We start from the raw sequence: 72,089 nt of genomic DNA, 5'->3' as shown, positions 1-72,089 counted from the left end.
ATTGTGCTGGTACCTGATATTATTGGTTTTCTGACCAAACAATATCCTTTAGTATTTCTTGTAGCTTTGGTTTGGTTTTTGCAAATTCTCTAAACTTGTGTTTATCTGTAAATATCTTAATTTCGCCTTCATATTTCAGAGAGAGTTTTGCTGGATATATGATCCTTGGTTGGCAGTTTTTCTCCTTCAGTGCTCTGTATATGTCGTCCCATTCGCTTCTTGCCTGCATGGTTTCTGCTGAGTAGTCTGAACTTATTCTTATTGATTCTCCCTTGAAGGAAACCTTTCTTTTCTCCCTGGCTGCTTTTAAAATTTTCTCTTTATCTTTGGTTTTGGTGAGTTTGATGATAATATGTCTTGGTGTTTTTCTTTTTGGATCAATCTTAAACGGGGTTCAATGAGCATCTTGGATAGATATCCTTTCGTCTTTCATGATGTCAGGGAAGTTTTGTGTCAGGAGTTCTTCAACTATTTTCTCTGTGTTTTCTGTCCCCCCTCCCTGTTCTGGGACTCCAATCACCCACAAGTTATCCTTCTTGATAGAGTCCCACATGATTCTTAGGGTTTCTTCATTTTTTAAAATTCTTTTCTCTGATTTTTTTTCAGCTATGTTGGTGTTGATTCCCTGGTCCTCCAGATGTCCCCGTCTGCATTCTAATTGCTCGAATCTGCTCCTCTGACTTCCTATTGCATTGTCTAATTCTGTAATTTTATTGTTAATCTTTTGGATTTCTACATGCTGTCTCTCTATGGATTCTTGCAACTTATTAATTTTTCCACTATGTTCTTGAATAATCTTTTTGAGTTCTTCAACAGTTTTATCAGTGTGTTCCTTGGCTTTTTCTGCAGTTATCCTAATTTCATTTGTGATATCATTAAGCATTCTGTAAATTAGTTTTTTATATTCTGTACCTGATAATTCCAGGACTGTATCTTCATTTGGGAAAGATTTTGATTGTTTTGTTTGTGGGGTTGTAGAAGCTGTCATGGTCTGCTTCTTTATGTGGTTTGATATGGACTGCTGTCTCCGAGCCCTCACTGGGAAACTAGTTTTTCCAGAAAATCCGCAAAAAAAAAAATGCCGTCAGATCCCTATCAGAGTTCTCCCTCTGGCTCAGGCTATTCGGATGTTAATGAAGCCGCCTGGGGAGGGTGGAGGAGGGATCAGAGAGATAGGAGAGTAGCACCTCAGAATATAGCCAGAGTTGCTTGTCTTGCTTGGAATGACTATTATATCTGAGATTTCCGCGTGGCGCGTCGCCTATGTGTGCTGGCTGTGTGGAGATTGCCCCCGGGGTGTCTGGCCTGCTGGAGTCACAGTCAGATCCTCCGCTGCCAGCCCCACGCCCAACATCAAGGTTGCCCTATTGGCACGGTGCACTCCCAACTCCAAAATCAGTCGCTGCCTCGTGGGGACTCCCTGTCCCTCCAGCCGCTTTGCCGCGCTGCCCCCGCGAACTGGCTGAGCACCCTCCCTGGGGTCAGCACAGGCTAGTGGAGCAGCTCCCTGTGCCTACGCCGCGACCATGCGTCCCTGCTGGGACGCCACTCTCCCCACTCCAAGACCAGTCGCTGCCCCCGGGGGACCTCTCCCACCAGCCACGTGGGCCACGCCGCCTGCGCGAACCAGCTAGCCCCCCAAGGGCTAGTTCAGGGGAGTGAAGCAGCTCTCTGCTCCTATGCCATGCCTGCACGTAAATCAAACTGTGTATAGTTACCATGTCTTTATATTACATAGAGTCTCACATGTGCCTTATAATAACTTTGTTGATTGATTGAAAATTGATTTCTGCCATTAAAATCATAACATTGCTACAATTCTACAACGACTTACATTTATGCTTTAATAAATAATGTTGTTAGGTGCTGTTAAGTTGGTTCCGACTCATAGCAACCCTGTGCAGAACAAAACAAAACACTGCCGCGTCCTCACGCTTGTAGTTATGCCTGAGCCCATTGTTGCAGCCACTGTGTCAATCCATCTCATTAAGGGTCTTCCTAAATAAATAATTGATAAGCATATAATGAATAAATCAAAATAGTTTCATTAGCATACTTAGCTCCCTTGAGTTAAGTTCCTCAATTTTCTTATTCTCGACTTATCCATCTGATATGTGGGTACACTAAGATTTACCTTTTAAACTAGTTGGGATGAGGTGTGATTTGGTTGTAACTAAGAATTTGTAAGTGAATGCCTAAAATATTAACTAAACAAAGACCACACTGAGGTTTCCACCATCCGTTTACTCAGTGTTATCTATGTGTGTAAAGTTCTGAAATATTATAAATAAAAGAGAAGTTATGATTAATTTTTGGGTGTTGTTTACATCAATAGAAGGTTTAGGAAAGAGAACTTTGGACAATCAAGTGATTTCACATTTGGCAAAGATTAAGTAGATATTATTCAGTCTTATGTTGTATTATACCATATCATGTTATGTTACTTAGTCTAATGTCAGCATAGAGGGAAAATCATTTCCTTCATCAATGTTGATTCAGATAAAAAAATATCCCCTTCGGTATGCTAATCAAGAGGTTAGTTTTACCTCATAAGATTCCTAAGAGCTTCATCTTTCCTCCTAAAGAAGCAATCAAAAAAAAAAAAAACTAAGGAAATAGAAGAACGGCCTGGAGAATTGAATCTCTTCAACTGAAGAAACAAAAACTAGGGTTGAGTTAGGAAATATATTCAATGTGACTTCAGTTCAGTTCCTTTCACTTTTCAATTCCCTTTGATTCTTGCTAATGCCTTCTCCCTCTTCCCTCCCCAGCCTATAGCCAGGCAACTACTCCTGGTCTTTCCCTCTACAAAATTACTTCATGCTTCACATTTCCCTGCTACACTGAGCATTTTTGTCTTTGTTATTTCCCTGCATGAAGCTGGGTAGTTATATATTAATATTTAATAAGTCTCTCATTCTTACGTTGCCAAAATAAATCATTTATATATTTATTGAGGGGATTTAACACAAACATTAATAGATATTTCAAAAGTACCTGAAAAACAAGTAAGGAAGGTATATTTAGAGTAGTCCCCAGTGATATACAGGAGTTAGTGATTAGGACGGGGAAGAAGGGGACTTCTGGCATGTTGTTTATAGTCTATTCCTCAGCCTCAGTAGTGGTCACATGAGTGTGTTCACTTTGTGATGATTTATCAAACGTGCCACCAATGTGTGCACTTTTGTGTATGTGTGCTATACTTCATACAATTAAAAAAAACTTATTTAATGCATCATCTGTATGGTAGGCACTATTCCCCTTACACATAGGATCTGCTCCATCCTAAAATGGAGTAGATAGGGATTTTCCCCCAGTTTTCTGGAGCCCTGTTAGCACAGTAGTAAAGAGCTTGGCTGCTAACCAAAAGATCTGCAGTTTGAATCCACCAGTCGCTCCCTGGAAACTCTATGTGGCAGTTCTACCCTCTCCTATAGAGTTGCTATAAATAGAAATCGACTTGGCAGCAATGGGTTTTTTTTTTTTTTTGTCCTTATCAAAGTCTTATATAGTAAATCTAAGGTCATCATTTTTCCTCTTCACTAAAACTAATTAAAAAATAAAAACCCAAACCTGTTGCTTTCAAGTCAATTCTGATCCACAGCGATCCTTTCAGACAGACTAGAACTGTCCCATAGGGTTTCCAAGGAGCAGCTGGTAGATTTGAACTGCCAACCTTTTGGTTAACAGCCGAGTTCTTTATGACCACGTCATCAGGGCTCGGCTAAAACTAATATAACGCATTAATGTGGGAATGAACATCGTAAGTTACAATAAATTATAATAACTTAAAATTAATCAAAATCACTAATTGTGATTACTAATGTCAGGCACTGTTCTAGATTATGGGAAAATATGCAGAGAAAACAGTCCCCATTTTCCAAGCATATAAACTGCATTATCTCATTTTGATTCTGATCCTCACCAAGTCTTACAAGATATTTAGGAAAGGAATTAGCCGCATGGGAGATAGATAAGCTGATGTTCAGAGATTATTTCTTCTCTCAGAGGGGGACCTCAAAAACATGTCTTCTGACTTTTGGGTCAAGATTTTGGTCCCAAACCTTGCTATTAATTGATCGAAAATTTCCAAAGGAGAGAAGCACATTGTACAATGCACAACTGTCAGCTTGTTAATCCTAATGGCCTGGGGACAAAAGTCCCTCTGGGAACAACAGGCTGCTAACCCTCCTGTTCTTTTGCTGTGGGATACCAGCTCCCTGGTCTACCAAGGACCTGGGGCTTCATGATGAGGGGCACTTGGACTCCCTGTGGGGTTTTCTCAGGTGACAGATATGAATGTTATATACTAATTGGACTCTTGTTTCTACATATTTATTTCATAATGGTATAAAATTTTTAATAGTGGACAGCATAAACCTGCTTATTAAATGCTTTATTAAATACGGAAGTTTCAGACAAGAAGGGAAGGTAGGAGAATTGAAAATATTAGATGGCTATGTAGTATGGAGAGGAGAATGCAGGCCACTTTTGCCTAGAAAGTGACCATACGAAGCTGCCTAATCAGATGGTCTTAAATAAAGCAAAGTCCTGCTAAGAGGTCTGTCAGCAATGGGAAAACAAAATGTTTGAAATATAGAAGGTATTTACACAAGGCAGGGAAAATGTAATAATAGAAAATTCCATAGCATTGAGAGGTTATTTAGTTTAAAAAAAAAACAGGCTGATTGACAAATATAATTCATGAATATAATTAGCTAAAATCAGACAGGTTTTAAAAGTCATTCTCAGTTGGGATTTTGTTAAGAGTAGATCTTGCTAAGCCTGAATGCCTCCTTTGTTCTTGAAACACAATTACCAAACATTTCAGTGAGTGCCTCCTTCAAAATTTTAGAAACTCAAGTTTAAAAAAATTCTTAAATTTTCTATTTCTACTTTATTCCTTTGGTTTGTACAACCAATTAAGAATATAAAGGCAATAAATAAAAACCCATAGCATCAACCGTGATTATCCCGTACTGCTTTCTTTTTCCCTGAGTAGCCTGTTAAACTTACTTAATTTTACCAGATTTTACTCAACACATAACAAAGGGCAGGTGGATATTTTTTTGTTCTGTGATGCATCCCAAGTGCTTAGAAATTTTCCTGACATATAATATGTGCTCAGGAAATATCAGTTGAATGAATAAACAAAAGCTGTTCCTTTTTAGATGGCTTAGAACTTTTTTTTTAGAACTAGAAAGCACACATTTCAGTGTTTTATTGTTATTACTATCATTGTCTTTTTCCTGGGTGTCCAGTGTTGAAGAGTTAGGGTGGAAGCTGAAGGCCCAAGAAAGTAGATGACTTCTATAATCTCACATAGAATTACACATCAAGGGTGAAGTTAGAAACAACAAAACTGTACATAAATTCTTTCCAACTTTGCCAGTTCTTATCTAATTTCTACTAAGTATGGTAAAATCGTGAGGAAATGTTGATTTTTGCTGGATAAGCCTTAGATATTGTTTTTCCTTCGGAACAAACAGAAAGTAAGTTCCGCAAGTAGGTATTTGCTCAAGCTGGCAGGGAAACAGAAAAGAAAGGCTTTTTTCCATATTTCATCAAAAAAATTTAGTTGTGAGAATTTTACAAACATTACAGAGAATCTCCTTTAATTATCAGATTTCCAAACAAGGAATTGGGGTATCATATAATCAATACCAGCTGGTCACATAACGGTGGTGTGTCTGGGGACACGCATATTAGATGGGGGATTCTCTTGTCTGCTTGGTGTTAAGGCAAAGTCATCTTCCATGCAGTGTGGCTAACAGTGAAATTTTGAGGCTGGCCTTGGAGAAAATGATGTCTTTGCAAGGTCTTGCTCAGGGTACACCTGATGAGGAGGTTCTCTCTCCCCTTGAACTTCAGTATGAAGCCAGGCTCCTACTGACATATGATGACTAAGAATTGCCCAAAGGTTAGGGAGAATTTTGGGTTTCTGAAAATAATTAACTTTACTTTGTTACTTCATTACTTTGTTAACATCTTTTGATCAGAAATGCATTCCAAAATTGGGCTCATAAAACCAAAAAACCAAACGGGAGTCAATTCCGACCCATGGCAACACTATAGAACAGAGTAGAACTAACTGCCCCATAGAGTTTCCAAGGAGCGCCTGGCTGATTCGAACTGTTTACCTCTTGGTTAACAGCCATAGCACTTAACCACTATGCCACCAGGGTTTCCTATGAGCTCATAGCATGTATTTATTAAGCTGGTTATAAGCTTAACTGATGCTTAAGAAGATATTGTACCCTTAAGATTATTAGTGGTTACCACAGGTGGGAGGAAGGGGGGAGGAGGCGTTTTTGCCTGGAGGGTATCGAGCTTATATAAATAGTGAAGAAATTTGGAAAAAGAATAGGGAGAATGGTGGCACAACTTGAAGAATGTAATCGATGTCACTGAATTGTATGTGCACATGCAGAAATTGTTGAGACAGCATATATTTTGTTATGTATATTTGCAACTCCAAGGGAAAAAAAAAAGAATACTGTGCCTTAAGGGGGAAGTTGAGCATAGTGACTGGGAGCACAGAAAACAAAGTCAGATTTCTCAAGCCTGGTCCCAGTTTCCCCCACTATCATTGTGTCTCAATTTCTCCAACTGTAAAATGGGGAAAATTTTAATTATCTGCCTCACAAAGGTGCTGCGAAGAGTGACTACGCCAAAACATTGCCGTGTACAGATGTGTTCTGGCATGCAGTGAGCATTGTAGATATGAATTATCATTAGCAACTTGTCCTGATTACTTTAAAAAAACTGAGAAAAAGTATGCGTTCGTTTATTACTTGTTTATTACTGCTGTAACAAATTACCACAACCTTAATGTCTTAAAACAACATAAATGTATTATAGTTCTGTAGGTCAGAAGTCAAAAATGGGTCTTTAGGGCTAAATCAAAGTGTCATCAGGGCTGGATTCTTCCTGAAGTTTCCAAGGGAAAATCAGTTTCCATCCCTTTTCCAGCTTCCAGAGATGGGGCACATTCATTGGAATGACTTTTACCTTTGCTTCCATTGTCATGTCTTCTCTGAACCTCCTGCCTTCCTCTTTCCTTTATAAACACTTGTGTTATTCCACTGAGCTCCCCCAGATAATCCAGTACAATCTCCCCATCTCAAGATTCTTAATTTAATCATATCTACAAAGTCCCTTTACTGTGTAAAGTAACATATTCATAGGTTTCAAGGATTAGGATGAGGACATTTTGGGGGGGGCAATATTCTGCCTACCACAATTGATTTTAATTGACACTGAGCTAAGTCCATTACAGCATTGTTAAATTTAATTAAATAAAAAAATTAATAAGCCATATGACTTTTTTTTAGGATGCAATTTTTTTTCTGATAATAGAGGGCAGATGGAAACTTCGTGTGGAGACAAAGCATGTAATGATTTCCTTTCTTTTTTATCTATTTAACTTAGGGTGAATTTAAACTACATTATCAATGTGTATAATAAAATCCCAGGTGGATAATAACATTTGAAGCCACAGTAATCTTTTATACAATATTTGGGACCTACCTGAATGAAGATCTATGACAGCAAAGGCAGATTAGGAAAAGGGAGGAAGCGGTGAGTCTCTTGTTTAGTTTAAACTATGCTGACAACCTTGGCCCTTCTGAGAAGGTGGCTTTTGAGCAAAGACCTGAAGAATATGTGGGGATGACTATCCACAGATGTGGGGAGGAGCCCCAGGCAGGGGGCACACCTGAGACAAAAGTCCAGGGCTTGGATGAAGATTAGCGAGGAGTCCACTGAGGCAGCAGCAGAGGCGCAAACAGGCAAGAGGGGCAGGAGATGACCTCAGAGGGCAAAAGGGTCAAATAAGCCAGGCCTTAAATTGGGAAGTCAAGCAACCATTTCAGATTTTGAACATAGAGTGACTTGGTCTGAGAGGAAGGTTTCCAAAGACAACTTTGATTATTGTGATGAGACCACACACAAGGGAGAGCAAGGGCATAGAGGGAAAGCTATTGGAACAGCCCAGGTGAAGTACAACAATGGCATGAACCAGGCTACTAGCTGAGGATGTGGTCAGAAATTTAGGCACTTATTTAAACTGATTTGCACTTTTAGGTAAAATGTTTGAATTTCCTGGATATTACGAAGGAAAGAGCCCCCTCACCCCAACCCATTAGTGTAGATGTTTTTGGAGACTGAAATAGAGTGAATTTCTTTTAAATCAATGGACTTGAAATTAAGTAAGGAATACATTATTAGACAATGTTTATTTTCAACTGCCTTTGGGAAATGGAATGGAATTTAAGTGAATGGATGACCAGGCTAGATGACCTAACACTCACTGCCGCCTGACTTCAGAGTTTTGTCCACAGGGTATTTAGGAAGGCCTGACAAACGAAACAATAGCTTCGTGCTGTTTTTTTAGAGTAATTTGGCCATGCCAATCAGAGAGAAACTTGGAATGAGACAATTTTTTTTATTTTTATGCTTGGCTGCTAACCAAAAGGTCACTGGCCCAAACCTACAAGCTGTTCTGTGGTAGAAAAAATGTGGCAATCTGCTCCCATAAAGATTTACAGCCTAAAAAACCTTGTGGGGCAGTTCTACTCTTTCCTGTAGGGTTGCTTTGAGTCAGAGTCAACTCACAGACACACGACAACAATAGCAATTTCATCAATTAAAATTTTGGCTTTACATACCACTGCTTAGACTTTGCTGCTTCTGTCGGTCACTGTTCACTGTTGTTACTATTCTTTTCTCTTTGTGAAACCAAGCATGACTTTCTACCATGGTATCAGCTAATTTTTGATTTTGTATAAACAGCAATTTTTTTTTTTTCCCACTGTAAGCATGTTGCCAGTCTTTTAAGGACATAGTTATACAAAAACAAATAAATAAAAACAATCTTACACCCTGTATTTTTATTTGCTGCAGATGGCAACCCCACATAGCAAGGCATACAGTATTTAGCAGTCATTCTAGGAATGGCACAGAAAATTACATTGCAGTGTGCCTCTGGGCTTGTCCCTTGATGGGACTCACCTTTTTACATACATAAATGTTAAATGCTCAGGTCAGTAAGATCTACCTTTAGAGGGGTGTGCATTATTGTATTTATGATTCTTTTTCTTTTCTTTGTAAACCTTTGAATCTTTAATGCATCTGGTATGAATTAGGGATGAAAATCCTTTTCTAAATTGTGGCGTGTTGCTGTCACATTCTTATTTCCATTTTCTTATCTACTTCACAGAGTCTTAATCCTGTGGTTAGCTTTGGCCTAAAAGTACAGATAAACATTGGTAGGCAGGCTTGGTTAATTCTTTCTTCCTGTATGTCTTTTGGTTAAATGGCTTTAAGTTGCCCAAGTTTTATTTCTAACTGCTTCTCTGTCTCCATCCCCCAAAACACGGTAGCAATGGGAACAATGCAGAGAATCAGCTTACTGGCATGATCATATCTTTTGTTGAAGGAATTTTATTCTGGAAGACTGATACAAGTAAATGAGAGAGTAAAACTATTTGTAGAATGATAAGCTAGGAGGATAACTAAGCAGTGCAAGCGACAGTTAAGTGATACAAATTTAGGTACTAGCAAAAAGAAAAAAGAATGGAGAGATAAGAAAAATTTTATTCATGAAGCCACAACAAATATCAAACTATTCATTTCTTAAGTTATTCATTTCGCTTACCTTTATTCAATCAATCAATGAATCAATCATTCATTCTTTTCTCCAACCAGTATATACTTAGACCTACTATGGGTTGGGCAACTTCCTCAATTCTACAACTGCTGAGTGAACAGGACAGATAAAGCCTCTATTGCATGTACAGAAAACACCATTATCACAACCTAAGTACAAAAGAGTGAATATAAAAAAAAAATTTATTTATTTTTTTTAATATAAAAACACCATAAAAAATGGTCCTTCCCCAGTAAGGAGAAGTTGAACCATAGTCACAGTTTTATGACACAAGGTTTCTTAGTCTTTTTGATTTCTCTAGCATTCTGCCCTGGAAAATTTTATCTTGACCATAGGGCATTTCTCCCATGCTGAATATCCTACTTTCTTTCCTGAATTTTGTGACTTCCTGTTTACCTGAATTTGTCCTAGGTTCTGGCAATGAAGAACAGCACTCCATCCTCTGACTTTATCCTGCTGAGGCTTCTAGTGAACAGTCAGGCTGCAGGGATTGTCTTCACAGTTATCCTTGCTATTTTCATGGTGGCTGTAACTGCGAATTTGGTCATGATATTTTTGATTCAGGTGGATTCCCGCCTCCACACCCCCATGTACTTTCTGCTCAGCCAGTTGTCCATCATGGACACCCTTTTCATTTGTACCACTGTCCCAAAGCTTCTGGTTGACATGGTGTCCCAAGAGAAGACCATTTTCTTTGTGGCCTGTGGCATCCAGATCTTTCTCTACTTGACCATGATTGGCTCAGAGGCCTTTCTTCTGGGCCTCATGGCCTATGATCCCTATGTGGCTGTCTGTAACCCCCTTAGGTACCCAGTCTTGATGAATCGCAAGGTGTGTCTCCTTCTGGCTGCTGGTGCCTGGTTTGGTGGCTCTCTTGATGGCTTTCTGCTCACCCCCATCACTATGAATGTCAACTATTGTGGCCCCTGCAGTGTCAACCATTTCTTCTGTGAGGTCCCTGCGGTTCTCAAGCTGGCTTGTGCAGACACATCCTTGTATGGAACGCTGATGTACACCTGCTGTGTACTCATGCTGCTCATCCCCATCTCCATCATCTCCACTTCCTACTCTCTCATCTTGTTAACTGTCTACCACGTGCGCTCTGCAGAAGGCCGGAGAAAAGCCTTTACCACTTGCTCATCCCACTTGACCGTTGTCAGCATTTTCTATGGGGCTGCCTTCTACACGTATGTGCTGCCCCAGTCATTCCACATCCCCGAGCAGGACAAGGTAGTGTCAGCCTTCTATACCATGGTCACACCCATGCTCAACCCCCTGATCTACAGCCTCAGGAACAAGGACGTCATGGGGGCATTTAAAAAGGTATTTGTGCGATGCTCATCTGCTCAGAAAGTAGCAAAAAGTGATGCTTAGAGATTCAACAAGAGGGATGGTCTTTCATCATTTTTTTCCCCCCAAGAATCGCCTCCATGTATCCTGTTTCTTCACAGATTATTTCGGCATCTGTCAAAGAGTACTTAGTATTGGAAATTAAGACAATTCATCCTGTCTGGATTATTCTGGGGTAGAAAGATGTTTCATCAACTACACAGAGATTTTTTTGGATAATTATCAAAAATTGCTTCCCACTTAGTAAGTTAAAGGATTAATCTTGTGTTGATTCTTGCCTCCAAGAGGAAAAAGCAAAACACACACATACATAAAACAGATATTAGAATTTACAGAGTCGCCTTTTATTCTGAACTATGTCTCCTTCATAACTGACTTGGCATTAAACATACAAACAAAAATCCCCTCCAACACTACTGAATTTTTAGTGCCAAAATCTATGTGATTATTATAATAGCAATAAAGCATAACAATAGCAACCTGCATGTAACAAAGAACTGAAACCACACAAATTTTAGCCATATCTTTTATTGTTGAAATTTTGCAAAGCTCTGAGATCACCTTTGTATGTCCTGATCTGAATATAGCAACTGACACATACTAGACCACAATAAGTAGTGGATGAATTGAATTGAACCTGCTGAATGAATGTATGGGTGACCAAGGATCAGACACCTTTTCAAAGGAATAGACTCTGTCTAATATTTAGCATCAGAGAGAAGCACTGTACCGCCTTCTGTGTTACTATGCAATAGTAGGAGAGCAGATGAAGCAAGAGCCCACCCTGGAAAAGGACTTCATCATTTCACAGCTCTGTGTAATCCCCCAACACACTTGAAGGCAATTTGAGTTTTGCTTGAGTGAGATGGGAAATCCTAGAAGAATTTTCAGATGAGGTGTGACAAGACAAGATTTCCATCTGTAAAGGGATTACTGTGGCTATAGTGTGAAGAATAGAGGAGGGAGCATGTTGGATAAAGGAAAACAATGTAGGAGAGATCTCCAAGGTGAAAAATTAAGATGGCTTGGAGTAGAGTGGAGTAGTAGAGGCAGATTCTGGAAATGATCTGGAGGACTAGCTAACAGGATTTAGCTCATGGATTGCACGTATACTGGGAGAGAAGGTGGAATGAAGGATAACTCAATGGTTTGGGCCCAAGTGGATGGAAAACAGAATTTCTATTTACTGAGATTTGGAAGACTGCTAGAGTGGCAGGTTTGAGTGGGAGAAATCAAGAATTCAGTTGTTAACAAGATAAGTTTTAAACATTTGTTACATGATTAACTGATACTTCAAAAAGTCAGCAGCCAGGAGTTCAGATTATAGTCCTAGACTGAGGTATAAATTTTGTAGTCTTCAGAGTAGAAAAGTATTTTAACAAATGAGATTAAGGAAAGGTCTGAGACTGAGCCTTGAGGCAGTCAGGGAGGAAAATGAGATAAGAAAGAGGGTCTGATGAGGTAAAAAGAGGTGATATCTCAGACACAAGTGAATGAAGTGTTGAAAGAAAGAGGGGATAATCAGCCACGACAAGCACAATTTATAGTTGTATTAATGTGAGAAATGAGACTTGACAGTTTAATTTGGCAACATGGAGATTAGGTGTGAACTCTACTAACAACAATTTTAATGGAGTTGTGCTCGGGGAGCAATCAGGGGAAAATGGAGGGATGGATAGGAAGTGAGCATGGTACATATAGTATTAAAAAAAGTTTTAGAATGGTATATTTGTAAAAAGGAACAGAGAAATTGGGCAATATCTGGGATGACATATGAGATATTGCATGTGTTTGTATGTTTAAGGGAACATTTCAATTTAAAGTGAAGGTTGTTGATGGATGAAAAATGGAGGGAACTTCCAAAGGGATGGCCTCTGAGCCTGACAGTGTGGAAATAGTCAAGCATGATGAGTTTGTCAACTGTAGGAGGAGGAAACAGGAGCTACAGCAGATACAAGTGATTTGATTCTGACAGTGTCCATTTTCTCAGTGCAGCAAGAAGCTACGGCAACATCTGTGAGTGAGGAGGAGGGAGGAATTGTTTAAAGTTTGAGAAGAGTGGAGAAGCTTGAATAGTTATCTTAGAAAGCAGGAGAGTTGAATATGTAGAAATGTTAGGGTTGTAGGACAGGCCTTGGACCCCCTTCGGACAGAATATATGAATTTAATAAAAGAATATTTTTCAGATAATCCATGAAGTATACTTAACACAATGCATAGCAAATAGAAAACGCTCCACATATTAACTACAATTAATTATGGCAACAACGACAACAGCAACTACTATGGCTAATATTACAGATTTATCATTATTTATGTGAGGAAAACATGTCATAGTCATTTATGCCCTGGTGGTGCAGTGGTTAAGAGCTCTGCTGCTAACCAAAATTTTGGCAGTTTGAATCCACCAGCAGCTTCTTGGAAACCCAATGGGGTAGTTCTACAGGGTCCTATAGAGTCGCTATGAGTTGGAATCAACTTTTTTGTTTGGGTTGTACTTTGCAGCATAAAATATGTATTCTAAAGCTTTTTGTTTAAATGAATTGGTCTATTTGGACAATTAAAGGCAGTAGAACCAGCATTATTACTACCATTGTGAAGTTTCTTGTATAGTGTGGTGTCACTTGGCATCATAAGGTGACAAATTAGAAATTGAAGACCGATTAGGTCCTCCAGAGGCACCCTGACACCTAGCACATCATGCTTCTAATGTGAGCTTTGTGATTGCTTCTCTGGTAAGCAGATGAGTTTCTATTTGCTCTTTGCTCTGAACCCAAAGGTGGACTCACTGAGTGAGTTAAAAAGCTATTAAAATGTTACAATAAATGCTATTAAAATATTCTATCTCCTATCTTTGTGTAAACTCATTAAATGATTTTTCAGTTGTTAAATGAACTGGATTTTATATTTTTTTCTATTATATTTAATTAAAAGAAATCCTGGTGGCATAGTGGTTAAGAATTATGGCTGCTAACTTAACTAAAAGCTCGGCAGTTCGAATCCACCAGACGTTCCTTGGAAACCCTATGGGGTAGCTCCACTCTGTCCTATAGGGTCGCTGTGAGGCGGAATTAACCCCACGGCAACAGGTTTGTTTTTTTATTCTGACTCCTAGGGTTTCCAAGGAGCACCTGAGGGATTCATCTGCCCACCTTTTGGTTAGCAGCAGTAGCACTTAACCAAAATGCCGCCAGCATTTCCAAGAAAGTTGTTTCCACTAGGTTGCTAACCAGGGACCTTTCTCTTGCCAGGCGAACATGATAACCCCTACACTACGGAAACTAGTTTTTAATTGTTTCCACTTTGTTTCCCCTATTTCGGAGTCAAATTAGAGTGGTTTTAAGACCGTATGGTTGGCGTTAAGCCCACTGGAGTTTGAATCCTGGTTCTGCTATTTCCATGCTGTGTGGCCTTGGGTGTGTTACCTAACCTCTTTGTACAATCCTTTTCTGTTTTGCTAAGAGTTAATCAAAAGTCAAGAAGAGGGAAAGACTTCTTAGTAGAGATTTCCTGAGTCTGTAACTATTCATTTCTGTTACTCCTTGAAGCAAAGGAAGCCCTGCCTTTGGCATCTAGCCACAATCCATTTTTTAAATCTCCAGGCACAGTTTTCACCAGGAGTTTCTCTTGAACCAATAAATACCTCAGGAAAATATAGAAACAAATAGACATTTGTGATTGCATCCAAGCCTTGCTTTTCTGTCTTTTTAAAACAAACAAACAAACAAATAAACAAACCCATTCCTGTGCAGTCAATTCTGACTCATAAGGACCCTGTGTCTCTTTGGGGAAGAAAAACCCATTAAAATAAAAACAAAAACAAACACCTATGTGATAATTTTGAGATTCTATCTATAAGAATTGCTATAAACAAAACAAAACAAAACATTGCTGTCAAGTTGATTCTGACTCATAGCTACCCTGTAGGACAGAATAGAACTGTCCCTTAAGGTTTTCAAGGGGCGCCTGGTGGATTCCAGCTGCTGACCTTTCAGTTAGCAGTCTTAGCTCTTAACCACTGGGCAATCAGGGCTTCCACAATTGCTATGGGACCATTTTAATTGCATCCTTCTGCCACCTTGTGGCTAATGGCTGAAATGACAGACTCCTAAAGCAGTTATATTTTCTGTTACGTATTTTTTAAAAGTGTGCATTATTAGGGAAATAAAATAACAAACAAAAACAACAACGACAAAAAGGTAGGCATCCACCGAAATATTACTGCGGTTACCTATGAAGGATGGATGGAGATTTTAGTTTTTCTTTTCGGCTTCAGGTATTTTCTGCACTGAGCAGGGGCAATGACTGTTCAGTGGTAGGATCCTCACCTTCCCTGTGGGAGACCCAGGTTCCATTGCCAGCCAGTGCGCTTCAGGCACAGCTACTACCCCTCTATCAGTGGAGACTTGTGTGTTATGATGCTGACAAAGTCTCAGTGGAGCTTCCAGACTAAGACAGACTAAGAAGAAAGGCCTGGTGATCTGCTTCTTATAAACCCTAGCTGTCCCCCCACCCCCGCCAAAAAGAAAAACATCATTGCCGTGGAGTTGATTCCAACTCATAGTGACCCTATGGGACAAAGTAGAACTGCCCCCATAGGGTTTCCAAGGAGTGGCTGATGGACTGAACTCCCAGCCTTTTGGTTAGCAGCCAAACACTTAACCACTGCACCCAGGAGTCAATGAAAACACTGCGAATCACAAACCTGATTCACAATCAGTCATGGGGGCCACTGACTCAAGGGTAGCTAATGACAAAAACGTCATTACCGGAGGTAGTGTTGTGCTGTGTTTAAGAGCACAAATTAGCTGGGTCTCATCCCGAGCTCCACCACTTACTGCCTCAGGCAATTCAATGAACCTCTTTGTGCCATAGCTTCTTCACTTGTGTGAGCGTTCACTATGTTAATATATGTACAGCTCAATCCTGGATCCTAGTTCTTTGTGGTCAGTCAACTCAACTGGTTTTAGTTCTTTGTGATAGTTATCATCGTCAGCACGGTCATCATTATTATCAACCCATCACCAGGGGTACATTCTGGATTAAGGGGCCAGTGTTGAGAATCAGAGCACATGAGTGTAAATTCCACGGTACATGGGTAGGTTACCATCCTCAGGGTGACTGGTTTTCTCACATATGCAACTTGGATCATCATAAAAAAAAAAAAAATTAATTGGATGGTAGTGGAAACATTGTTGTTCCTATCTGGTTTCAGGAAGACCTCTGAGCCATTTTGTTTGGCGCTACCCTCAATCTACCGGATACAGTATTTTTCAAGCTGTATCTCATTTATACTCGGCAACTACTCTAGAAGCGATCAGAAAAACACAATAAATCATATGAAAACACCATACATATCATTATTTGATTTGCTTTGTTGCTAAAATGAAATTTGCCTAATATAGATTTTCCCGTTTTTCTCCAGATACATTTTTATAATTATCAAAGGAATAGAAGCTTTTTGCCTTAAACATATATCTTCGGCAATTTCTCTTCCTTTTATCTTATAAAACTGAAGGAAGATATTTATCCAAAATGCTACTACACAGAAGGAATTCTTTGGGCACATTTGTTTGTAGCTATTATATATATAAGTGCTTAATGTGCTTTTTTCCTGTTTATTATTCTAGCAAGTATATTAAAAAAAAAAAAAAAAAAGTTGCTCTTGAGTTGATTCCAACTCATGGCAACCCCGTGTGTTAAAAAGTAAAATTGCCCCATAGACTTTTCTTGACTATAATTTTTATGGAAGCAGATCACCAGGCTTTCTTTTGTGACACTGCTGGGTGGGTTGGTAGTCAAGAGCAAACTGCAAGTAAATTTAAGCCGCCATTAAACATTTCTGTAATTATTTACATGGATGCATATCACTCCATTTCACAACGAAGTCTACTTCATTAAAATGTCACAAATATTATTTTATGATCCTTTTAAATTACAAAATATTTTTTTCATGAGTTAATATATCTTACTTAAGCAAAATACTGTACAGCAAGCACCTCGGTCCCCAAGTTTCTTGTCCCTGATGCTACAAAGCCAGAGTTCTAGGATCAGGACAATGTCTTCCAGAAATGGGTATGTAGGCATGGGCTGAGGACAGGATGCACCTGTTAAGGCTCATCTGACAGGGCCAACCAGGTCAGGTGTGCAAAGACCCTTTTAGCCTGACAGCCCAGGTTCCTTGAGGCCAAGAATTATTTTATTGGGATTTTAAGAAGCTAATTGACTTTGATCATTAAGGAGAGAAGCAAAAGCAGAGGTTCAGACAGAAACAATCACATTATTAATGGTTTTTATTATCTCTTTATATTATGACATGTGACATAACACATATGAGTACCAGAATAAAAACTTACAGCTTAATAATCATCACAAAGCAAACACTCATGAAATCACTAATCTAGCAATCACCCAAGTCAAAAAATAGAATATGGTCAGCATTTCATAGCTCTCTCGTGGCTCTTCCCAATCTCCGCAACCCCATACTACAAAATTGATGATTATTCTGAATGTCTTTAAACTTTTTAAATTACTTTTAAGCATACAGAAAGGTTTCCATGTATCCCTTACCAGCTTTCCCTAATACTAATATTTTACATAACCATACTACAATGATCAGGACCAGGAAATTAGCATTTCACTGATTTTTCTAGTAATGTTCTATTTTTGTTCCAGAATCCCATCTGTGATCCCACACTTCATTTAGTGGTTACTTTGCTTTTGTTTCTTGAATCTGTAACAGTTCTCAGTCAGACCTTGGCACCTTTGAAGAGTACTGATCATTTATTTTGGGAAATGAACTTGATAATAATCATTTCTCTGATTTTTACTGTGTTATTTTTTTTTTTGAGGTAAGTACCAAACCAAAGCCAGACCCATTGCCATAGAGTCGATTCTGACTCAGATAAATATATATCCCTAAATACTACAGTTTAATTTTTTACAGTTTGTTAAAAATTATATAAATAAAATTGTACAAATTATATTCCTTAATACTTAGCTGAGATTTTGGGAGAAAGGCTCTGATTTTTACCATGAAAAGAATCCATATTATTGGATACATGTGCACACAATAACAATAGCAGCAGCACAAGGGATTCTATGAACAGTCAGAATGACAAACAGTGATATGAAAGTGATTTCTGAATCCCAAGGTTTGAAACCAGCGTATAATCTAAATAAAACCAGCCTGTGACATGGAGCACCAGATGAGCATCCCAAAGAAAGTAGATGTCAGGTGACTTAAGACAAAAAAGAGAGAGAGAGAGATTTTAAAAGATTAAAAAAGAAGAGGAACAGATTCATTGCTGTCTGCCCCTCAGCAAAGACCAAATGAACTCCAGAGTTCCTACCAACAAGGAGTGCATAGACTGTCTGTCTATGTGCAAAGCTTCACTTGACTTTGCTGAGAGCTGGACTTCTTAAACAAGATCCAAAGAGCCAGTTGCCACCCACAAACATTACTCAAGTAGCTGCAGGACTCTAGAATGCAAGAGGGCTATAAAGTGCCCGTGCAAACTGTGTGGCTGAGTCAGCTATGATCATGCACTCAGATGGGCAGATGGACTAAATTATGGGAATCATAGCTACTTTTGGTGACTGGGGAGAGTATAAGGAGGATTTCTGAGTATGGGTAATAATCTCGACCCTGGTGGCAAATAAATGAGTGACCAATTGTTTTTATTTATATGTGTGAACATTTGCAGACTTCTCAGAATGCATGTGATAATTCATTTAATTTCATGTAAAAACAAATGAATTTATTTCTTTGTATATTTTGATTTAAAAAAAAAAAGCTGTTGCAATCGCATCGATTCCTACTCACGGTGACCCCACGTGTGTCTGAGTAGAACTGTGCTCCACAGGATTTTCAATGGCTGATGTGTTGAAGTAGATCACCAGGCCTTTCTTTCAAGGGGCCTCTAGTGTATTCGAACCTCACAACATTACAGCTAAGCATGTTAACCATTTGCATCACCCAGGGACTCCTGTCAGGCACTATACCAGAGGTAGATTTTATGGTAGTGAAATAACAAAACCAGTGTGTTTTCCTTCACATAACATTTTTTTTTTTTCAAATAGAGAAAAATTAATAGAGAAAGTTGGTTATACAGTGGTTGGAAGGCTGAAAGAGCAAAAGAGAAAGGGCTGAAAAGAGCCTGAGCTAACCCACAGATAAGACTGTAGGAGACAGGTAGTTGCCACCCTTGAGCTCAGGAAACAAGGGGAAACCCAAACCCATTGCCAGTCCAATCCATTTCCACTCATTGCAACCCTATAGGACAGAGTAGAATCATCCCACAGGGTTTCCAAGGCTGTAGCCTTTACCCAAGCAGACTACCACATCTTTCTCCTGTGAAGTGGCTAATGGTTTCGAACCACTGACCTTTCAGTAACCAAGTGCTTAACCACTGCCCACCAGGGCTCCTTATCAAAGGGAAGATGTGGGGTAACCAGAATCTAGATCTTGGAAGAGACCCTCAGACTTCTGAGGAGGTTGTGCTTCCTCGGCTTTGCTGGTATCTCTGAGGGGAAGAGGAAGGCTGGATCTAGGAGGCTGGAGCCAGCTCCTGCTACTGGCATGACACTGACAGGCACAGAAGAAAAGAACAACAGAAAGGGATTTCTTTCCACTCTTTTTGCCCTGTTGGTATAAAATAATTGGAAGCCATCTGTCATGGAATCAGAGAAAAGTAGTTCATTGAGTGGCGGTTCCAACCATTAGGTAGAAGAATAAGAGGGTATGTTTGCAGCTAAGAGTTCACAGGTAAATAAATGGCACACTCCTTTTTCCTCTACACACGTTTCTTCATCCCGTCATTTCAATAAAATTATAGCGGCAATGATTTTGTTAAACTAATGTTCAATGTTTATACTATTAAGACAACATGAATATCCACACATGAGTTGTTAGTAGCTTTGTGGCTACATTTACTTAACGACATAACTTTTTGTTGTTGTTGCACCTCTCCAGTGGAATTAATCATGTTTTAGAGATTAATTTTTTTTTTTAGAGATTTGTTTTTTGTTTGTTTTTCTTTTTAGTTTGCTTCTGTACAATATGTATATGTTTTTTCTCTATAAATATCCCTTCAATGTTGCAAACACTTCAGGAATGCTCCTAGTTTCTTCTTCATCGGAATCCCTGCTGCATCCTCTGCCCTCCTGCCTTCACTCAGACTGCCTTCTCTCAGTCTTAGCTGTACAACATCCTTTCCCCTCCCTCTCGCCCCACCACCCAGGATTTCCCTTCCCTGTTTTCTCTCTCCTGCCTTGGATCCCTGTTGTCTATATTCCGTGCTTTTCTTATTCTTGGTTTACTCTCTCATTCTACCAGAGCATATCCCTCCATAGATTACTAAACAAGGTACATGGGAGAAGAATTTTTTACATCATTCAAGTCTGGAAATATAGTCTATCCTCCCACTTGATGGAATTTTGCCAAGGCGTACACTTCTAGGTTCAATATCATTTCGCCTCATAATTATAAAGACATAAGTCCATTTTCTTCTTTTAGTATTTCTACTGAGAATTCCAATGTAATTTTGATATGAAATATTTGCTCTGAAAATTGTTGCCCCTCTGAAGGCTTTTAAGCTCTTCAATTTGCATGTGGATTAAAGTTTCATAATGACATGTCAATATGCATCTTAATAATTGCACTGGACACTTGAGGGGACTTTCGATCTTGAAATTCCAGAACATTTTGTTGAAATAGTACTTAAATATTTTCCTCCATTTCATTTTTTTCTATTGTTTTCCCCTGGTATTCCTATTATTTGCAGCTTGGCTCTCCCAACCTGAACCTTTAGGTTTATAGTCTTTTCTACCTTATTTCCCATCTCTGTTTATTCTGCTTCATTTTTCCACTGTAATATTGTGGAATAATATGTTTATGTGCTTAAGAACTCTTCCTTATTCTGCTAATTCTCCTTTTATAGCATCATATTCTAACTTAATATGTTTTTACATTATTATCTCTCTGAGAAGAAAAATTACAGTTCTTTTTTGAAAGTGTTCTTTTGTTACCTGTATACTATACTTCTGTTTTTTTTATATACTATACTTCTGTTACTTCAAATCATGGATTTGAGCCACCTGCTGCAAAGCCAATACTGAGACAGGAGGAGGTAACAGCAAGAGGGCTTTACTGAACACCGGTGTCCAAGAGACAGAGGGGGTTGAATTTCTCCCAAATTCTGTGTAGCTTTAAAGGGCTAACGGGAGGGTTTTGTAGGGGGAAGGTCAAGGTTACCTAATGTTTTTAAGCACGTAGCCCACAGATGGTCTTATACGTCACAAAACAACTACAAGAAACTCTTTATGAAACTAAAGATATGCATGTCAGACTTCTGGACTCTAATCTGTATGTTTGTAAAACGCTGAAAAAACTTACATCAGAGTCTCTTGGCTAGTGGAACTGTTCTGCCAAGTCCACTCTGACTGAGATAAGGAACAAGAAAGGAAGTTGAAGATCAAAAGTGCCAGGCAGCCTTCCTAGCTGCCGTCTTGCAGGCTGAAGGTAATTTCTCAAGAGAACAAAGAAGAGAAGAGAGACCAAGGCCACAGGAGCTGAGAGAGCTCCACATCCCTTTGCAAGAGACCGGTGCAGCTGGTGGAATAAAAATGCTTAGAGATTAAGGTTATGGCTTTAGTTATGTCAAGCTCTCAATCACCCATTTTGAATAGGAGAAAACATGTTGCAAGGTATTAGGGTCACAGGACATTTTCAGTTTTGAGGTGTCAGTAGGTCTAATTGGGGGAATTTCAAAACTAAAATTAAGCACTCTATAATCAAATTAAACTTACTTAAATTAATTCTACTTTCATGATAACATTTGACTTCTAATAAAGTTTACCATTTGCAACACAAAGCTTAGCCACGCTTGTTATGTTAAGAGTGAAACAGGCTATTCAGTCATATCTTGAACAGAACCAGTGTCATTTTTCAAAGACTAGAGATTAATCACAGCTTATACAGCTATGCTGAAACAAACTAGAAAATATATTCCCTCTACCTTAATATTAAAGCACTAAAGAAAACACATTTTTTCTACCTCACTTCTACCTCCCACACCCCGCGACCCCACGGTGGTTGTATTATTGTGTTTTCTGCCTTCTACTTTCAAAGTTTTCCTCAAGAGTCTAGTGACACGTGGCTATCTACTGAAGGGAAGATTTCTGGTCATGAACAAGGCTTAATAACTGGTGGGCTTCTCTGTACTGTGATCTCACTGGTTCATTCACTTGAGAACCCCTAATTGTCAGTACCTGTAGGCATTTTACTTGGCATTGTCTGTTTCCTCCTAATGGAATCTGTCTGCAGTGGGAGGATGACGCCTGACGCCTTCTTCCAGCTTTCTGAGAGCCAAAGTAGGAGGGAAAGGGCTGAGGTTTCTCACAAGTCAGTATGCACATTTTCCATGTCTACTCCCTCTGCTATGCCTATTTTTCCAAGACCAGAGCCCTGAGGCTCAATATCTCCATAAAGTAAAGTTCCACTGTTTTGCAGATATGGGTGGAGGCATTGTCCAGCTATGTGAAGTGAGTGCAAAGATTAAGGGTCTATCAGTTTTTTATACAGATTTTCAACCCAGCCCCTGTTCGCAGTTCCACCTGCACCCCCTCTTTTAGAAATACCTGGTAATTCCAACTTTGAGTCTTGGAGCTGTCCTCCACCATGATTCACCTTGACTTTGAGCGTCTCTCATTGCAACTTAGTTTTGTACTCTTTTACGTCCTTAACCACCCACCGCCGTCCAGTCGATTCCGACTCATAGCGACCCTATAGGACAGAGTAGAACTGCCCCATAGACAAGGAGCGCCTGGCGGATTCAAACTGCCGACCTCTTGGTTAGCAGCCATAGCACTTCACCACTATGCCACCAGGGTTTCCTTTTAGGTCCTAGTAAGTCATATAGTGGCTACCTATTTAATTTCCAGGTTCCAAAATTTTATCGCTGTCTTCTTTCCTAATTTCTGGGTCTTTGTGTATTTACGTTTTAAAATTTTAGCTTTTTCATTGAGCAGTAAACACTCATTCTTTGTATCTGAAAGTGGCTTCATTTTTTATTTTTTTTAAAAAATTATTTTGCCCTAACTTTTGAATAATAGCTTGGCTGGGTTTAAAATTAAGAATTGGTAGTTTTAATCTCTCAAAAATTTTCTTTGAGTCTTCCTATTGTTTAATTCCCATGTGCTTAGAGATTTTCCTGCTGTCTTTCAGATCATATTTTGAAAATTATATTTGAGTACATCTTTTTGCTCTATTCACTTAGTGGTATATTTCAATAACAGTAACTATATCTTATGTTTGACATCTTTTGTTGGTTTCCAAATGTATCGTTTTCTTTTTAATGTTTTAATTTTTCCTGTTTTATTTTCCTCAATATTTTTTCCATTTTTTTTCAAGTCCTTAACCATTTTTAGCTATTTCTGCTCTTTACCATGAACTGGAATCAATTTGATGGTAGTGGGTATTTTTTTTTTTTATTTCTTCTTTACTTGTTACTAATGTGCTGTTCTTATTTTTCCCCTTTATTACCCAGGCTTTGTCTGCTAAATACAAATCTCTATGTTTGCACTGGGTTATGTTTGTTTTATATTTACTCCTTTGACACTTCATATTTAGCAGTTGAATTTCATTTCACAGAAATATATTTGATTACATTTTTACTTCATTTAACGATCTTTGTAGATATCATGATATAATTCTTCTTTTGTACTTTTTCTATGTTTCTTGTCATTTTCTATTTATTTATTTTTACATGTGATGTTTGATGATGGCTCAAATGAAATAACTTAAAGAAGAGTTTCTGTCCCTCGTTATCAATTTTTTTCTAATTCAGGAATTAGTTTTGAATTGTGTTTAAAGCCTTTAGATTGTTCATGTTTGTTACACAGATTTTCATAGAACAGAATTAGTGAAATGTCCTACAGTCCTGTATATACTTGTGTGATCCATAATTGTAGGCCTGAGATAAAAGCTAGCGCTTTTGCTTCTTTTCATCTTTAAGAAAACTTCATTTTAAGAATCTCTTTTCTCTTTTGTAAACATTGTTTTGAGTTCTTCAATCTCTTTATTTCACACTGACAAAGAATATGTTTTTCTTAAGTTTTTCTGATTTTTCTTTTGCCTTATTGTATCTCCAACAGTTAGAACAGGGATACTTATACAGCAGGGGCTCAGCAAACATTTGAGCAATAATAAATAAACCAATGACTGACAAAAGTTTTGAAATACATAATCAGTACATTGATTGTCTAATTATGTTAATTGAAGAAGCTATTTAAAAGATTCAACTTAAAAAAGTGACAGCTCACTTCATTTATTAAAAATGAGAGAACAATTTTTTCATTCCCTAGGACTTTGTGACACTTCAAGTTTGGCACCTAGTTATCTACAAGGATAGAAAGCCCCAGGAATCTCCTGAGAAAATCAGCTCCCTATGTGCTCTTTATGCCCTTACCCTCAATGAAATAAAAGTGGTCCCACCTTTTTGCTCATCTCCTCAAATCTACACAACACCACGCATTTAACTGGGAAGTCACTCTAGGTGGGAGAGCCTGAGATAAAACTGCCAGTGCAGGGCAGACACAGATGTCACTCTACAAATGACCCCTGGGGAGGTGAGTTTAAGTTTTGCCAACTCTGCCACTGACCAGCTTCACAATCCAGGTAAGCTACTTATATTTTTTAAGGTGGAAAGGCCAAAAATGATTTATTTAAAAGATCAGGAATTCATAAATTCATCAGGCATAATATTTCCCTGGCTTGAGGAGAATTTCTGTAAGCTCTATGGAACTTCATGAAGCTCAATTTATATTATGAAGCACAAGTTATCATTGTTCTCTGTTTAACCTCAAAGACCTGGTGCTGTAAATTGTTTCTAGAATATGTATGTTAAAACACACACACACACACACACGTTTTTATGACTGTTATAGAATTTTACTGCAAACCATTTCATTTCTCATATTGCAGCAGTGAAATTTAAATTCCTCATATTGAAAGGCATAAAAGGTCAAGGAGTTGATTGTTTTGTAAAATATTGCCTTGCGTCTAGCAGAATTTTAACATTTGGATATTACAAGAAGCAAAATTGGCACTTCAGTTTGTTGAACTGAGAAAAGATTCTTCATTAAATAACTTTGAAAGCTTAATAACAAATTAGGAGTAAATTTTCTATCCTGTTCTCACACTGAAAAAACAAGACAAAACAATACAAAAATTCAAATGTATTAAAGGTTTACATGCACAAAATAAAACTAAATAATAATAAGACAAATGTATGAATAAGTGCCACTTTTAAGTTATAAACTATACAATAAAGAAAATATGATGGAAAATAAATACAAACTTAAAAAAGGGAAAAGTATCTCTGAAGAGAATATGTAAAGATAAACCATATTAAAATACTTTTTTTAATTGAGACATTTATGTGGGTGACAGGAGAAATCAAAGGCTAAAGTTCAGTAACGTATAGTGATTTCTTACAAATTAATTGGAAGAAGATAAGCCTATCAACTAGAAAGAGAAAACTGGCACAAGTAGACATTTCAGGAGAGAAATGTTTGTAGATGACCAGTAAATACAAAAGAATACTTGAATGATAAAAATGAAACTTAAATCCTCAGTGAGGTCCCATTCTTTGACTTAATGAATTGCAAAGAAGAAAAAATGGGTGGTTATCACTGGTGTTCCAAATAAAGTAAAAGGAGGCTCCCAGGTCTGTCGTAGATTCTTGACAGAAAGCAACCCGAATACATGAATCCAAAAGGTACACTAGTGGTAGCTCCCATTTGCGATGGAGTTCTGTTCAGATGACTCCATGGTAAGTTGGTTCTGACAGAAGCCTCATAACTCATTTTATTGTTGTTGCTGTTGTTTTTTCAGTTGTCATTGTTGCCTGCTGTACAGCAGTTTGTTTTTTTTTAAACAGTAAATCATAACACTGGACAACTACAAGTGAACATCTTAAAATGATAACATCAGCAAATTACAAACTGCAACATTTTATGTAGTACGTATTACTAACGATGAGGTGTATAAAAAAGGGATGGTCCTAAGTGCAGCTCATTATAACTCGATTACCTTGTAAGTTGGGGGCTCCCTTAAGTTATTTATTTATTTTAAATTGTGATCATACATAGAATCGTGTAATTCATTACACAGAAATTTATCTCTGTTGTTTTAAATTAGAAAAAAAATACAGGGTGCCTACATTTAAATAAAACAGAACATGTTAGATATATTTTGTTACTAAGGTGGAATGTTATGAAGCATTAAATTAATTCAAAAGAATGACTTTTCTAAAAGTGTTTACATACATGAGAACACACACCCAATTATAATATTTAGTTCTGTCAATTTGTCTTACCGTGGGGCTTGTGTGTTGCCACGATGCTGGAAATTGTGCCACAAGTATATCAAATAACAGCAGGGACATCCATGGTGGACAGGTTTCAGTGTAGCTTCCAGACTAAGACAGACCAGGAAGAAGAACCTGACAAATCTACTTCTAAAAGTATTGGCCAGTGAAAACTTATGAATAGCGCAGAGGATGTCTGATATAGTGCTAGAAGATGAGCTCTTTAAGTTGGAAGGCACTCAAGATCAAATTTGGAGGTACACTCGCTAACAGTGTCCATATGCATGTCATGGATTGAATTATGTCCCCTGAAAAACGTGTATCAGTTTGGCTGGGCCCATGATTCCCGGTATCGTGTGATTTTCTTATATGTTTTAAATCCCTCCTCTATGAAGTTAATGATGGAGGATGGGTGGCAGTTGTGTTAGTGAGGCAAGACTCAACCTACAAGATTGGATTGTGTCGTAAGGCAAGCTCTTAAAATGTAAAAGAAAGAAGCAAACAGAGAGACAGGGGGACCTCATACCACCAAAAAAGTAGTGCTGGGAACAGAATGCATCCTTCGGACCCAGGGTCCCTGCACAAAGAAACTCCTAGTCTGGGGGAACATTGATGAAAAGGCCAACAGAGACAGAAAATCTTCCTCTGGAGCTGATTCCCTGAATTTGGGCTTTAAGCCTACTTTACTGTGAGAAAATAAAATTCTCTTTGTTAAAGTCATCCACTTGTGGTATTTTTGTTGTAGCAGCACTAGATAACTAACACAATGCAGATGATACAACCTGGCTTGCTAAAGTGAACAGGACTTGAAACACTTACTGATGAAGATCATAGACTACAGCCCTCAGTATTGATTACACCTCAACATAAAGAAAACAAAAACCCTCACCACTGGACCAATAAGTAACATACTGATAAATGGAGAAAATATTGAAGTTATTGAACAATTTTATTTTACTTGGATTCACAATCAACACCCATGGAAGCAGCAGCCAAGAAATCAAATGATGGACAAATCTGCTGCAAAAGACGTCTTTAAAGTGTTTGAAAAGCAAAGACGTCACTTTGAGGACTAAGATGTGCCTGACCCAAGACATGGTGTTTTCAATTGCCTTATATGTGTATGAAAGCTGGACAATGAATAAGGAAGAAGGAAGAAGAATTGATGCCTTTGAATTATGGTGTCAACAAAGAATATTGAATATACCAAGGTCTGCCAGTAAAATGAACAAATCTCATTTGGAAGAAGTACAGCCAGAATGCTCATCAGAAGCAAGGATAGTGAGACTTCATCTCACATACTTTAAACATGTTATCAGGCAGAACAAGTCCCTGGAGAACATCATGCTTGGTAAAGTAGAGGGTCAGTGAAAAAGATGAAGACCTTCAATGAGGTGGATTGACACAGTGACTGCAACAATTGGCTCAAACATACAGCAATTATAAGGATGGTGCAGGACCAGGCAGTGTTTCAATCTGTTGTGCATAGGTCCACTATAACTGAAGAGTACCTAACAATGAAGGGAAATACAGAGCTACATGCAGTATAATTTTAATTCTACATTTAATATCCTTCATGTACTATAACTACATATATATATAAAAAAAAAACTAAAAAAAAATATACCCTATTTATTAACTGATATATGTTGAAAATAAAAAATTCTTATAGTAAACATTATCTTTGATGGTGGGATTATAGAAAACTTTATTCCTTCTTTTTTTTTCATATTTGTCTTAAATTATAGTGCTCATAAAAAGCAACGCTATAGTAAAAAAGATAAAAGTTTTAAAACATAATTCATTTTAATTTCAATTCCCAAATACTGCATAATACTATTGACCTTAATTTATTATTTCTTTCCATAAGGAAAATCTGAGCCCATGATATATCTTTAATTTTTTATTCAAGTAAACATAACTGTGTATATATATATATAACAAAACATTAGCCAATTCAATGATTTTACATTACAGTACAGTAATATTAATTACATTCACTATGGTTTGCAACCATCACCACTCTCTGTTTCTGAATTACTTGATTACCATTAACAGAGACTCAATGCCCCCTAAACAATGACTTTCCCTTTCCCCCTCTCTCCCACCCCTGGTCACCACTAACAAACTTCGGCTTCTATACATTTGCCTATTCTAGATATTTCATATAAGTGGGAGCATACATTTTTTGAGCTGCTGACTTATTTCACTCAGCATAAAGGTATATTAAAACCAAAAGTACAGATGGACTACATGAAAATTCTTGCCCAAATGTCAGTTTAATACAGTGTTGCTTCCTGAACCAGATGGAGTTATGTATATGAAATAAACTGTCTGTAGAAACTGACTGCTGAGACTATGTGGTACAGTCTAATGAAAACAGACAGATGTTCTGTAACTAATCCAGAGTGCCTTTCAGAGAAATAAAGGACATGGGTTCAGAGGAACAATCATGAGAATTTAGGTGGGGAAATTGTGTTCAACTGAGGTATCTGATGTCCTGGCCTGAATGCACACTTGCTCACATCTAATCATTCCTCATCGGGCCTGGCTTCCTGGGGCTGACACCCATCTTTATCAGCAAAAAAAGTGTTCCGTCTTCTGTCTGTGTGAAATGCCCTCGCTCTGTTTCTTGCATCCTCCATCCTTATCCTCAACTATACTACCCTAATGTCCATCTGGTGGCGTAGTGGTTAAGAGTTATGGCTGCTTACCAAAAGGTCTGCAGTTCACATCCACCAGGCGCTCCTTGGAAACCCTGTGGGGCAGTTCTACTCTGTTGTATAGAGTTGCTATGAGTTAGAATTGACTTGACAGTAGTGGGTTTTTGTGTGTGTGTGTGTGTATGTGTGTGTGTAATAAAAAAACCGTATTGTTCATCTGAAATATTGATTTATTATTATTTATTTGCTCATTTGTGTACTTACTGTCTTTCTCAAGGTTATGAGTTTTTTAAAAGCAGGACTTAAGCTGTCTTGTTCACAGCATATTTCAGATCATAGCCCAGGGTCTTGCACATAACCAATACTTTGCACTGCTGAAAAGAGGGAGTCCATCATAAATAAAAATCATAGCATTCCTCAAATTTCTGCATTGCTTATACACTTTCATAATCTAATTTTCACAACCTATGACTCAGTTTCCTTTCAAGTAACAGCATTTTTTGTGCCTGTGTCTCTCATGTTCTTAATTTCCTCTGAAATATTGGACCATTCCTGGAAGATAGAAAATTAATATTCATGACAATGTTCTCTAAATCCACTGTCTCAGGTTAGTATTATTTGTCTGATATTTCTGTATCATCTTTTCTCCTGTCCATGAAACAAAAGTTTGTATTAATCACTGATTTTGTAATTTTGTTAGTTTGATTCATTTCAAATATTTAATAATAGTTACTGGTTGAAATTTATCATGTGCCTAATTGATTATCGAGGATAACAATAATGAACATCGGAGGGATAAAAATTAAATAATAATTACTGAACTTTCTGTTCTACTACATGTTTAGTGTTTTGTGCTAAAAATTAGCAGGTGCTAGTATATTGTTAAGTAGCCCTGGTGGCACAATTGTTAAGCACTCAGCTACTAACCATAAGGTTGTGGTTCAAATCCACCAGCCACTTCATGGAAGAAAAGACCAGGCCATCTGTTTCCATAAAGATTACAGCCTAGGAAATCCTATGATTAGTTCTACTCTGTCCCATATGGTAGCTACAAGTTGGAATCATCTTGAAGGCACACAAGAACAGTATGTTGTTATCCTGAATCTTCTGAGGTGGAAATTAAACATTTTGTAAATAATGGTAGTAGCTCAGATTTTTTTTTCTTAAAATAAATTACTTAATGTGAAAGGACCAGGTGTCCAACCTAGGTTTGCCTCATTTAAAAACTGGTGTGTCTTCTATGACAAACGCTTCTTCAGGCACCCAAAGAAAAACATTATGATCGGGATCTCACTATTTAGAGTCTATGTTGTTGGCTGATGAGAGCCGAGCGACCTGCTTGTAAATTATCTCCGCTATAAGTGTCACTATTAACATCACCAAAAACAAACACAATAATGCCTACTATATTGGAGGAGGAAAGCCTGGTGGCGTAGTGGTTAAGTGTTATGGCTGTGAACCAAAGGGTTGGCAGTTCAAATCCTCCAGGTGCTCCTTGGAAACCCTATGGGGCAGTTCTAATCAGTCCTTTAGGGTCACTATGAGTCAGAATCGGCTCAACGGCACTGGGTTACTAGGTTATACTGGAGGACAACATATATGAAAAATAGAGCTTTGTGTTCAACATTTCATTCCAATTATTTTCGAGTAGCTACTACATACAGGAATGAAAGAATAATCTTGAAGGAGCACAGAAATGTTATAAGATAGTCGTGAGGGTGTCCACTAGGGGTATTTGTGATTACAGATTTTAAAGATGAATTCCAAAGAGTGGTGTCTTCCAAATGCCCCTTTGATGTAAACAATACAGCCTTATAAAAGAAATACAGCATCTTATTAGCTTAATATAAGGGAAAACAGCCAAATGTTGTATGCCCCAAGAATTCCTTGACAACTAATAATGTGTGCCTTCTCTGAATAAAGGAGAGTGCAGTCTTTCTCTGAACTCAGTTTACAAAATTCTACTCACAATTATGTCTAAACCCCAATGTCAAATGCAACAGGAAAGACCAACACGAGTTTCTCAGTGGACTTCATCCTTCTAGGCTTTTCAGAGTGGCCTCAGCTGGAAACGGTTCTCTTCTGGATAGTGGCAATCTTCTACATCATGATCATCTTTGGCAACCTGACCATCATTGTGCTCTCTTGTATAGACCCTTGTCTCTACACACCCATGTACTACTTTCTTAGCAATCTCTCCTTCTTGGAGCTCTGCTTTACCACCACCACTGTGCCCCAGATGTTGTCAAACTTGTGGGGACCTAAGAAGACCATCACCTACACAGGCTGTGTCATCCAACTCTGTGTGTTTCTCTGTCTTGGTGCCACAGAAGGTGTCTTGCTAGTGGTAATGGCCTTTGACCGCTATGTTGCTGTCTGCCAGCCACTGCGCTACACCATCATAATGAACCCTCCTCTCTGTTGGAAGCTGTCCCTTATGGCCTGGCTCTCTGGCCTGATGGAATCTCTGATCCAATCTCCCATCACACTCCAGCTGTCCTTCTGTGCCCACCACCATGTGGATGACTTTCTCTGTGAGGTGCCTGCCCTCATACGTCTGGCTTGTGGAGACACCTCCTCCAATGAGTGGCAGATGAGTATCTCTGCCATTCTCTTCACCATCCTGCCTGTAGGGTTGATCTTAACATCTTATGGCTACATAGCTCAAGCTGTGGGGAAAATCAAGTCAGAAGAGGGGAGGCAGAAAGCCATTGCCACTTGCTCCTCCCATCTTCTGGTGGTTTTCATGTTTTATGGGACAGTGGCAATGGTTTATACAGACCCTAAGAACGACTTTGCTTCCAAACATGGAAAGTTCTTCACCTTCTTCTACACTGTGGTCACACCATTGTTGAACCCTCTCATCTATACCCTGAGAAACAAGGAAGTAAAAGAGTCTCTGCAAAGATTGCTGAAGAAATCGATCAGCCAATGAAAAAGTACATAATCGATTTTTTGGGCTAGAAAGAAACTCAAAAATCTTGATTTCCACCCATATTCCTTTAAACAATGCAAGGAGAGACTTGTCTTTGAAACATCACTAAAAAGGGTGGATTTAGTTCAATGATGATAATTGATGACTTATTTCTTCCTATGATTTCACACATCATCTTCTTAAAGATATGTGAAAATTAACACAATTTTTGGCACATATTAAGTGTACAAAGATATATTTGGCTAAGGAGAAATACTAGTTACATAATTAACTTTCGAGAAACTTAAATTATTTCTTAAGCAACATAAGCACCAGGAGCTTAACATAAACAAAATAGCAAACAAATTGTAACAATTTATTATTACATTTTAAAACAACAACAAAAAAGTAAAACTGGCTATTATAGATTCTTTTATACAAGCTTGAAGGGAGGGAAGTTTGCCTGGTTTCCCTAGGAGCTTTCTATATATTCAAGTTTTTTTTTTTTTCTTTTTTATTTGACTGTAAGAGTGAGACCTTGAGTACAAAGAAAGAATTCAACTTGCATTCTTGGTGTTTGGGTGCTGTATTTCTCCTTTATTTGGAATTTTCAGAAGATGAAGCCACCACAGTGAGCTGCTACTGATATATTTGAGTTCAAAGGAGCCATGAACACTTTCTTTCTTGAGACAGAGAGATCTCTATGCTTAACCTACATTTAACTTAATCTCCATGTAAGTATAAATATGCTATAAATTTAATTAAATCTATTGTCCAACCTATATAGTAGTTTACCTTATTTTTAGACAAAATGAATATAAGAAAAGTCAAGTGCCTCATGGGTTCTCTGTGTACTTCCTTTGTTATTATACAGTAGAAATACAATTCTGTCTAAATCAAAGCCAGATTTTTTTTCAAATGGAACTCGGATATTAAAGATGCACCAAGCAATTTAGAACAGCAATTAAAAAAAAAATTTAATTAATGAATGGTGCTGGCATAACTGGATATCCAGCTGCAAAAAAAAAAAATGAAACAAGAGCCATACCTCACACCATCCACAAAAACTAACTCAAAATGGATCAAAGACCTAAATATAAAATCTAAAATGATAAAGATCATGGAAGAAAAAATAGAGACAACAGCAGGAGCCCTAATACATGGCATAAACAGTATACAAAACATTACTAATGATGCTGAAGAGAAATTAGATAACTGGGAGCTCCTAAAAATCAAACACCTATGCTCATCCAAAGCCTTCACCAAAAAACTAAAAAGATTACCTACAGACTGGGAAAAAGTTTTTAACTATAACATTTCTGATCAGTGTTTGATCTCTAAAATCTACATGATACTGCAAAAACTCAATAACTAAAGGACAAATAACCCAATTAAAAAATGGGCAAAGATTATGGACAGGCACTTCACTAAAGAAGACATTCAAGTAACTAACAGATACATGAGGAAGTTCTCACAATCATTAGCCATTAGAGAAATGCAAATTGTAGCTATAATTAGAGTCCATCTCACTTTAACAAGGCTGGCATTAAACCAAAAAAAAAATAATAATAAATGTTGGAGAGGTTGTGGAGAGATTGGAACACTTATACACTGCTGGTAGGAATATAAAATGGTACAACCACTCTGGAAATTCATTTGGCATTTCCTTTAAAAAGCTAGACATAGAACTACCATACGATCTAGCAATCCCACTCCTTGGAATAGATCCTAGAGAAATAAGAGCCTTTGCATGAACAGACATATGCACACCCATGTTCACTGCAGCACTGTTTACAGTAGCAAAAAGATGGAAGCAACGAAGGTGCCCATCAATGCATGAATAGATAAATAAATCATGGTATATCCACACAATGGAATACTATGCATCAATAAAGAACAGTGGTGAATCTGTGAAACATTCCATAACACGGAGGAATCTGGAAGGCATTATGCTGAGTGAAATTAGTCGCATGCAAAAGGACAGATTTTGCATAAGACCACTATTATAAGAACTCAAGAAATAGTTTAGACAGAGTAGAATATATTCTTTGATGGCTGGGAAGGGGACGGAGGGAGGGAGAAGTGGTATTCACTAATTAGATAGTAGATAAGAACTACTTTAGGTGAAGGGAAAGATAACACACAATGCAGGAGAGGTCAGCAACTGGACTAAACCAAATCAGTTTCCTAAATAAACTGAATGCTTCGAAGGCCAGCTTAGCAGGGGTGGGGGTTTGAGAACCATGGTTTCAGGGGACATCTAAGTCAACTGGCATAATAAAATCTATTAAGAAAACATTCTGCATCCCACTATGGAGAGTGGCTTCTGGGGTTTTAAACTCTAGCAAGCAGCCATCTAAGATGCATCAAAGGGTCTCAACCCACCTGGAACAAAGGAGAATGAAGAATACCGAAGACACAAGGTAATTATGAGCCCAAGAGACAGAAAGGGCCACAGAAAGCAGAGACTACATCAGCCTGAGACCAGAAGAACTAGATGGTGCCCGGCTACAACCAATGACTGCCCTGACAGGGAACACAACAGAGAATCCCTGAGGGAGCAGGAGAGCAGTGGGATGCAGACCCCAAATTCTCATAAAAAGACCAGACTTAATAGTCTGACCGAGAATAGAAGGACCTCGGAGGTCATGATCCCCAGACCTTCTGTTAGCCCAAGACAGGTAGCATTCCCAAAGCTAACTCTTCAGACAGGGATTGGACTGGACTATAGGTGGATGGGATAGAATATGATACTGGTGAAGAGTGAGCTTTTGGATCAAGTAGACACATGAGACTTTGTGGGCAGCTCCTGCCTGGAGGGGAGATGAGAGGGCAGAGGGGGTCAAAAGCTGGCCGAATGCACATGAAAATAGACAGTGGTGAGAAGGAGTGTGCTGTCTCATTAGGGGGAGAGCAGTTAGGAGTATATAAAAAAAAAAAAATAGCAAGGTGTATATAAGTTTTTGTATGAGAGACTGACTTGATTTATAAACTTTCACTTAAAGAACAACAAAAATTTAAAAATAAATAAGTAAAAATTTCAAATTTAAATCAAAATCAATTCAAATCAAAAATAAAATGATCCATTAAGCTTTACTGCACTTTTTAAGGCCTTTGTTCCGTGAGAAATCTCAACGGTACCACATACAAGAAATTGTAAGAGATACCCATTCTCGGATTTATCACTGAGTCTTTTTGGTGGTTGACAGATGTCATTACCAAGAATTGCTTAAGACAGAGGTCTTGGAGTGACATCGATGGGAAAATGTATGGAAATCAGGTGCCTTAGCAGTGGCTAAAAGTAATACTGTCCATGTGAGACCCTGGTAATGTTGGAATGGATGTACTAATTAGGATGCGTAAGAAAATACTGAGGTAATGACCTCATCTTAACACACAAGGCAGGTTTATCTCTTACACATACAAAGTCCAATGTGGATGCATGTGACTCTGAAGCTGTTGTCTTCCACAAGTCCAAGCTGCTTTGTCTTTGGATCATCTCCTTTCCTACATGTCCCGCCATGACAAAAGAAGACAGATTTGGAGAGCCAATTCTGATAATTAAATGCTTCTTCCCAGAATTACACACAGCACTTTCTCCCACGTGCCATGGGTCAAAACAAGTCACATGACCATGTCTAACTTCAATTGACCAAAGGTCTGAAATCCTCCCATGTGTCTTCAAAACTGAAAGAGCACGGCCATTTAAGATACAACTTTTGGTCTCTGCTCATCTGGAGCAAAAGAGAATGAAGGAAACCAAAGACTCAAAGAAGAAACATGAACCGTGACCAATTCTAACCTGGAGACCAGAAGAACTACATGGTGCCATGCTACCACAATAGACTATTCTGACCAGGAACACAATAAAAGATTCTGGATAGAATGAAAAAAAAATGTAGAACAAAAAAATTCCTAAGAAATGCCAGATCTGCTAGATCAAAAGAGACTAGAGGAACTACCTTGTCTTAAGCAATTCTTGGTAAGGACATCTGGCAACCACCAAAAAGACTCAGTGATAAATCTGAAAATGCGTATCTCTTACAATTTCTTGTAAGTATGTGGTACCGTTGAGATTTCTTCCAGAACGAAGGCCTTAAAAAGTGTGGTAAAGCTCAATGGAAAATTTTATTTTTTAGGCTATCACCCTAAGATACCCTTTGAACCTGGCACTCTCGAAGGTCACCCTTCACCAAATAATAGATTGGCTTATGAAATAAACAATATCATCCAAGAATAATCTGCCCCTTAAACAATCAACTATATGAGACAAAATGGTCAACATTTACCCAAAAGCAAGATGAGAAGACAAGAAGGGGAAGGGAAGCTAGATCAATGGAAACAGAATAAACAGAATGGAAATAATGAGAACGCTGACACATTGTGAAAATTGTAACCAATGTCACAGAAAAATTTGTATAAAAATTGTCAAGCAGGAACATAATTCATTGTGTAAACTTTCACCTAAAATACAATAAAATATTTTTTAAAAAAGTAGAAGAGCAATGGGTATGAACAGTGTAATTCTTAAGTTAACATACAGACAAAATGTTACAGGGCTCAGCTGAAGATGTCTCCTGGAGATGGGAGAAGAAGGGGGGTTATGTTTTCTTTGTGAAGTTGAGGGCCCAGTAGGTGTTTCTTTTTTATGCAGCTGTTATCAAATAGTGTCTTTATAGAAACTTAGAAAAACTTCAAAGAAGGAAGAATTGCAAGGAATCTTGCATATTAGACTACCAGCTGCTCCGCTGAAGCAGCAGATACGTTTGTTCGTTTTTTCCTGCTTTTCTTATCTGTTCACTGTTTTCAGTTTTTGTTCTCCCAATATCCAGTTCCGTTTTGTATACTTTTTTATTATTTACTCCCCTCCTTTCCATCTTTAAAGCATTTCCTTCTCAAAGGGTTGGGCAGTCACTGCCAGCGCTGTGAAGCTGTGGTCATTGACATTTTTCACCTGTAGCCTCACCTTCATCCACATCCTGAGTCAGTCTTCATAAGCACAAAGAACAAATTAAGGGTCAGAGTTGCACAACAGGTGATGTTTTCATTGTTATTATTTTAGGCATGGTCTCAGTGTGCAATGTGCCCCGGGTAGCCTCTTACATTTTCTTACTAGAAGATTCACAAGTGGATTGGAAAAAAAAAATACGTATTATTAAGGCTTATAAACAGGACATCTCACCCAGCAACAATAAAATACATACCTTTATGCAAAAGTCCATGAACATTGGCAAGAGAAACTATGTCTTGTGCCAGGAAACAAATCTCAATAATAACATCTGTATCTAGATAGAGCCTGTAAAGACACAGGCTATAAGCATATATTGAAAATACCTTGGAAAACTAGGTACAAATCTCAAGTCACCTATATTATATAAATGTCACACTGATCTCTGAATTTTCTTTAAGAATACTAAATGATAGGAAAAATGTAGCAATACAAATCAAGGCTTTAATGAAAATCCTTTAAACTGTAAAGTCATTTTCAAGTATTAAGGAAGAGGAAATTTCAAATGTGTGGTGCTTTAGGAAGTAGAACACCTATTTATACTTCACAATAAAACTGGCTGAAGACGAATTTCAGCCTAATAAGTAATGAAGAGAGAAACTGTGTTATAAAAGTTTTATGATGAGAATTAGATCCATTTAATATTAACACATGAGGAAACATGACTAAATAAATTAGAACCAAACCTGTGCCGTTGAGTCTATTCTGACTCATAGCAACCGTATGGGACAGAGTGGAACGGCCCCATAGAGTTTCCAAGGAGTGGCTGGTGGATTCAAACCGCTGACCTTTTGGTTAGCACCCAAGCACTTAACCACTGTCCCACCAGGGCTTCAAATAAATTAAAGTATGGCTAAAAATAGAAAATAAATGTGACAAACCATCACGATGTGAAAATAATAACAAACAAGTTGCAGAGGTTGATTTGAGGGATGTGAGGAGTATGAATAAGTTCTACTACTCCCACCAATATTTACAAGTTGTTTTTCTTGTCCTTTATGTCTTCATAAAACTAATACCTTTCTTGGCAGAGAAGTCTATTCATAATATAAATCTTATGAATCAGTTAATAAAAATATAAGTATATCATTAAAGTATTTATGTGTAAGAATATTATAAAAGGTTTTAAGATGAATAATAGAATGAAAATTGCTGTTGCCTGACAAAGCCCTCTAGGGTCTGCCCTAGCCTGCCTCTCCAAACATCTTTGATTTTCTCCATCTCGCTCTCTAGGTTTGCAGGCATATTGGACTTCCTTTTATTTGGACACCATTTTCATATTATTTCTGTTTAAAATATTGACAATTGATGCCTACCATTCCTAAATTAATTCTCCCATTAATATATTTAAAAATAAATTTTTAAGTATATTCTTTTCTTTACATCTCCACAAAAACAATACCTTCTCTGAGAATTCTTCTCAATCCAACTCTCCTCCCGATACACTTCTATTACTTTGCTCTATTTTATGTTGTGTTGAACGCTAGATCATATTCCATTCCTTCATTTTAACCTTTTTTGGATATTTAGCTTTGACTTTGTCTTCTATAATGTACTTTCAGATATATTCATTTGCTTAGTATGATTGTTGATGCCCTTTAATAAGCAAATTTAATCCACTTATTTTTAGTCCGTTATTTGTATAGTTTTACTTATTTCTGTAAGTTTTTGTTATCTTATTTGATTTATTTGTGTCCTTGTTCTTTTTTTTTTCCTTTTGTCAGAATGATTGAAGCTTATGGCCTACTCATTATTATTTTTTCTTGGTTTAGAAGGCATCCATTCTACTTATAGTTTTATTTGCTTTGGCAATAATGCAAGTGGATGTATTAAACTTACATTTTCTATAAACATAGAGTTCTGATACATACAACACACACACACACACTTGCCTTTTCCCCCAAATGAATTGCATGTTATTTTACTTTCATGTACCTCTCCCTAGTTTCATGTAAATTCTTTGAAAATGTAGTCTTCATTTTAAAAATATATTATAGGTCAAAAGTTATATAAAATGTTATTTAGTGATATTGAGGGAGATTCTGGGCAGATGGTGGCATAAACAGATCATCATTGCAACCATCTCACACAAACACACCAAGGAATACAACAGGAAAATTGTACTAGTTCTTGAGGGACTCTGAATCAAGGAGCAGAGGACAGCAGCAAGATACAGCTGACTGGCAAAAGTCAACCAGAAAATGACAAATTGCATAGGGTAGGAAAATGAATTCTCCCACCATCCCTACCCCTCCCCTGAGCCACTAAGGCCACAGGCTGTTGAGAACTGAAGAAGAGGCCCCAGTAAAGTAGCCTGTTTCCCAAGCCACTACATCCCCTGCCTCTGTAAAGGGACAGACACCAATCTTAATCTCTAAAATCAATAAGGCAGACCCCCGTTGCAGTCTGTTTGGAGTATGACAACCCCTCCTTTGCCAGGTAACTATAGGCTGCCAAACAACTGAAAATTATTCTAGAAGGCCTCCTACAGTGGAGCCCACTCCCACAACCAGCACTCTGCCTGCCTGTGCACCCAAAACCAACAAGACAGGTCTCCCTGGGGTCAGCTGGATCTGCCTCTCATCCCCAGTCCTGCTTTTGGTCAACGCTGAGAGCTGCTAACTGAGGCTGCTGTCAGCTAGCAAATGGGCACCTTGAGTGGAGCCTGCTACCACAGCCAACATGCTATTGCCAGGGCTCAGAAATCAACAAGGAATATTTCCTTGGGAGTCTGTTCTGAGTGTGGTAGCCCCTCCCACACTAAGTAATTGTTGGCTGTCAGACTGCTGCAAATTGCTACAGAAGGCCACCTACAGTGAAGTCTTCTCCCAAAGCCAGAACTCCACCTGCCTTCACACAGTGGACACCCCATAGCTAAGACTCCCAAAAAAAAAAAAAAAAAAAAAGGGATCTCCCTGGGGAACATTTGGAGTCTGATGGCCTCCCCTTCTGGTTGGCTCTGAGAACAGATGACTGAGAGCTAGGAAGCATATGCCTTGAGTGAAACTTACAACCACAGCCAACATACTACAGCCAGAACTCTGAAATCAGCCAGGAAGACCTCCCTGGGGGTTTGTTTGGAGTATGACACCACCTCTCCCACTTAGTAACTGTCATCTTTTATGAATTGCTACAGAATGTCCCCTGCAGTGAAGCTAGGAGGCATGTCTCTTGAGTAGATACTGCTCCTTCAACCAACACAGGATCTCTGGAGCTCTGAAATCAACTAGATAAATACCTTGGCAATCTGTCTGTGGATCACTACCCCTTCTTTTCCTAATACAGAGGAAAATCTGCTTGTCAGCTCATATATAAGTGGCCCACACAGAGCAGGGAAGGAAGACTCAGGCAAAACCTGAGGGTAACACCCAGCTCTGCAGGGGGTTCACTGAGTGTTGGCTTTCCAACTGATTAATTGGTCACAGAAAAAGAGCTGAAGAGGCAGAAAGAACTGCACCCCCTGGTGGACAGATAGTTTAGTGCATGATATCTCTCCTGAGTAGTTGCCTCATTTGGTGGATTGATTGATCGCTGTGTGTTCCCTAGTGTGTTTAGGAGACACTTCAAGTTGAGAACTGAACTCTTGGACTCTGGAATTCTAATTAAAACATGGAGAAGGAGCTATAACAGAGAGGGAGAGGAGGCAGTGAGCAAGGTCCAAAGGCTCTGCCCACCTAAGAGGTTAGTGCAAAAAAAACATCCAAACAGGAGAGAATTGAGAAAATTAAGACCCTTAAAAATTCCAAAGCTTCAAAAAAAAAAAAAAATCACAAGACATACAAACATAAGAGAATAATTGCCCATCCAAATGAAGAAAAAGGAAGTAAAATTGCATCAATGAAGTACAAGTAATAAGCAGAATGGAAAGAATACATTACAACAATGTTAAACATAACCAAAGAACTAAGGGGAAACATAAATAAAGGTCTAAAAAAAAAAAATAAGAAAAATATGTATGAACAAAATAAGGATTTATAAAAAGGGAAAGACACTATAAAAAGAAAGCAATCAGAAATATTGGAACTGAAAGAGACAATAACTGAAATGGGAAGTACAATGGAAGAATTTAACAACAGAGTCTATCAAGCTGAACAAAGAATCAGAGAATTAGAGGATAAGATAGGCAAAATTTCAAAGGGTAAAAATTAACAAGAACATAGGCACAAGAATGCTAAGCATGGTTTAATGAGATTATGGGACAACGTATACAGACCTAAAATATGCATCCTGGGAATTCCAGGAGATGAGAGAGAGAGAAGGGACAGAAATAACATTAAAAGAAATAATCAAAGAAAAATTCTTAAACCTGATGAAGGACTTGAATCTACAAATCCAAGAAGCTCAAAGAACTTCAAGCAGAATGAATTAAGAGGTCATTTGATTTCCTGACTGCTGTTTCCATGGGCATTGATTGTGGATACAAATAAAATGAAATCTTTGACAAAGTCAATCATTTCTCTGTTTATCATGATGTTGTTTATTTTTTTGTTTATGGTCCAGTTGTGAGGATTTTTATTTTCTTCATGTTCTTTTACTTTCTTCATGTATGAGGTGCAATTCATACTGATGTTTATCAGCAAGCAAGGTCGTGTCATCTGCATAATGCAGGTTGTTAATGAGTCTTTTTCCATTCTTGATGTTTCATTCTTCTTCATATAGTCCAGCTTCTTGGATTATTTGCTCAGGAAACAGATTGAATAAGTGTGATGAAAGCACATAACACTGATGCACACCTTTCCCGATTTTGAACCATCCGGTATCCCCCTTGTTCTGTTGAAATGACCGCCTCTTGGTCTACGTACAGGTTGCTCATGAGCACAATTAAATATTCCAGAATTCTAATTATTTGCAATGTTATTCATAATTTGTGAGAATCCACACAATTGAATATCTTTGCATAGTCAATAAAACACAGGTAAACATCTTTCTGGAAGTCTGCTTTCCATCAAGATCTATCTGTTATCAGCAATGATACCTCTCGCTCCACATCCTCTTCTTAATCCTACTTGAATTTCTGGCAGTTTAATGTTAATGTAGTATTGCAACTGTTTTTGAATTACATTCGGCAAAATTTTACTTGTGTGATAGTAATGATATTGTTAGCTACTTTCCGCATTCTGTTGGATCATCTTTCTTCGGAATGAGCAGGAATATGGATCTCTTCCTGTCAGTTGGCCAGGAACCTGTCTTCAAAATTTCTTGGCATAGATAAGTGAACATTTCCAGTGTTACATCCGGTTGTTGAAACATCTCAAAGGGTATTCCATCAATTCCTGGAGTCTTGTTTTTCACCAATATCTTCAGAGAAGCCTGGACTTCTGCCTTCAGTACCATCAGTTATTGATCAGATGCTGCCTTTTGAACTGGTTGAATACTGATCAATTCTTTTTTTTTTTTTTTTGTACAGTGACTGTGCATTCCTTCCATCTTCTTTTGATGCTTCTTGTGGTATTCAATATTTTGCCCCTGGAGTCCTTCAATATTACAACTTGAGGTTTGAATTTTTTCTTCAGTTTTTTTAGCCTGAGAAATGCCAAGTGCTTTCTTCCCTTTTGGTTTTCTAACTCCAGGTCTTTGTAGACGTTGTTATAATATTTTGTCTTCTTGAGCTGCCCTTTGAAATCTTTTGTCCAGCTCTTTTACTTCATCATTTCATCAATTTTTAGATACTTTATGTTTAAGAGAAAGTTTGAGAGTTACTTCTGACATTCATTTTGATCTTTCCTTTCTTTCTTGTCTTTTTTTTTTTTTAACTTTTATTGAGCTTCAAGTGAACATTTACAAATCAAGTCAGACTGTCACATATAAGTTTATATACACCTTACTCCGAACTCCCACTTGCTTTCCCCCTAATGAGTCAGCCCTTCCAGTCTCTCCTTTTGTGACAATTTTGCCAGCTTCCAACTCTCTCTATCCTCCCATCCCCCCTCCAGACAGGAGATGCCAACACAGTCTCAAGTGTCCATCTGATATAATTAGCTCGCTCTTCATCAGCATCTCTCTCCTACCCACTGTCCAGTCCCTTTCATGTCTGATGAGTTGTCTTCAGGAATGGTTCCTGTCCTATGCCAACAGAAGGTTTGGGGACCATGACCGCTGGGATTCCTCTAGTCTCAGTCAGACCATTAATTATGATCTTTTTATGAGAATTTGGGGTCTGCATCCCACTGATCTCCTGCTCCCTCGGGGGTTCTCTGTTGTGCTCCCTGTCAGGGCAGTCATTGATTGTGGCCGGGCACCAACTAGTTCTTCTGGTCTCAGGATGATGTAGGTCTCTGGTTCATGTGGCCCTTTCTGTTTCTTGGGCTCTTAGTTATCATGTGACCTTGGTGTTCTTCATTCTCCTTTGATCCAGGTGGCTTGAGACCAATTGATGCATCTTAGATGGCCGCTTGTTAGCATTTAAGACCCCAGATGCCACATTTCAAAGTGGGATGCAGAATGTTTTCATAATAGAATTATTTTGCCAATTGACTTAGAAGTCCCCTTAAACCATGGTTCCCAAACCCCCGCCCTTGCTCCGCTGACCTTTGAAGCATTCAGTTTATCCCGGAAACTTCTTTGCTTTTGGTCCAATCCAGTTGAGCTCACCTTCCATGTATTGAGTATTGTCCTTCCCTTCACCTAAAGCAGTTCTTATCTACTAATTAATCAGTAAAAAACCCTCTCCCACCCTCCCTCCCTCCCTCCCCCGTAACCACAAAAGTGTGTGTTCTTCTCAGTTTATATTATTTCTCAAGATCTTATAATAGTGGTCTTATACAATATTTGTCCTTTTGCCTCTAATTTCGCTCAGCATAATGCCTTCTAGGTTCCTCCATGTTATGAAATGTTTCACAGATTCGTCACTGTTCTTCATCGATGTGTAGTAGTCCATTGTGTGAATATACCACAGTTTACCCATTCATCCGTTGAAGGACACCCTGGTTGCTTCCAGCTTTTTGCTATTGTAAACAGAGCTGCAATAAACATGGGTGTGCATATATCTGTTTGTGTGAAGGCTCTTATTTCTCTAGGGTATATTCCGAGGAGTGGGATTTCTGGGTTGTATGGTAGTTCTATTTCTAACTGTTTAAGATAACACCAGATGGATTTCCAAAGTGGTTGTACCATTTGACATTCCCTCCAGCAGTGTATAAGAGTTCCAATCTCTCCGCAGCCTCTCCAACATTTATTTTTTTGTGTTTTTTGGATTAATGCCAGCCTTGTTGGAGTGAGATGGAATCTCATCGTAGTTTTAATTTGCATTTCTCTAATGGCTAATGATCGAGAGCATTTTCTCATGTATCTGTTAGCTGCCTGAATATCTTCTTTAGTAAAGTGTGTGTTCATATCCTTTGCCCACTACTTGATTGGGTTGTTTGTCTTTTTGTGATTGAGTTTTGACAAAATCATATAGATTTTAGAGATCAGGCGCTGGTCGGAGATGTCATAGCTGAAAATTCTTTCCCAATCTGTAGGTGGTCTTTTTACTCTTTTGGTGAAGTCTTTAGATGAGCATAGGTGTTTGATTTTTAGGAGCTCCCAGTTATCTGGTTTCTCTTCGTCATTTTTGGTAATGTTTTGTATTCTGTTTATGCCTTGTATTAGGGCTCCTAACGTTGTCCCTATGAAAGAAGCCTCAGATAAGCAAAGCATTACTGAAAAAGAAGAAGAAAGTGGGAGGCCTCACTCTACCTGATTTCAGAAGCTATTATACAGCCACAGGAGTCAAAACAGCCTGGTACTGGTACAACAACAGACACATAGACCAGTGGAACAGAATTGAGAACCCAGATATAAATCCATCTACATATGAGCAGCTGATATTTGACAAAGGCCCAGTGTCAGTTAATTGGGGAAAGTATAGTCTTTTTAACAAATGGTGTTGGCATAACTGGATATCCATTTGCAAAAAAAATGAAACAGGACCCATACCTCACACCATGCACAAAAACTAACTCCAAGTGGATCGAAGACCTAAACATAAAGACTAAAACGATAAAGATCATGGAAGAAAAAATAGGGACAACATTAGGAGCCCTAATACAAGGCATAAACAGAATACAAAACTTTCTTGTCTTTTTAATGACATTTTGTTTTCTTCATATGTGATGTCCTTGATACCATCCCACAACTCGTCTGTTCTTTGGTTGTTAGTGTTCAGCTCATCAAATCTATTCTTGATATGGTCTCTAAATTCAGGTAGGAGTGTTCAAAGCCATACTTCAGCTCTCTTGAACTTGTTATAATTTTCTTCAGCTTCAACTTGAACTTGCATATGAGCAATTGATTATCTGTTACACAGTAGACCCCTGGCTTGTTCTGACTGATGATATTGAGCTTCTCCATCATCTCTTTTCACAAATATAATCTATTTGATTCCTGTACATTCCATTCATTGAGGACCATGTGTATAATTGCTGTTTATGTTGTTGAAAAAATGTATTTTCAATGACTAGGTCATTAGTCTTACAAAATTCTATCATGCCATCTCTGGCAACATTTCTATCACCAAGGCCATATTTCCCAACTACCAATCTTTCTTCTTCATTTCCAGCTTTCACATTCCAATTGCCAGTAATTATCAATGCATCTTGATTGCACGCTTGATTAATTTCAGACTGCAGAAGTTGGTAAAAATCTTCAATTTTTCATCTTTGACGTTAGTGGTTGGTGCTTGAATTTAAATAATGGTCGTATTAGCTGGTCTTCCTTATTAAAGAAAAAAAAAAAACCATTGCCGTCGAGTCAATTCCAACTGATAGCGACCCTACAGGACAGAGTAGAACTGCCTCATAGAGTTTCCAAGGAGCGCCTGGTGGGTTTGAACTGCTGACCTTTTGGTTGGCAGCTGTAGCACTTAACACTACGCCACGAGGGTTTCCGTCTTTCTTATAAAAAAAAAAAAAAAGTATGGATATTTATTCTATCACTGACAGCATTTTTACTTCAGGACAGTTTTTGAAATGTTATTTTTGATAATGAATGTGATGCCATTTTTCTTCCATTTGTTATCCCCGGCATAACAGACCATGTGATGGTCTGATCCAAAATGGCCAAAACCAGTCCATTTCACTGCACTAATGTCTAAGATATCTATCTTTATGTGCTCCATTTCATTTTTGAAGACTTCCAATTTTCCGAGATTCATACTTCATAGATTCTACTTTCTGATTATTAACAGATGTTTGTAGCTGTTTCTTCTCATTTTGAGTCATGCCACATCAACAAATGAAGGTCCTGAAAGCTTCACTCCTTCCACATAATTAAGACCAACTCTACTTTGAGGAGACAGCTCTTCCTCAGTCATATTTTAGGAGCCTTCCAACCTGAGAGGCTCATTTCCTGACATTATATCAGACAATGTTTGGCTGTTTTATACTACACAAAATTCATAAAGTTTTCACTGGTCATTTTTTTTGTGTGTGTGTGGACAAGTATATAAAAAAATAGATAATTTTGATTGTTTGGTCTTTCATGCCTTTTAATAACCAATATATAAAAAGGTAGGATAAAATTATTTTATAGGGTAAAAAAAATATATAAGGATGTAATCCTTAATAACAACAAAATGAGGAGGATGGTGTATGTATAGAATTTCTTGTTTGTTACTGAAGTTAAGTTGGCATGAACTTGACAGGACGTTTTCAATGCTGTCAGTGTAAGATTCATGGTAGCCACCAAGTAAATATCTTTAAAATATATAAACAAAAGAAAAGCAGAAGGGAATAAAATGGCTCACTACCAAAATCAAGATAACACAATAGATGGCAGTATTAGAATAAAACTACAAAGAAGATTTAAGACATACACACACAAGCACACACATGCACACACACACAAATGACAGAAGTAAGTGCTTTCTTATTGGCAATTACAGTGAATCCAATTAGACTAAATGCTCCAATCAATAGAGTGTGGCAGAATGGATTAAAAAAAAAAAAAAGATCCAACTGTATGCTATTTTCAAGACACACACCTTAGGCCAAAGGACACAATTACGTTGAAAGTAAAAGGATGGAAAAGTATTCCATCTGAATTATTATCAAAAGAAAGCTGGGGTGGCAATCTTTACTTGAGACAAAATAGACTCTAAGACAAAATCTATTAGAAGAGATAGAAGTATTCATTATATAGTGATAAAAGGGTCAATTCATCAAGAAGATTTAACAATTATGCACATATATATATGCACCCAACATTGGAGCATCTAAATATATAAACCAAAAACTGGTAGATTTGGAAGGAGAAATAGATAGCACTACAATATAATTGAAGCTTTCAATACAGCACTTTCAATATTGGAGAGAACATCTAGAAAGAAGATCAACAAGGAACCAGAGGACCTGAATGACGCTATAAACCAATTAAACCTCTTCACTCAACAACAGCACAATGTACTTTCTAGTACAGTGCACATGGAGCATTTTCCAGGATAGCCTACATGTTAGGTCATGAAGTAAGTCTCAATAAATTTAAAAAGATTGAAATCATACAAAGTATTTTCTCTGACCTCAGTGGAGTGAAACTAGAAACAAATAAGAGAAAAAAACATGAACAATGCAAAAACATATGGTAATAAAACAACACATTATTCAACTACCCATGGGTCTAGTTATGACTAGACAAGAAGTAGTGATGGTCAGACAACAGAAAGATATGTAATAAGAATTGATCTAAGTTAGGGGAGAATTAAAAAAAAAATGGAGCATAAGCTGGTGGCTACTTCATAGTTTGTCAATGTCAGTTAAATTATTTAAAATTAATGTCAAATAGTGATAATGTAAGCCTATCTAAAATTTCAGCAATAAGCACCAAGGTATGAACAATAACTAAAATTGGATGCTGAAAGAAGGAAGAAAAGGGCGAAGAATATTTTAAAAACTATTTTATTCTTATTTGTACAAGGGAAACAATTGATACTCTAAAGAAAAAGTGGACTAAAAGTTTTTCATTAAAACATTGGTGAAAAGAAAACAACAAATACCCAAATTTTCTTAAATATCAGAAAGTTTTTGAAAAAGTAGACTACATAGTGGAAGACTTTTTAAAATAAAAAAGAGAGAACATAATATAAAACAAAACATGAGTGAATACAATTAAACTTATTTGGTGTAACAATAAATGTAAATGGGCTTAACAAACTTATTAAAACTAAAATATTACTTTTCTCTTTGCTTGATAATTTCTTTCCACAGATATGTTGTCAACTATTTCCTCAATTTATTCAGCTCTGTTCTCCACTAGGAGTCTTTGGGTGGTGCAAATGGTTAAGTGCTGGACTAAACAGAAAGCATACTGGTTCAAACCCACCCAGAGGAAAATAAAAGCACTTCAGAAATAAGGCCTGGCAATCTGCTTCTGAAAGGTCACAGCCATGAAAACCCTATAGAGTGCAGTTCTACTGTGCACACTTGGTGTCACCATGAGTCAGAATTGACTCACTGACAACTAACAACAATTTTCCACTATTCCATTATTTAAGAAGGCATCCCTGATCAGTGAATATAAAATAGTGAAATGCTTCTCATCCTGCTTCATTTTTCTTCAGTACATTAACCGTAACATAACCCTGCCATTTTTTCTTTTATTACCTGTACTCCACTACGGAATGTAAGATTCGTGAGATGAGACATTTTACCCATTTTTACCACTAGAAATTCCCCAGTGCCCAATATAGTGTCTGCCTCAAAGTAAATGCTCGAATAAAGTGTGTTTCCTGAAAGAATATACTTAGTCCTATATTGAATGAAGAAGAAGGGGTCAAGCAGCAGTGCTAATGCCTCGAAATACTAAAGAAAAACTAAAAGAGAAAATAACATCACATTAGTGGTGTGTTTAAAAGAAAAAACTACTTTTTTTTAGTTTTTTTTAAAAGAAAACAACATCAATATAGGAAATATGTGTAGGTTTGAGTTTTAAAAGAGACATAATAGTAATACATTTACCCAGGATTATTCAAAACTCAAAATTTTTAGGTAAATTATCTAGTGACTAAGACTTATTTTTTAAGTTCTTTAAATTTTAAATATTTTGAAGAATATATATAATGTATTTCTCTACATATGTCTCTGGTAGTGCAAAGTGCACTCAACTACTAACCTAACAGTTGGTGATTTGAATTCATCCTAAGGTGCCAATGAAGAAAGACCCCGCAATCCCCCAAAACATCATTTATTTTTTCTTTATCTCTTTCATCTCTGTGCTCTCTCTCTCTCTGTCTAATGCAATCACACACACACACATTATGTTTCCTAGAGAATGGAATAATCATATTAGAAATTCATTTTTGCTACTCAGTGTTTATAAAATTCAAAAACACTGAGATCAGCTTCAATGAAGTTCTATTTATCTCCTTTTGAGTAAATGATGCTCATTTTTATACCATTCCTGTTTTGTGCCTGTACCTCTGTTCTGGTAAATGAAGTGTTACTTCACTGCATTTTATTTTTCTTGTCTTTCTGGTGAGTATATTTTCAGTTTAGACTCACATAGAATTCTCAAACTTAAAACTTCCAATTTATGCCTCTTTTACATTTTATATGATGTCAAGACCATGCCATTTCTTCAGGGCAAGAGTTTTTCCTAAACTAGACTTGAAATAACAATAATCTTTCTGCTTCCCAAAGTTCCCAAATCCTGTGTTTTCCTTTCCCGTCATTGAAAAGCTACTGGATTCTCGAGCTTGATGCTCAAGCGCTGAATGCAGGCTCTGCTGAGTGGTCATTTTGTTATAAGCCTACATGGAGGAATGCTAGGGTGGCACGGGTCTTTCTGTATCCATGCAGTTTACAGCTTCCAGGTTTCTCACAGTTTTCATTTGTAAGAAGCCAGGAAGTGGTGGTTCTTTGTTTAGTGTAAATTATGCTGACATCTTGGCGACTGTGTCCAAGATAGTATAAAAAAAATTAATGTTTAAATCACCATGAGTGATTGTCTTAAATTTGTAGGTACAAAATCTCTCTGATTTAGATAGAAATTTTTTTATTGCTGCTTGATTTTAGAAACTTGTGATTGATTGTTTCCTAGAATTAAATTTATTATTAGAAAATTTGTATGACTCCTACTTTATGGTAGTTTTACATTACATTAAGATAAACACAAGAGCCTGACATGTTTTAAAGAAATGTATTTCCTCTTAGCATGTTTTATATAATTTGCATAAAATGCATATTGCAATTTTATAGACTGTATTTGCTCGATAATACTCAGCTATTCAACATATATTCATTGTGTGCCAGATATTCTTTACAAATCTGTGCTCATACTGAGCTTAAATTCTAGTGGCAGGAAACAAACACAAAACAAAATAAATATTAAATAAGTCAGATTGTGTTAAAAATTTTAAGAAAAAATAATGCCATCATGTCAGGTATGCTGAGGTTGCTGTTTTAGATGAAATGAACAGAATAGGCCCTTCTGAGAAAGTGACTTTTGAGCAAAAGACTGAAAGATGTGAATAGACGTGACCGTGACTCTGTGCAGATGTGGGGGAGGAGTCCTAGGCAGGAGCACAGTATAGGCAAAGGTCCAGGGCTTGGAAAAAGATGACTAAAGAGGTCACTGAGGCTACAGCACAGGGGCAAACAGGCGAGAGGGGGAGGAGCTGACCCCAGAGGGTAAAAGAATGGGAATAAGATAGGCGTTAGCATGGGATATGAATCTACCATTGCAGGGTTCTAAAGAAGGTGACCTGATCTGAGGCAGATTTCCAAAGATCACTTTGACTGATGCACTGGAGCCGAACCAAATGGACATGGGGGGTTAGAGGAAAACATGCAGGAATAGCCCAGATGAAAAAATAATGATGGCTTGAACCAGATTGTTAGCCGAGGATATGGTGAGAAGTATAAACATTTTAGATTAAATAGCTTTACACTTTTTTGGTAAAACGTTTGAGTTTCCTGGATATAACAAAGGGAGGATTCCTTTCTCCCCCTCCCCAACACTGTTAAGTGTTGGTTAGTTTTAGTAAAAGACTAAAACACAGTGAATTTATTTTATATCTATGGACTTTAAATTAACTATGCACTGCATATTTAAAAAAAAAAAATTAGACCAAGCTTATTTTCAATTTTCTTTGGGAAGTGGAATGGGATTGAAGTTAATGGACTACCAAGGTAGGCTCACTGCCACCTGAATCTAGAGTTTTGTTCACAGGGTATTTCAAGAGGCCTGATAAATGGAACAATAGCCATGTGCTATTTTTCAGAGTAATTTAAACATACAAACCAGGGAAATCTGAGGTAAGCAATTTTTTTTTTTTAGCTATTTTTTAGTGTTGTAAAAAAAGAGGCAACAAAACATTTGCCAATTCAACACTTTTTGCTTGTACAAGTCAATGAAACCAATTACATCAAGCACATTGTGCAACCATCACCAACATCCATTGCCATGTTTTCCATTCTCATATGCAAAAATTCAATGCTAGCTAAACAAAGGTTCCCTTCTTTCCCCTTCCCTCCCTCTCCTGGTAACCACTGTTAAACTCTGATCTCTGTGCGTTTGCCTATTCTATTTGATATTAATGAGATCACACAATATACATATTTTTTTGTGATAGACTTATTTCACTCTGCATAATGTTTTCAAGATTCATCCATGTTGTGCCATGTACTGAGACTTCATTTACCTTATGGCCGAGTAATATACCACATTTTGCTTATTCATCTGTTAATGGACATTTCAGTTGTTTCCACATTTCTGCCATTGTGAAACCTGCTGCAGTGAACATTGCTGTACATGTGTCTATCAGTTTCGCTTTTAGGTATCTCGGGTATATACCTAAGAGTGGGATTGCTGTGTCATAAGGCAGTTCTGTTTTTAACTTTTCAAGGAACAATTTTCCACAGCAGCCGTACCATTTTGCATTACCATCAGCAATAGAGGAAGTTTTCGATATCTCTACATCCTTGCCAATATTTGTTATTTTCTACTTTTTTGGTCTTAGCCATGCTTCTGGAAGTAAAGTAGCATCTCATTGCGGTTTTTAGTTGTGTCTTCCTAATGGTGGTACAGTGGTTAAGAGCTTGGCTGCTAACAAAAATGTCAGCAGTTCAAATCCACCAGCCACTCCTTGTAAACCCTTTGGGATCACTATGACTCAGAATCGACTGAATGGCAACGGGTTTGGTTTTCAGTTATTTTTTTCATAGCATCCAGTTCTAGTGTAATTCCTGTCCTTATGTACTGATCTTTTTGAGATTAATTACAGTTCTTATTTGCAAAACAAATTTTCTTTTTTCTGTACGAACTCTGTTTTCCCTTTCCTTACTTCTCCACTCCCCCATTTTATTATATTGGTCTCTCACTTTTGTTGCTTTCTTCGAAAGTCTGCTGACCCCTGGCTCTCTGCAACTGGACAAGAGCACATCATAAAAACTTGTAGGCTTCACTGTACTCTGCTCTCACTAGTTCATTTATTTGGGCACCCCGCTTGGTGGCACAGTGATTAAGCACTTGGCTGGTAAGCGAAAAGTGGGCAGTTGGAACCTACTGGCAGCTTTTCAAGAGAAAGATGTGGCAGCCTGCTTCCATAAAGATTACAGCTTTGGGAACCCTGTGGGGGCAGTTCTGCTCTGTCCTATAGGGCCACTATGAGTTGGAATCATCTAGATGGCAATAGGTTTTATTTTTTATAGGCATTTTATTTGGGGTGATTTATTTTCTCCTAGAGGATTCTGTCTGGTAATGGGAGGACAAGACTGCCAGCATTCTGAAAGCCAAAGTAGGGAATGGTGCTGGGATGTCTCACAATTCAGTACGTAGACCTTCCACCTCAACTCCTTCTGCTATGCCTATTTCCCAAGTACAGAGCCAGTGAGTTTGTGAGTTCAACATCTTCATGAAGTAAAGTTCTATTGTGCCACATAGGGGAGTTATGTAAGTGGATGGGAGGATTTGGGGTCTAAGAGCTTTTTACTCCCTGATTTCCCACTCCCAGGAAACATCTTCAGCTGTGTCCCTCTTATTTTCTGTCCATATGATAGGCATTGCTCTATTCACAGATAACCAGTGCTCTTCCACTTTTGGAGACACGTGGGAGAATGCAGACCTCTGCCCACTTGAAGTGGGTATCTGACTTACCACCTGAATTGCTTTGACCCATGACACATGAGAGAATGTGCTGTGTGTAATTCCAAGAGGAAGCATTTAGTTATCAGGAATTTGATCTCCAACTCTGTCTTCTCCTATCATGGAAACACCTGTAGGAATAGAGATACTTTAAAAATGAAGCAGCTTGGAATGCCATATCCACAAGCAGAGGACAATATCCCAAAGAGTCAGATACACCTGCACTGGACTTTGTGTTTACAAGAAATAAATCCACCTTGTGTATTAAAGTCCTTACCTCAGTATCTTCTCACATATCCTGATTAATATAGCCATTCAAATTTTACCAGGGTGTCATGTAAACAGTACTACCATTAGCCCCTAACACTAAGGCATCAGCTTTCCATATAGTTTTCCATCAGTGTCACTCCTAGAACAATGACTTATACAACTATTAGCCATAACATTTTTCAACCACCCTAATGACTCAAATAAATCAAGAATGGATACGTCTTAATAATTTCCTGTAAGTATATGGTATCTTTGGAATTTTTTTCAAGAACAAGGGCCTAAAAAGTTTCAGAAAGTCTGAATAGAAATTTCCATTTCAATTTGTTGTGCTGAATTGCTGAGTATACCCTTAAGATGTGAGTTCCACTTGCAAAAAAAAAAAAAAAACTCACTTGGATTTAGGCAGAAATGTGTTTCTATTATCTGATACAAAAGGAAATACACAGAGAACTCATGAGGTACATAGGTTTTCTTATCTTATTTTGTATTAAACTCTAAACCATTCAGTGCCGTCGAGTTGATTCCGACTCAGAGCGACCCTATACTAAATGTTTTGTCAAATCTATTTTTCTACCTAGGTAAAATAAAGGTTACCTAGATGTAGCCTTTATTTTATCTAGGTAGAAAAACAGATTTGACAAAACATTTAGTATGTTTATAATCACATAGAGATTAAATTAAATTTGGGATAAATTTAGAGATCTCTCTGTCTCAAGAAAGAGAGTGTTTATGACTTCTCTGGATTCGAATACCTTAGAAGTGGTTCACTGTGGTGGCCTAAACCAAACCAAACCTGTTGCTGTCAAGTCAATACCAACTCAGGTCTAGCCTTCTGATAATTACAAATAAAGGAAGAATGCAGCACACATACACAACACATAAACACACATGCAAATATACACAAAAACACACGCACACACAATGCAAGTTGAACCTCTTCTTTGTACTGAAGTTCTCATTCTCATAGTCAAATTAAAAAAAAAAAAGAAAGATTTGCATATATAGTAAGCTCCTAAGGAAACTTCAAGGAAATTCTCCTTCCTTTAGGCTTCTGTAATGGAATCTAGGGTAGCCAGTCTATTTTCTTTTAAAACTCAAACAATTATTTACATATATATAGGTATGTACATATATTTATATTTATGTATATTATATATAATTTATCTAATTGTTAATTGTAGAGTGTTCAATTCATGTGCTTATGTTGTCTAAGAAAATATAATTTATATTCCTCAAATGTTAACTGTAACTAATATTTCTCCTTAGCCAAATACATTATGAGCATGTGTATGTGCCAAAAATTGTACTGCATTTTATATAATTTTAACAAGGTGTGTTAAATCATAGAAAAAAATAATAAGTCATCAATTACCCTCTTTGAACTAAACTACATTTTTAAGTGATGTTTCAAAGATAATCTCTCTTGTGTCCCTTTTTTTTAATTGTGCTTTATGTGAAATTTTACAGCTCAAGTTAATTTTTCATAAAAACTTTATACACACATTGTTATGTGACCCTACTTGCAATCCCCACAATGTGACAGCACACTCCCCCTTTCCATCCTGGGTTTCTCACATCCATCCAACCAGTTCCTATCCCTCCCTTTTAAATAGTATGGGTGGATGTCATAGTTTTCAAGTTTCTTTCTGGTCCAAAAGACCAGTTATCCACTATTGTTTACTGAACCCCTTTATCCACAATCTTAGCAGAGCTTCTTTTACCTCTTTGTTCCTCAGAGTATAGATGAGAGGGTTCAACAACGGTGTTACTACAGTGTAGAGGAAGGTGAAGAACTTTCCATATTTGGAAGCAAAGTTGTACTTAGGGTCTGTGTAAACCACTGCCGCTGTTCCATAAAACATGAAGACCACCAGAAGATGGGAGGAGCAGGTGGCAATGGCTTTCTGCCTCCCCTCTTCTGACTTGATTTTCCCCACAGTTTGAGCTATGTAGCCATAGGATGTTAGGATCAACCCTACAGGCAGGATGGTGAAGAGGATGGCAGAGACGGTCAACTGCCATCCATTGGAGGAGGTATCTCCACAAGCCAGGTATATGAGGGTAGGCACCTCACAAAGAAGTCATCCACGTGGTGGTAGACACAGAAGGACAGCTGGAGTGTGATGGGAGAGATTCCATCAGGCCAGAGAGCCAGGCTGTGAGGGCCAGCTTTTAACGGAGAAGAGGGTTTGTAATAATGGTGTAGTGCAGTCACTGGCAGACAGCAACATAGCGGTCAAAGGCCATCACCACCAGCAAAGTGCATTCTGTGGCACTTAGAAAGAGGAAAACACAGAGCTGGATGACACAGCCCATGTAGGTGATGGTCTTCTCAGGTCCCCACAAGTTTGACATCTGGGGCACCATAGTTGTGGTAAAGCAAAGCTCCAAGGAGGAGAGGTTGCTAAGGAAGAAGTAAGAAGGTGTGTAGAGATGAGGGTCTATGCAAGACAAAAAAAAAAAAAAAATTTTTTTTTTTTTTTTTTTTTTATGCAAGAGAGCACAATAATGGTCGGGTTTCCAAAGATGATCATGATGTAGAAGATTGCCACAAACCAGAACAGAACCTTTTCCAGCTGGGGCCATTTAGAGAAATCTAGAAGAATGAAGCCGATTGGGAAAATCGTGTTGGTCATTCCTGTTGCATTTCGCACTGGGGTTCAGACATAAATGTGAGTAGAATTTTGTAAACTGAATTTGGAGAAAGACTCTACTGCTGTTTCTTTAGAGAAGACAAACGTTAGTTGTCCAGGAGGTCTTGGAGACCGTTTTCCCTTATAATAAGCCATGGCTGTTTTGCCTTATATTAAGCCAAAAGGATACAATCTTTCTTTAATAATGCTGTATTGTTTATACTTAAGAGGCATTTGTAAGATACTCTCCCTTGAATATTATCTCTAAAATCTATAATCACAACAACTCCATAGATAACCTCATGATTACTTTAGATATCAGTATGTCCCTTCAGCTACAAATGTAGTAAAAAACAAAAAGCAAACAAAAACCAAAATCCATTGCCTTCCAACCAATTCCAACTCATGAGATTCCCATATTTTACACAGTAGAACTGCTCCGTAATTTTTTTGGCTGTAATTTTTATGGAAGCAGGTCACTAGGACTTTTTTCTATGGTGCCACTAGGTGGGCTCAAACTCCCAACCTTTAGATTAGTAAAGAAAAAAAATTAGTCAATTGTAAATCACTGGTACAAATGGTTTTCACTTGACTACTAACCTAATGTTTGGTGATTGGAACCCACCCAGTGGCACTGTGGAAGAAAGGCCTGGTGATCTTCTTCCATAAAGATTACAGCCAAGAAAATCCTATGGAGCAGTTCTACTCTGTAACACATGGTGATGCCATGAGTTGGAATCAACTTGATGGCAACAAATTTGGTTTTTGTATGTAGTAGCTGCAGTAAAATAATTGAAACAAAGGGTTGAAATATGAAGTTCCCAAAGTAATAGTCTTATTTGGTATTGTTTGATGATAATAATAGGAACACATGAAATTAGATTATTGTACAAGCAGGCCCCTGTGCTCTTATCTGTGAGCAGCATAGTCTCACCCAACAACATAGACTCTGAACAGTGAGATCCTGAACGTAATGTCATTTTTGAGTGCCTGAAAAAGCACCTCAGGCTAGAAGATACACTAGTTTTTAAATGAGGAAAACCTAAGTTAGACACCTGGTTCTTTCACCTTAAGTAAAGTAATTTATTTATTATTTTTTTTTTTGAGGTTTTTGATTCACTTCATTTTTTTTTTAATAACTTTTATTAAGCTTCAAGTGAACGTTTACAAATCCAATCAGTCTGTCACATATAAGTTTACATACATCTCACTCCCTACTCCCACTTGCTCTCCCCCTCTTCAGTCAGCCCTTTCAGTCTCTCCTTTCTTGACAATTTTGCCGCCTTCCCTCTCTCTCTATCCTCCCATCCCCTCTCCAGACAAGAGTTGCCAACACAATCTCAAGTGTCCACCTGATATAGTTAGCTCACTCTTCATCAGCATCTCTCTCCCACCCGCTGACCAGTCCCTTTCATGTCTGATGAGTTGTCTTCGGGGATGGTTCCTGTCCTGTGCCAACAGAAGGTCTGGGGAGCATGGCCGCCGGGATTCCTCAAGTCTCAGTCAGACCATTAAGTTTGGTCTTTTTATGAGAATTTGGGGTCTGTATCCCACTGATCTCCTGCTCCCTTAGGGGTCCTCTGCTGTGCTCTCTGTCAGGGCAGTCATCGATTGTGGCCGGGCACCAACTAGTTCTTCTGGTCTCAGGAAGATGTAGGTCTCTGGTTCATGTGGCCCTTTCTGTCTCTTGGGTTCTTAGTTGTCGTGTGGCCTTGGTGTTCTTCATTTTCCATTGCTCCAGGTGGCTTGAGAACAATTGCTGCATCTTAGATGGCCGCTTGTTAGCATTTAAGACCCCAGACGCCACATTTCAAAGTGGGATGCAGAATGATTTCATAATAGAATTATTTTGCCAATTGACTTAGAAGTCCCCGCAAACCATGTTCCCCAGAACCCCGCCCTTGCTCCGCTGACCTTTGAAGCATTCATTTTATCCCGGAAACTTCTTTGCTTTTGGTCCAGTCCAATTGAGCTGACCTTCCATGTATTGAGTGTTGTCTTTCTCTTCACCTAAAGCAGTTCTTATCTACTGATTAAACAATAAAAAACCCTCTCCCACCCTCCCTCCCTCCCCCCTTCGTAACCACAAAAGTATGTGTTCTTCTCAGGTTTACTATTTCTCAAGATCTTATAATAGAGGTCTTATACATTATTTGTCCTTTTGCCTCTGACTGATTTCGCTCAGCATAATGCCTTCCAGGTTCCTCCATGTTATGAAATGTTTCAGAGATTCGTCACTGTTGTTTATTGATGCGTAGTATTCCATTGTGTGAATATACCACAATTTATTTACCCATTCATCCGTTGATGGACACCTTGGTTGCTTCCAACTTTTTGCTATTGTAAACAGAGCTGCAATAAACATGGGTGTGCATATATCTGTTTGTATGAAGGCTCTTGTACCTCTAGGGTATATTCCCAGGAGTGGGATTTCTGGGTTGTATGGTAATTCTATTTCTAACTGTTTAAGATAACGCCATAGAGATTTCCAAAATGGTTGTACCATTTTACATTCCCACCAGCAGTGTATAAGAGTTCCAATCTCTCCGCAGCCTCTCCAACATTTCTTATTTTGTGTTTTTTGGATTAATGCCAGCCTTGTTGGAGTGAGATGGAATCTCATCCTAGTTTTAATTTGCATTTCTCTAATGGCTAATGATCAAGAGCATTTTCTCATGTATCTGTTAGCTGCCTGAATATCTTCTTTAGTGAAGTGTGTGTTCATATCCTTTGCCCACTTCTTGATTGGGTTGTTTGTCTTTTTGTGGTTGAGTTTTGACAGAATCATGTAGATTTTAGAGATCAGGCGCTGGTCGGAGATATCATAGCTGAAAATTCTTTCCCAATCTGTAGGTGGTCTTTTTACTCTTTTGGTGAAGTCTTTAGATGAGCATAGGTGTTTGATTTTTAGGAGCTCCCAGTTATCGGGTTTCTCTTCATCATTTTTGGTAATGTTTTGTATTCTGTTTATACCTTGTTTTAGGGCTCCTAGGGTTGTCCCAATTTTTTCTTCCATGATCTTTATCGTTTTAGTCTTTATGTTTAGGTCTTTGATCCACTTGGAGTTAGTTTTTGTGCATGGTGTGAGGTATGGGTCCTGTTTCATTTTTTTGCAAATGGATATTCAGTTATGCCAGCACCATTTGTTAAAAAGGCTATCTTTTCCCCAGTTAATTGGCACTGGTCCTTTGTCAAATATCAGCTGCTCATACGTGGATGGATCTATGTCTGGGTTCTCAATTCTGTTCCATTGGTCTATGTGCCTGTTGTTGTACCAGTACCAGGCTGTTTTGACTACTGTGGCTGTATAATAGGTTCTGAAGTCAGGTAAAGTGAGGCCTCCCACTTTCTTCTTCTTTTTCAGTAATGCTTTGCTTATCCGGGGCTTCTTTCCCTTCCATATGAAATTGGTGATTTGTTTCTCTATCCCCTTAAAATATGACATTGGAATTTGGATCGGAAGTGCGTTAAATGTATAGATGGCTTTTGGTAGAATAGACATTTTTACTATGTTAAGTCTTCCTATCCATGAGCAGGGTATGTTTTTCCACTTAAGTATGTCCTTTTGAATTTCTTGTAGTAGAGCTTTGTAGTTTTCTTTGTATAGGTCTTTTACATCCTTGGTAAGATTTATTCCTAAGTATCTTATCTTCTTGGGGGCTACTGTGAATGGTATTGATTTGGTTATTTCCTCTTCGGTGTTCTTTTTGTTGATGTAGAGGAATCCAAGTGATTTTTGTATGTTTATTTTATAACCTGAGACTCTGCCAAACTCTTCTATTAGTTTCAGTAGTTTTCTGGAGGATTTCTTAGGGTTTTCTGTGTATATAATCATGTCATCTGCAAATAGTGATAACTTTACTTCTTCCTTGCCAATCTGGATACCTTTTATTTCTTTGTCTAGCCTAATTGCCCTGGCTAGGACTTCTAGCACGATGTTGAATAAGAGTGGTGATAAAGGGCATCCTTGTCTGGTTCCCATTCTCAAGGGAAATGCTTTCAGATTCTCTCCATTTAGAGTGATATTGGCTGTTGGCTTTGCATAGATGCCCTTTATTAGGTTGAGGAATTTTCCTTCAATTCCTATTTTGGTGAGAGTTTTTATCATAAATAGGTGTTGAACTTTGTCAAATGCCTTTTCTGCATCAATTGATAAGATCATGTGGTTTTTGTCTTTTGTTTTATTTATGTGATGGATTACATTAATGTTTTTTCTGATATTAAACCAGCCTTGCATACCTGGTATAAATCCCACTTGATCAAGGTGAATTATTTTTTTGATGTGTTGTTGGATTCTCTTGGCTAGAATTTTGTTGAGGATTTTTGCATCAATGTTCATGAGGGATATAGGTCTATAATTTTTTCTTTTTGTAATGTCTTTACCTGGTTTTGGTATCAGGGAGATGGTGGCTTCATAGAATGAGTTGGGTAGTATTCCGTCATTTTCTATGCTTTGGAATACCTTCAGAAGTAGTGGTGTTAACTCTTCTCTGAAAGTTTGGTAGAACTCTGCAGTGAAGCCGTCCGGGCCAGGGCTTTTTTTTTGTTGGGAGTTTTTTGATTACCGTTTCAATCTCTTTTTTTGTTATGGGTCTATTTAGTTGTTCTACTCCTGAATGTGTTAGTTTAGGTAGGTAGTGTTTTCCCAGGAATTCATCCATTTCTTCTAGGTTTTCAAATTTGTTAGAGTACAATTTTTCATAATAATCTGAAATGATTCTTTTAATTTCATTTGGTTCTGTTGTGATGTGGTCCTTCTCGTTTCTTATTCGGGTTATTTGTTTCTTTTCCTGTATTTCTTTAGTCAGTCTAGCCAATGGTTTATCAATTTTGTTAATTTTTTCAAAGAACCAGCTTTTGGCTTTGTTAATTCTTTCAATTGTTTTTCTGTTCTCTAATTCATTTAGTTCAGCTCTAATTTTTATTATTTGTTTTCTTCTGGTGCCTGATGGATTCTTTTGTTGCTCACTTTCTATTTGTTCAAGTTGTCGGGACAGTTCTCTGATTTTGGCTCTTTCTTCTTTTTGTATGTGTGCATTTATCGATATAAATTGGCCTCTGAGCACTGCTTTTGCTGTGTCCCAGAGGTTTTGATAGGAAGTATTTTCATTCTCGTTGCTTTCTATGAATTTCCTTATTCCCTCCTTGATATCTTCTATAACCCAGTCTTTTTTCAGGAGGGTATTGTTCATTTTCCAAGTATTTGATTTCTTTTCCCTAGTTTTTCTGTTATTGATCTCTAGTTTTATTGCCTTGTGGTCTGAGAAGATGCTTTGTAATATTTCGATGCTTTGGACTCTGCAAAGGTTTGTTCTATGACCTAATATGTGGTCTATTCTAGAGAATGTTCCATGTGCACTAGAAAAAAAAGTATATCTTGCAGCAGTTGGGTGGAGAGTTCTGTATAAGTCAATGAGGTCAAGTTGGTTGATTGTTGTAAGTAGATCTTCCGCGTCTCTATTGAGCCTCTTACTGGATGTCCTGTCCTTCTCCGAAAGTGGTGTATTGAAGTCTCCTACTATAATTGTGGAGGTATCTATCTCACTTTTCAATTCTGTTAAAATTTGATTTATGTATCTTGCAGCCCTGTCATTGGGTGCATAAATATTTAATATTGTTATGTCTTCCTGATCAATTGTCCCTTTTATCATTATATAGTGTCCTTCTTTATCCTTTGTGGTGGATTTAAGGCTACAGTCTATTTTGTCAGAAATTAATATTGCTACTCCTCTTCTTTTTTGCTTATTGTTTGCTTGATATACTTTTTTCCATCCTTTGAGTTTTAGTTTGTTTGTGTCTCTAAGTCTAAGGTGTGTCTCTTGTAGACAGCATATAGATGGATCATGTTTCTTTATCCAGTCCGTGACTCTCTGTCTCTTTATTGGTGCATTTAGTCCATTTACATTCAGGGTAATTATAGATAAATAAGTTTTTAGTGCTGTCATTTTGATGCCTTTTTATGTGTGTTGTTGACAATTTCATTTTTCCACATACTTTTTTGTGCTGAGACGTTTTCCTTAGTAAATTGTGAGATCCTCATTTTCATAGTGTTTGACTTTATGTTAGTTGAGTCATTACGTTTTTCTTGGCTTTTATCTTGAGTTATAGAGTTGTTATACCTTTTTGTGGTTACCTTATTATTTACCCCTATTTTTCTAAGTAAAAACCTAACTTGTATTGTTCTATATCGCCTTGTATCACTCTCCATATGGCAGTTCAATGCCTCCTGTATTTAGTCCCTCTTTTTGATTATTGTGATCTTTTACCTATTGACTTCCATGATTCCCTGTTATGTGTATTTTTTTTTTTTAATTAATCTTAATTTGTTTTTGTGATTTCTCTATTTGAGTTGATATCAGGGCGTTCTGTTTTGTGACCTTGTGTTGTGCTGATATCTGATATTATTGGTTCTCTGACCAAACAATATCCTTTAGTATTTCTTGTAGCTTTGGTTTGGGTTTTGCAAATTCTCTAAACTTGTGTTTGTCTGTAAATATCTTAATTTCGCCTTCATATTTGAGAGAGAGTTTTGCTGGATATATGATCCTTGGCTGGCAGTTTTTCTCCTTCAGTGTTCTGTATATGTCTTCCCATTCCCTTCTTGCCTGCATGGTTTCTGCTGAGTAGTCTTAACTTATTCTTATTGATTCTCCCTTGAAGGAAACCTTTCTTTTCTCCCTGGCTGCTTTTAAAATTTTCTGTTTATCTTTGGTTTTGGTGAGTTTGATGATAATATGTCTTGGTGTTTTTCTTTTGGATCAATCTTAAATGGGGTTCGATGAGCATCTTGGATAGATATCCTTTCGTCTTTCATGATGTCAGGGAAGTTTTCTGTCAGGAGTTCTTCAACTATTTTCTCTGTGTTTTCTGTCCCCCCTCCCTGTTCTGGGACTCCAATCATCCGCAGGTTATCCTTCTTGATAGAGTCCCACATAATTCTTAGGGTTTCTTCATTTTTTTTAATTCTTTTATCTGATTTTTTTTCAGCTATGTTGGTGTTGATTCCCTGGTCCTCCAGATGTCCCAGTCTGCATACTAATTGCTTGAGTCTGCTCCTCTGACTTCCTATTGCGTTGTCTAATTCTGTAATTTTATTGTTGGTCTTTTGGATTTCTACATGTTGTCTCTCTATGGATTCTTGCAACTTATTAATTTTTCCACTATGTTCTTGAATAATCTTTTTGAGTTCTTCAACAGTTTTATTGGTGTGTTCCTTGGCTTTTTCTGCAGTTATCCTAATTTTATTTGTGATATCATTAAGCATTCTGTAAATTAGTTTTTTATATTCTGTATCTGATAATTCCAGGATTGTATCTTCATTTGGGAAAGATTTTGATTCTTTGGGGGGTTGTAGAAGCTGTCATGGTCTGCTTCTTTAAGTGGTTTGATATGGATTGTTGTCTCCGAGCCATCACTGGGAAACTAGTTTTTCCAGAAAATCCACTAAAAAAAAATGCAGTCAGACCCCTATCAGAGTTCTCCCTCTGGCTCAGGGTATTCGGATGTTAATGAAGCCGCCTGGGGAGGGTGGGGGAGGGAACAGAGAGATAGGAGAGTAGCACCTCAGAATATAGCCAGAGTTGCTTGTCTTGCTTGGAGTGACTATTATATCTGAGATTCCCGCGGGCGTGTCGCCTATGTGTGCTGGCTGTGTGGAGATTGCCCCCGGGGGGTCTGGCCCGCTGGAGTCACGGTCAGATCCTCCGCTTCCAGCCCCACGCCCAACGTCAAGGCTCCCCTACTGGGATGGTGCACTCTCGACTCCAAAATCAGTCGCTGCCTCCCGGGGACTTCTCGTCCCTCCAGCGGCGTGGCCGTGCTGCCCCCGCGAACCAGGTGGGCCACCTCCCGGGGTTAGTTCAGATGGGTGGAGCAGCTCCCCGTGCTTGTGTCGTGACCGAGTGTCCCGGCTGGGACACTGTTCTCCCCGCTCCAATACCAGTCGCTGCCTCCCGGGGACTTCTCCTATCGGCTGCGTCCCACGCCGCCCGCGCGACCCGGCTGGGCCCCTTCCCAGGGTTAGTTCAGGGGGGTGGAGCAGCTCTCCGTGTTTATGCCGTACCTGCATCCAGTCCAAATCCTGGAGAGACCGTTCTCTGGCTGGGACGCTGCTCTTCCTGCTCTAAGACCAGTCACTGCCTCCCGGGGACTTCTCCTACCGGCTGCGTCCCACGCCGCCCGCGGAACCGGCTGGTCTCCCTCCCGGGGTTAGTTCAGGGGGGTGGAGCAGCTCTCTGTGTTTGTGCTGTAGCTGACTGGTACGCTGGCTCCAGGCTCTGGAAACAATCGCTGCTTCCCCGTATTAGTTCGTTCTCCGTCTCTAAATCTGTGTTTGTTGTTCAGGGTTCGTAGATTGTTATGTATGTGATCGATTCACTTGTTTTTCCGTGTCTTTGTTGTAAGAGGATTCAGGTCTTCATTAAAGAGAGAATAATATATTAATATATATATTATAATATATAATATTATGTATATAATATATAATATTATATATATGTAATATATTAGTGTCTCCCCTCTAGACAGGAGATGCCAACATAGTCTCATGTATCGACTTGATCCAAGAAACTTGCTCTTTACCAGTCTCATTTTCCATCCCCTGTTCCAGTCCAATGCCTGTCTGAAGAGTTGGCTTTGGGAATGGTTCCCGCCCTGGGGTAACAGAAGGTCTGGGGGTCTGTGGCCTCCGGGGTTCCTCCAGTCCCAGTCTGACCAGTAAGTCTGGTCTTTTTATGAGAATTTGGGGTCTGCATTCTACTGGTCTCCTACTCCCTTGGGGTTTCTGTGTTGAGTTCCCTGTCAAGGCAGTCATCGGTTGTGGCCATGTATCATCTGGTCTCAGGCTGATGTAGTCTTTGGTTTAAGTGGTCCTTTTTGTCTCTTAGATTCATAATTATTTTGTGACTTTGGTGTTCTTCATTCTTCCTTGCTCCAAGTGGGTTGAGACCAATTGATGCATCTTAGATGGCTGCTTGCTAGCATTTAAACTGCAGATGCCACTCTCCAAAGTGGGATGCAGAGTGTTTTCTTAATAGATTTTATTATGCCAATTGACTTAGATGTCCCCTAAACCATGGTTCTCAAACCCCTGCCTCTGCTACACTGGCCTTTGAAGTGTTCGGTTTATTAAGGAAACTTCTTTGTTTTTGGTTTAGCCTATTTGTGTTGACCTCTCCTGTATTGTGTATCATCTTTCACTTCACCTAAAATGAAACTTATCTACTATCTAATTAATGAATTCCCCTCTCCCCCCCTCCTGCTCTTCCCCCTCTCTTAACCATCAAAGAGTATTTTCTTCTCTCTTTAAACTGTTTCTCCAGTTCTTATAATAGTGGCCTTATACAATGTTTATCCTTTTGCAATTGACTGATTTCACTCACATAATGTCTTCCAGATTTCTCCATGTTATGAAATGTTTAATGGATTCAACATTGTTCTTTAAAAAAAAAAAAACTTTAGTGATGTGTAATATTTCATTGTATGAATATACCATGGTTTATTTATCCATTCATCCATTGATGGGCACCTTGGTTGCGCCCATCTTTTTGCTATTGTAAACAGTGCTGTTATGAACATTGGTGTGCATGGTGCATTCGTGTAACGGCTCTTATTTCTCTAGGATGTATTCCAAGGAAGTTATTGCTGGATCATACGGTATTTCTATTTCTAGCTTTTGAAAAAAAGGAAGTACCAAATTGATTTCCAAATTGTTGGTACGATTTTACATTCCCACCAGCAGTGTGTAAGTATTCCAGTCTCTCTACAACCTCTCCAACATTGATTATTTTGTGTTTTTTGCATTAATGCCAGCCTTGCTGGAGTGAGTTGGAATCTCACTGTAGTTTTGATTTGCATTTCTCCAATGGTTAATGATTGAGAGCATTTCCTCATGTATCTGTTAGCCGCATGAATGTCTGCTTTAGTGAAATGCCTGTTCATATCCTTTGCCCATTTTTTAATTGGGTTGTTTGTCTTTTTCTGGTTGAGTTCTAGCAGAATCATATAGATTTTAGAGATCAAGCACTGGTCAGAGATGTCATAACTGAAAACTTTTTCCAGTCTGTAGGTGGTCTTTTTGCTATTTTGGTGAAGTCTTTGTATGAGCATAGGTGTTTGATTTTTAGGAGCTCCCAGTTATCTGGTTGCTCTGCTGCATCATTAGTAATGTTTTGCATACTGTTTATGCCGTGTATTAGGTCTCCTAACATTGTCACTGTTTTTTCTTCCATGATCTTTACCATTTTAGGTTTTATATTTAGTTCTTTGATCCACTTTGAGTTCGTTTCTGTGCATGGTGTGAGGTTTGGGTCTTGTTCATTTTTTCTCAGATGGATATCCAGTTATGCCAGCACCATTTGTTAAAGACTGTCTTTTCCCCATTTAACCGATTTTGGGCCTTTGTCAAATATCAGCTCCTTATATTTTTTATATGTGCATGGATTTATGTCTGGATTCTCAATTCTGTTCCATTGATCTATGTATCTGTTGTTCTACCAGTACCAGGCTGTTTTGATAACTGTGGCAGTATAATAGGTTCTAAAACCAGATAGAGTGAGGCCTCCCACTTTGTTCTTCTTTTTCAGTAATGCTTTACTTAGCCGGGGCCTCTTCCATTTCACATGAAGTAGGTGATCTATTTCTCTATCTCATTAAAAAATGTTGGAATTTGGATCGGAATTGCATTGTATCTATAGATCACTATTGGTAGAATAGACTTTTTTAGATTGTTGTCTTCCTATCCATGAGCAAGGTCCGTTTTTCCACTTATGTAGGTCTGTTTTGATTTCTTCCAGTAGTGTCTTGTAGTTTTCTATGTATAGGTCTTTTACATCTCTGGTAAGATTTATTCCGAAGTATTTTATTTTCTTGAGGGCTTCTGTAAATGGTATTGATTTGGTGATTTCCTCTTCGATGTTCTTTTTGTTGGTGTGGAGGAATCCAGCTAATTTTTATATGTTTATCATGTATCCTGATGCTCTTCTGAATACTGCTACTAGTTTCAGTAGTTTTCTTGAGGATTCCTTAGGGTTTTCTATGTGTAAGATCATGTCACCTGCAAAGAGAGATACTTTTACTTCTTCCTTACCAGTCTGGATGCCCTTTATTGCTCTAATTAGCCTAATTGCTCTGGCTAGGACCTCCAGCACAATGTTGAATAAGAGAGGTGATAAAGGGCATCCTTGTCTGGTTCCTGATCTCAAGGGGAATGCTATCAGACTCTCTCTATTTAGAGAGATGTTGGCTTTTGGCTTTGTATAAATGCCCTTTATTATGCTGAGGAATTTTCCTTCTATTCCTATTTTGCTGAGAGTTTTTATCATGAATGGGTGTTGAACTTTGTCAAATGCCTTTTCTGCATTAGTTGATAAAATCCTGTGGTTCTTGTCTTTTGTTTTATTTATATGATGGATTACATTAATTGTTTTTCTAATGTTGAAGCATCCCTGAATAACTGGTATGAATCCCACTTGGTCATGGTGAATTATTTTTTTGATATGTTGTGGAATTCTGTTGGCTAGAATTTTGTTGAGGATTTTTGCAACTAACTTCACACGGGATATAAGTCTGTAATTTTCTTTTTTTGTGGTGTCTTTACCTGGTTTTGGTATCAGGGATATGCTGGCTTCATAGAATGAGTTTGGGAGTATTCCTTCCTTTTCTATGTTCTGAAATACCTTTAGTAGTAGTGGTGTTAATTCTTCTCTTAAAGTTTGGTAGAACTCTGCAGTGAAGCCATCTGGGCCAGGGTTTTGTTTTTTGGGAGTTTTTTTGATTACCTTTTCAATCTCTTCTTTGTTATGGGTGTATTTAGTTGTTCTCGCTCTGTTCTTGTTAGTTTAGGTAGGTAGTGTGTTTATAGGAATTCATCCATTTCTTCTAGATTTTCAAATTTGTTGGAGTACAATTTTTCATAGTAATCTGATATGATCTTTTAATTTCAGTTGGGTCTTTTGTGATATCACCCATCTCATTTCTTATTCAGATTATTCCTATCCTCTGCTATTTTTCATTTGTCAGTTTGGCCAACAGTTTATTAACTTTATTAATTTTTTAAAGAACCAGCTTTTGATCTTGTTAACTCTTTCAATTGTTTTTATGTTTTCTATCTCATTTAGTTCTGCTCTTTTTTATTATTTGTTTTCTTCTGGTGACTAAGGTTTCTTTTGTTGGTCTCCTTCTATTTGTTCAGGATGTAGGGATAATTCTTTGATTTTGGCCCTTTCTTCTTTTTGGATGTGTGCATTGATTGATATAAATTTACCCCTGAGCATTGCTTTAGCTGTGTCCCAAAGGTTCTGAGAGGAAGTGTTTTCATTCTCATCGCATTCTACGAATTTCTGTATTCCATCCTTAATGTCTTCTATAACCCAGTGTTTTTTTTTAACAGGGTATTGTTCAGGTTCCAAGGGTTTGATTTCTTTTCCTTGCTTCTTCTGTTATTGATTTCTATTTTTACGCCCTTATGGTCAGAGAAGATGCTTTGTAATATTTCAATGTTTTTGATTCTGCTAACGCTTGCTTTATGACCTAATATGTGGTCTATTCTACAGGATGTTCCATGTGCTTTAGAAAAGAAAGTATACTTGGCTACTGTTGGGTGGAGTGTTCTGTATATGTCTATAAGGTCAAGTTGGTTGATTGTGGCCTTTAGATCTTCCATGTCTTTACTGAGCTTCTTTCTGGATGTCTTGTCCTTCACTGAAAGTGGTGTGTTAAAGTCTCCTACTATAATTGTGGAGCTGTCTATCTCACTTTTCAATGCTGTTAGAATTTGTTTTATGTATCTTGCAGCCCTGTCATTGTGTGCATAAATATTTAATACAGTTATATCCTCCTAATATAAAAAACAAAAACAAACCCACTGCTATCGAGTCCATTTCGACTCATTGCAACCCTATAGGACACAGTAGAACTACCCGATGGAGTTTCCAAGGAGCGCCTGGCACATTTGAACTGCCAACCTTTTGCTTAGCAGCCGTAGCACTTAACCACTTCACCACCAGGGTTTCCCCTCCTGATCTATTGTCCCTTTAATCATTATATAGTGTCCTTCATTGTACTTTGTGGTGGATTTAACTTTAAAGTCTATTTTGTCAAAGATTAATATTGGCACTCCTGTTCTTTTTTGATTGCCATTTGCTTGATGTATTTTTCCATCCTTTGAGTTTTTGTTTGTGTCTCTAAGCCTAAGGTGTGTCTCTTGTAGGCAGCATATAGACAGATCGTGTTTTTTAATCCATTCTGCCACTCTTTGTCTCTTTATTGGTGCATTTAGTCCATTTACTTTCAGCATAGTTATGGATAGGTATGCATTTAGCGCTGTCATTTTGACGTCGTTTTTTGCGTGTTGTTGACAGTTTCTTCTTCCCACTTAATTTTTTGTGCTGAGTAGTTTATCTTTATATATTGTCTTTTCCTCTCTTTCATTGTTGTTGATTTTGTTTCTGCTGAGTCTCTGTTTTTTCTTCTCGTTTATTTTGATAAGTAGGATAGTTAGTCTCCTTTGTGGTTACTTTAATACTTACCCCTATTTTTCTAAGTTTAAATCTAACTTTTATATCTTTATATCACCTTGTCTTTCTTTCCATATAAAAGATCTATGACTACTTTTCTTGGTCCCTCTTTATTATTTTAATGTTGTCTTATTTTTCATAATAACATCTCTGGTTCCCTGTTTGAGTGTTTTTTTTTTTTTTTTTTAATCTTGATTTATTTTTGTGATTTCCCTGTCTGGGTTAACATCTGATTTCTCTGTCCAGTGTTCTAGTCTTGTGTTGATACCGGATATTATCGATTTTCTAACCAAAGAACTCCCTTTAGTATTTCTTGTAGTTTTGATTTGGCTTTTATGAATTCCCTAAACTTCTGTTTATCTGGATATGTCCTAATTATACTTTATTATTTGAGAGACAGTTTTGTTGGATATATGATTCTTGGCTGGCAATTTTTTTTTCCTTCAGTGCTTTATATAAGTCATCCTGTTGCCTTAGTGCCTGCATGGTTTCTACTGAGTAGTCCGAGCTTATTCTTATTGACTCTCCTTTGTAGATGAGTTTTTGTTTATCCCCAGCTGCTCTTAAAATTCTCTCTTTATCTTTGGTTTTGGCAGATTTGATTATAATATGTCTTGGTGACTTTCTTTTAAGATCTACCTTATATGGAGTTCTATGAGCATCCTGGATAGATATCATGTTTCACAGTATCAGAGAAGTTTTCTGCCAACAAATCTTCAACAATTCTCTCTGCGTTTTCTGTTCTCCCTCCCTGTTCTGGTACTCCAAACGCACATAGGTTATTTCTCTTGATAGAGTTCCACATGATTCTTAAGGTTTCTTCATGTTTTTAAATTCTTTTATCTGACTATTCTTCAAATATATTGGCACGAAGTGCTTTATCTGCAAGGTCACCAATTCTGTCTTCCACTTGCTCAATTCTGCTCCTCTAACTTTCTATTGAGTTGTGTAAGTCTGTAATTTCATTGTTAATCTTCTGAATTTCTGATTGCTGTCTTCCTATGGATTCTTGCAGCTTATCACATTTTTCATTATGTTCTCGAATAGCCCTTTTGATTTCCTCAACTGCTTTATCTGTGTGTTCCTTGGCTTGTTCTGCATATTGCCTGGTCTCCTTCCTGATGTCTTGAAGAGTTCTGTATGTTAATCTTTTGTATTCCACATCTGGTAATTCCATGCAGGCACCTTCACCCAGAAGATCCCTTGTTTCTCTGTTTTTAGAGCTTGTTGAGGCAATCGTGGTCTGTTTCTTTATGTGACTTGGTGTTGACTGTTGTGTCCAAGCTATTTATAAGTTATTGTATAAGTTTATTTTATGTTTGCTTACTGTATCCTATTTTCTTGTCTTTTTTTTTTTTTTTTTGATATGCCCACATGGGTTGCTTGAGTGAGCTACCTTGATTATTTTCACCTTTGGTGGTCTGACGTCCTGTCCCCAGATGGCTAGAGCTGTTATCAGGTATATCAGTCTAGAAGTCCATTCACTTTTCTTGTGTGGATTCAGCTCAGGTGTCCAGTCAGCTGGTCATCAAGTGTGTGGAACAGGCTCTGTCCTACAGCCTCAGAGGGCAGGGTGTTTGGTGTAGGTACTGGTATGTGGTTGCAGCAGGGGTCACACTCTGAACAAGCCAGGTGGCTGAGAACCATCCCCTGAGTGTCTCTGAGGAAAGTGCTTCCCTGTTCCCTAGAGAGTACAGGTGGGTGGGTTCTGCAGAAGGACCATGGGCACCCAATGCTTTTGGTTGTAAAGATTGGGAGGTACCAGTTGTCCATGGACCTCTGCCATGGGTTGCTGGGTGACCTGAGTTGGGCTACCAGTCCTTCTGCCCCTGATGTGGGTACGTGAGAACCCTGTTTAACAGGCAAAGCGGGGTCAAATATCAAACACCCACCTCTCCACCACATGGCTTAAACAGTTGCAGTCTGCCACCAAGGGTCTACTCTCCTGGAATAGGCCCACACAGGTCCATGCAGGGGGAAAAGTTATTCAAAGTCCATGACCCATTTATGCCTGGACAGGAGCCACTTTTGTCATGAGATCCCAGCTAAGTGGAGCTGGCAAATTATCTTTTCCCTGTGTTGTGAATTTATTCCTTCTGCAAGGCCAGGAACATAGCTCAGGATGCTCCAATGGGCCTGTCTCAGGTCCAGGGGAATCAACAGCCACTGAAGCTGGCTTGGGGTTTGGAGGAGCAGTAAAATGTATGCAAGTACTTATCTTTTGCCAAGAGTGCCATTGTTCTCCGGTTCCGGAGGTGTGAGTAGGCTGTGCACCTGGCTGCTTCTTCCTGCGGAAACTGCACCCAAATGCTACTACCAGCCCACCACTGCTGTTCCTGGAAATGGTGCTGAGGGATTCCAGTGATTCAGGTCCAGTAACTCCTCTCTGCTTCTGAACAGTCTATCCCTCCCCTGCCAGTTAGTCCGTTTTCTAACTTTGCCTTTGATGTTCAGGGCTCCCAGCTTGTCATAAATATAATCGTTTCACTTGATTTTTTCAGGCCTTTGTTGTAAGAGGGAACACCAGAATCATCTGGTTATTCCGCCATCTTGGCCTGGCCTCTCCAGTAAATATCTTTTAAAAATATAAACAAATGGAAAGGAGAAGGGAATCAAAATGGCTCACTACCAAAAAACAAG

The 72,089-nt window shown here is 38.1% G+C and overlaps 2 protein-coding genes and 1 pseudogene across 2 annotated transcripts; 2 read left to right on the top strand and 1 right to left on the bottom strand.

Moving 5' to 3' along the window:
- Nucleotides 1–10,066: 10,066 nt before the first annotated feature.
- LOC100670759 (olfactory receptor 2T11-like) lies at nucleotides 10,067–11,391 on the top strand. Its single transcript, XM_064279342.1, has one exon. It carries the CDS (start codon nucleotides 10,091–10,093, stop codon nucleotides 11,042–11,044), a length of 954 nt encoding a protein of 317 aa, XP_064135412.1. The 5' UTR covers nucleotides 10,067–10,090; the 3' UTR covers nucleotides 11,045–11,391.
- A 16,642-nt stretch (nucleotides 11,392–28,033) lies between these two features.
- Nucleotides 28,034–32,262, top strand: LOC100670475 (olfactory receptor 2G3-like). Its single transcript, XM_003422141.3, has one exon. It carries the CDS (start codon nucleotides 31,042–31,044, stop codon nucleotides 31,987–31,989), a length of 948 nt encoding a protein of 315 aa, XP_003422189.1. The 5' UTR covers nucleotides 28,034–31,041; the 3' UTR covers nucleotides 31,990–32,262.
- Nucleotides 32,263–54,477: 22,215 nt separating this feature from the next.
- LOC100670188 (olfactory receptor 2H1-like) lies at nucleotides 54,478–56,448 on the bottom strand (annotated as a pseudogene).
- Nucleotides 56,449–72,089: the final 15,641 nt, after the last annotated feature.

The sequence above is a fragment of the Loxodonta africana genome, chromosome 2 (genome assembly GCF_030014295.1).
Source record: "Loxodonta africana isolate mLoxAfr1 chromosome 2, mLoxAfr1.hap2, whole genome shotgun sequence".
NCBI lineage: Eukaryota > Metazoa > Chordata > Mammalia > Proboscidea > Elephantidae > Loxodonta > Loxodonta africana.
The sequence above is the reverse complement of the archived record's forward strand: the minus strand, read 5'-3'. Positions and strand labels throughout refer to the sequence as shown.

What these genes read in the sequence shown, in the direction of transcription:
- LOC100670475 (XM_003422141.3), top strand. Translation starts at nt 31,042, where the DNA reads ATGTCAAATGCAACAGGAAAGACCAACACGAGTTTCTCAGTGGACTTC.
- LOC100670759 (XM_064279342.1), top strand. Translation starts at nt 10,091, where the DNA reads ATGAAGAACAGCACTCCATCCTCTGACTTTATCCTGCTGAGGCTTCTA.